The 72089-nt window shown below is 44.1% G+C and overlaps 1 protein-coding gene and 1 long non-coding RNA gene across 3 annotated transcripts; both read left to right on the forward strand.

Moving 5' to 3' along the window:
* Window positions 1-4871: 4871 nt before the first annotated feature.
* LOC310660689 lies at window positions 4872-10074 on the forward strand. Of its 2 annotated transcripts, XR_014503605.1 has the most exons (3): window positions 4872-5271; window positions 6798-7641; window positions 8331-10074. It is a non-coding gene; the product is annotated as an uncharacterized lncRNA (long non-coding RNA). The 2 variants fall into 2 exon arrangements; XR_014503606.1 differs by lacking the exon at window positions 6798-7641.
* Window positions 10075-17232: 7158 nt separating this feature from the next.
* Window positions 17233-30256, forward strand: KLF6 (KLF transcription factor 6). The gene is made up of 4 exons (XM_083405651.1): window positions 17233-18066; window positions 21219-21798; window positions 24918-25041; window positions 26487-30256. The coding sequence occupies exons 1-4, from the start codon at window positions 17965-17967 to the stop codon at window positions 26536-26538; spliced, it is 858 nt and encodes a 285-aa protein (XP_083261777.1). The 5' UTR covers window positions 17233-17964; the 3' UTR covers window positions 26539-30256.
* Window positions 30257-72089: the final 41833 nt, after the last annotated feature.

The raw sequence follows: 72089 nt of genomic DNA on the forward strand, positions 1-72089 counted from the left end.
CTTACTTAATCTAGACTTAAAGTGCAAGTAGAAAATTTCTTTCAATAAACGCTGCATGATTTATCTCAGTCCTGCCAGTGTCTTTACATGTTTACAATAACTGTCTATTGTATTGAATAAATTTGCTCCATTCTCTCTGGAAGACTTGGTCGCTCTGGTGTCGGATTTTCCCCATCAGCCTTGAAACAACTCTGTTTCTCTGTAGCATCCGAGTCAGGAGAGCTGATGTAGGTGTCGGAATGCAAAGGGCTGGATGAGAGCCAAAAACCTAAAGTTGAATCCTAATAAGATGGAGGCTTTGTGGGCGGCTGGTTGTCTCGTTCAGGAATTCCCATGTGGTTGTACTTCCCCTTAAGGATCAGGTTTGAACCCTCTTTGTAGATGAAGGTCCAAGTGGCATCCAAGACTAAGAGAGTCTTCCCCCAACTCCAGCTGGGTGACCAGTTATGACTATTTATGGACAGGGATAGCCTGGCTTTCATGGTTCATAGTGCTGGCAATCTCATGCCTGGATTATTACAATTCATTCTACATGGAGCTGCCTTTGGGTCTGACTCAGAAGCCCCCGTTAGTGCAGAATGCTGCAATGAGATTGCTTGTGGAGGCAGCTTGCCATCAACATCAAACACCGGTGCTGTTGGCTACTTAGGAGAAAATGGACTCCCATAAGCGAAAAAAGGATGGGGTATCATAGGTATATAGACTTCCTGCATAGATTTCTTTGCATAAATGACAAGCACTGGGCAAGTTTGGGCCAAAGGCTGAATCTGCCATTCCCGTCCCCATCTACACACAGACATACAATGATCTTTCTGTTTTTCTTTTATTTTTCTTGTTTCTTTCTGAATATAAATATTCAAAATCTAATTTTAAAAACCATATAAATAAATGAACAAGCAAATAAATAAAATGCAATGACACCAGTACTGAAAGTTCTGCACTGGCTGCCACTTTGCTGAACCAGGTTTAAAGTCCTTGTTCTGACCTATAAAGCCATAGAAAGCTTGGGGTTCAGGCAGAAATTCAATTCAGTTCATGCTCAAAGTTGAATTTATCCAATTTGGACTTTCACAGGGAATACACATACCGAAACCTAGCCATTTAAATTTGCATTTATCTGAAATTTGCCGGTATCTGAATTTTGCAGTTCTGTCGTCCAACCAACCAATAATTACAAAAATGCATATATTAGGTAAATGCGTCCATAAAAAATGAACATGTTAGTGAAAATAGCATTAGCAATGCATTATCTTGGGGAAAATGGCTTGCATAAATATGTGCATTTGTCAAAACTGCATACAAAAGTGTGTCTGTTAGAAGAACTGCACTAAAATGATCAATTTTCATGAGTGTTTTTAAAAAGAAAAATCACAGCTTGCTGCAGAAACGTGCAAAACAAAAAATTTAAGACTGGAAGAAAGAGAAATGGAGAAAACCAACACTGATAGATCCTTCCATCCATCCAGGGCCATTTTACCCATAGGCACTAGGGGTGGAGGGCACCCAGGTGCCAGGCTCTTAGGGTCGCCAGGCCAAGAGTTGAGTCCAGAGAAGAGCCCACTCGTCAGTCAGAGCGCCGGGGCAGGCTCATCTGCTGTGGGCGGCTCTGCGCCGTGAGTTGGGGGATGACCAAGCTAGCGAGACATTGAGGTGGCCGGCCGGCTCCGCGCTCCTGCATTCCTGGGACTGGGCAAACTGGGGGGAGGTGCACTGGGCAGATCTTTGCACCCCGGCACCACATATGCTTAAGACAGCCCTGCATCCATCCCTACTTGGAATCCACAGACCTGCTTCTTTATGCACTTGCCTGTACTTTGTGGTCATCAGGGCATGATGCTCTTCTCACCGCTCCAAAGGTCTCCAAGGTCTTTGGCGACATGAGACGGCATTCTCAATAGTGGCACCTTGACTCTGGATGTGATCAGAGCCAGTGCTAATGAAGTTTCAACAGCAGGTAAAAACGTGACTGTTCACGAAAATGTTTTGCTAAAGAGGTCTCATTGCTATGCTGATACAGTGGTACCTCGGGTTACAGACGCTTCAGGTTACAGACTCCACTAACCCAGAAACCTCAGTACCTCAGGTTAAGAACTTTGCTTCAGGATGAGAACAGAAATCGTGTGGCAGTGGCAGCGGAGGCCCCATTAGCTAAAGTGGTACCTCAGGTTAAGAACAGTTTCAGGTTAAGAACGGACCTCCAGAGCGAATTAAGTTCTTAACCCGAGGTATCACTGTATTAGTTATATTGTTATTGTAATGTCTGTTTTTCTACTGAGTTGTATTTAAATGAAATATTCTTTTATTGTCCGCTGCTCTTTGCTCTGGGCTCATGTTAGCAATGGCAGGTTATAAGCAATGTAAATAAAATAAACAGGGAATGTTCCAGGTTGGAGAACACTGAACTAGGCCCTGATCAGACTTAGGCCTCAGGCTGATGCCTTCAGACCATTGCTAATAGTTATTTTTAAAAACTTACATTTTTAAACCCACCCTCATAGTTTTATTTAAGGAGGCCGCATATTTGTGGTCTGCAGTGTTAGAATCTGACCTCAGATGGAAAAGAGTGAGATGGAGAGGGATTGAGGCCCTGTTTACACACAGCATTTTTATTTTAAACGTTTTTAATAAAAACAACAGTTTCTAATAAAATGATAAACAAACACTCTTTTTGTAGGTCCCTGCTTGACAACAACATCCATGTTTGGAGACTTTTTGCTAAGGATCTGTCCTGCTGTGTTAAAGGGTTTCACACCATTAAAAATTCCTCTAATATTCCCATGAGTCCTAACCATATTGTTGCATGTGCACTAATCTCCAAGCGAGGTACATGGTAGATTCTTATTCCTAATGGTTATTTGTTCTCAGCAGCTCCCGTTAAGTTCTGCAGAACAAAGAGAACCAGCTGTAAATTGAGGTGCCATTGCAGAGAAGAGAAACCTTACTAGACCCCCCCTTGCCCCAGGCACCCCAAAGTGAGTGTGTCCCCACTTCTGTGGTATTCTCAAGTTAAGTGCACCCTTTTGTTCTTTATCATAAATGCATTTACTCCAAGAGGAAAAACAAAACTGCTGCATTTGAGAAGCAACAGATCTCTTGGGTGCTGAGATCAGCAGACGGGGCCTGCTAGGTAGTTGCTCCATCCTCAGAGGCTCAAGGGATGGTGGCCTGGAAAGGGGCATTCTAAGTGGTGGCCCCTAAGCTGTGGAACTGCCTTCTCACAGAGCTGTGTCTGGTACTTTCATCAGCTAGCTTCTGGCAAATGTTTAAGAGGCATCTCTTTGCCCTGGCTTTTAATACTTGAGGTGCATATATTTAGGACCCACCTTTTGTGATTTTATGTTGCTTTAAACTGTTTTTAGTGGCAGGTTTTTATAAATGATTTTTATTGGTTTTTCATATAATCACATTACGTAACATCGTTCCCTCTTACTTCATCTCTATGCCTCAGCTGAGCCAGACAACTTCCCTCCCTCCTCTCTGATGGTTTACAAAATTATACTCTACATCTTTACATTTCACTTTGTTTCCTATCCTTGTAATATCATTACCTAAAATATTATATTACTCAACCTGAATAGGTAGCAATTTCATCTTACACATCTTCAGATAACCCTGCTAATGATGTTAATTGCTTACAGTTGTCTTTCAAATATAATATAAATTTGTTCCAGTCCTTTTGGAATGCTTGGCCTCGCTTGTTCTGGATTCTCTCCCTCAGTTTTGCCAGTTCTGCAAAGTTTCATTTTCATCTGCCACTCTTCTTTTCTTGGTAACTCCTGCTGTTTCTATCTTTCAGCTAACAAAATTCTTGCCACAGTTGTTGCATATAAGAACAATTTTTTATCTTGTTTCAGTATCTCTCTATCCACTATACCCAATAAAAAAGCTTCTGTTTTTTTAACAAAGGTGTTTTAAAACATTTCTTTAACTCATTATATATTATATATCATTATATATCATTTCCCAGAAAGCTTTTACCTCTTTACATGTCCACCACATATGGTAAAAAGTACTGTACCTTCCTTTTCCTTACATTTCTAACATTCATTTTTTTTAAATCTATATATTTTGGGCAGTTTGTGATTTTAAGCTGCTTTAAACTGTTTTTAGTGTTTTAATGTTGTAACCGGCCCTGGAATCTTAGGGCAAAGGGCGCAGGCAGTTAACAACAGCAACAACAGTACATTGTGGTGATGAAGGCTCCACCATCAAGGAAACCACATGCACACACACACACACACACACACACACTTCCTGCAAACACACAGATACAATAATGGGCCCTCCGTTGGTGAACAGTAATCCTTGCCTCCTTACAGATTTGTTGTTTCAGTTAATGAGATCAGGGCTGACGATCACTTCCCGTCCCCCAAGTTATAAGCAATTAATAATCTTCAGAAAAACATTCTGTCCCAGTCTGGACAATGGAAGCATTTACCCATTTGCATCGATGAACTGACACACCTCACAGGTGTAAAATTACTCCTGCGTGGGAGCCGTGTCTGCTGACTTGGCAACCGGCCTCCTTTTCCTATGTGAAATGTTTTGGATCAGATAATTTCACTGGTAACGTTGACGGATTGTGTTCTCAGGCACAAAATGTGCAAGAGGGGTAGGGACATCCTTAAAAACAAAGATCTTGTTTGCCTGAAAAATGTTCCTGGCTATAAAAATAATGTAGTCACACACACAAAAAGAAGCAAACCAGCAAATCCATATAAATGGAATCATCTCAGAACAGCGTGGTTCAGTGTGCCTGTGCTCTCTTCCAAAGCATTCAGCAATCTTTAAGGACAGACGTGTGACTGAGCTACTGTAAATTCCATCAGATGGAAACAGAAAAACATCAGCTGGTAAGATATATCCCCCCTCCCCGGCTCCTTAAGCACAAGTAACACGGCACACTATTCATCGTTCAACGAATCATATTTATTTCTCTATCATGCCTCTCAAAATTAAGGTCAAATGATGATTTTATGCACGAACAGAGGGAGAGAGGGAAAGACTCAACTTCACCAATACAAAGTATAAAACTAATTGTGCAGCTCTTGAAAACAGTAATTTCTCCTGAAGCATTGTGTGTGCGTAGGTGTGCCCAGCTCGATAAATGCCGGCTGTGGATCTCCACCTGCCAATCAAGCCTTTGACAGATTTTCTTCAAAGAAAAAAAGGATTCGGGGAAGACCTACATCTGATGAAGGCAGGTGACAGCTTTGGGCAAGGAAACAGACAGCTTCGCCTTTGCTCACAGAAGGTTTTTGACAGTAGCAGGTAAGAATCATGCCGTCCCGACTGAAAAGAGTGGCGGCAGAAAAAAACTCTCTAGAAGAAAGGAGTGATGGTCTGCAATGCATCGATCAATTGCTCCAGAGGTTAGACAATTCCCTCAAATCCCCAGTCTTCAAAAATGAATGCATTGAGGCTACAATGCTATCCTATCCTGATAATAAGTCCCATTGATGTCAATGGGGTTTCAGTACCGACAGGAGGCAGTTTCTTATGTTCCTGTGTACTTGTGAGCAGACATGCATAAGACTGTTCTCTTGAACCTTACACTTATATCTCCCAAGGAGATCAGAGCAGCATACATGGTTTTTACTCTTCCATCCTCACAACAACCCTGTAAGGTAGGCTAGACCAAAAGACAGAAACTGGCCCTCAAAGTTGCCCAGTAAAGCTTTATGGCTGAGCAGTGTTTTGAACCTCTAAACTACAATACAGCTGACCATCTAATATGCGGACTCTCAGGGCAAATATCTCTTTCACAACCTCACTACCTGTATTATTTACATACCCCTGCTTTTATTTTCATTGTTGTTTTATATTTTCTGTGTGTATGATTACACACACACACACATTACATTGGGGTCCCCCCCCCAAAAAAAATTAAGCCCTCAAACTGCTTTTAAAACTAAAATAAATATAGGGTCCTGGTGGATATACACAGAGCATTTCCACAAACCTTATTTCAAAAAGTAAAAAACCAGGACACCCCAAAAGTTGCTGAGGTCCCCCCCCCCGTAAGTCAATTCCGCCTTTGAAATCCCGGTAATGTCCAGGAAAATCCGGACGTATGGCAGCCTTAACAAACCTCCCCAGTAGAGCTGCTTGTTCTATTAGCATGAATTAGAAAACCTTCACTGTGGGCATGATGACTCAAGCTGCACACTTTTATTATTCCATTATTTTAGCATGCTTATATTTCTCCTGAGAGAAATGTAAGTGGCTTAGAAAATATTCTCGCAAGGAAAATCTTAGTCACAGCATCAGGAACAGGAAGAACATGGCATCTTTACGGTGGTAGAGATAGATATTCAGGTAGCATTGTGTACCCCCATCCTTGGTCTTCCTTAGCGCCAGCCCTTGGTAGGAAGGAAAGCCCATCAGTGATCTCTAAGGCAAGGGGCAGCTGGCTCTCTGCCCATGATGGAGGCCAATCTTTCCTTACCAGCTATTGGCAGCTGCCGGGCAACAGCTCCTGCTAAGGACCTCTGAGGCAAGGGAGTGGGATTCAGGACCAGAGGCAGCATGAGAGATCAACAGCGGGGCTGGGCTATTGCCTTCCTGTTTGTTGGTTTTCCTGAGGCATGTGATTGGCTGCTGTAGGGAGGACCACAGTGGTAGAGTATCTCATTTGCATGCAGAAGGTCTCAGCTTCAGTCCTGGCATTTCCCACCCAAAATAGCCACTGCCAATCAGCATGGGCCATACTGAGCCAGGCGAACCAATGGGCTGACTCGATATACAGTAGCTTCCTGTGTTGCTGGACCAGACAACCCTTTGGTTTGATCCAGCAGGGCTCTTCTCGTGTTCTTAAATCACATGGATCAACACCGCAGCTGGTTGCCGAGTCCATCAAATGCAAAACGGAAAGATGAGCTGAGTGACCGGAGGGATTGCATGGGCAGTCACATTAACAGTTTTACAACAGGGCTGTCGGTGCATTAATCGCCGCCAGTTTCCTGAGACTCTCCTTGACTTCCCTGTCCTGTCTTGCCTGGACTGCTTCCCAGTATTGACGATTTCACAACTGCTCCCAGCCAATCATTCCATTGTCTCACCGGCGTCATTGACAGGAACGACTCAGCAGTACGTCACCAACATTCTTTGCAGGGTGAACCTGGTCACCATCATCATCTCAATTCACGGACTTTCCCCTCTTGTCTCAGACAAGTAGAGCATATCACCGTTTATCTGCCCACATGTCAAATCAGTTCTCTTCACCTTCCAGACTCTCTCTGCCTTGCAGGATTGCCAGAATGAACTCTGGTGAGGGTGTTTCGGGACATGTGTGCTCAAGTCTTTGCCCTCCTTTCAGTGGATTGATTCAGACAAATTATTTTAAGATAATACACATCTCCGCCTAGCAATCTCCAGTGCATAACTTCCACAGAAGCAAGGGATAATAACCCTGTTGACCCTGAGCAACGATCAAAGACACGTTTCATCCCAATTCAAAGTCCTAACAAATGCATCACAACAACCTGTGTTAGTCCATTGCATCGTAAAGTCCATTGCATCGTAAAGCCCCCCCAGATGTTTTTGGACACAGACTCTTTAGCCCCAGCCAACATCTGGGATGAAGGGGGTTGTAGTTCAATGGCATCTTGATATCATGGACTGGCTGGATGCAGAGGAATGGTGGGAGGCAGCAGCTGGGGAACCCCCAGGGAAAGAAGGCTCAGAGCTAGGGGACTGGTGGTGATGAGTGGTCAGAGGGAGCAGACTGGGAGGAGGTGGTGTTGGAAGCTGAAGAGGCAACAGTGTTTAGTGAGCAGGAAGAGGCTGGGGAAGAGAGCAGTCCAGTCTCAGAGGCAGGGGAGGAGGGAGCCAGGAAAACAGAGATGAGATAGGCTGCTGAAGAATCCAGGGAATTTCCCCCTCCTGCTGCAACCAGCTCCCCTCCTACCCAGGCCTCCCAGAATACAGAGAAAAATGTAGAGGGCAGAGGAAAAAGAGACAAGACTATGGAGCCTTAGGCTACTGGGGGAGGAACTGGGGAATAATAATAATAATGTTCTATTTATACCCCGCCCATCTGGCTGGGTTGCCCCAGCCACTCTGGGCGACTTCCAACACACACACACAAATAATAATAAAACATCAAACATTAATAAGTAACAATCAGATCCGATATAAAAAGTCACAATAACTTTAAAATAAACCATAGAAGCCATAGAGTGTGGTGGGAAAGCAAGGACCTTCGGTCCTCACAATGCCTCATTGGGGCAAGACCTACTGGGAAGCGTTGCTGTGAACACTAGGCCTCCACTGATTTGGTTTCTTTGACTAAAAAGTTAACTTTGCTGACACTGGGTATTTTATTACAGACTTACTCCTGCACTCCGGCTCCTGACGCTTAAGAACCACAGGCTCACCACCCCTGCCTTAAAGGACGTCTGAAAGTTTCAAACATCTAGCAAAGTTCTGCTATAGGCCCCAATATTCATATTCTGGCCTTAGGACATGACATTTTGCAGAGGTTCCTGGCTGGATGCATGTATTCTGCTGCAAAATTCCCATCTCACCCCAGATTTAGGTTTTCATAGGTTTCATAGTAAAACTGGAACTGTACACAGTGCAAAACACATCTCCCCAAACACCTTCTTGTGAGTACCATGTTTGTACACTTTAACTGTAAGTCCATAGGTGCTTTGAGGTATTGAGGAAAACCGAGTAAAATTGGACTAAGGCATCGAATTCAAGAAAGCAGACAGAGTTCCTTCTCTAGAACATTTCTCTATGCCACATAATACAAGATTATGTAAAAACGTGGAGTTCTTTTCCTACCTATGAATCAGGGACCATACTGTTTTCTAGCAATTATGAACTATACGTACAGCTGTTGAAAGAGTCAAGGAGCATCAGAACACCCAGGCAATTTTCCTGGGGACTCGTAAATTAAATGTCTTCAACGCTGAATAGATATAAAATTAGATCTTGGTAGTCGTCAGGGGCTGGCAGGGTGCCAAGGAACAGGTGGCAAAGGCTGCAAGGCCAGAGGCTGACCCAGGGAAGGGGACAGCAATTTATGGGGTTTGTACCTCCCATGAGGCAGGAGCTAGGGGGCTGGAGGCAAGGGAATAGTCTGAGCATGACAGGATCAGGGATGGGTGCAAGATGTGGGGAAGGAGCCAAGGTAGGAGGAAGAACAGGACACACAATGAATGGAGGAAAATATAGTGCCAGGGGGTGGGCAGTAGAACCCCCTCTGTCCCCTCTGCTGTCCCCCAGGACCAGGAGGGGCCTGAAGAGACTGGCACTGCAGCTGTCAGGGCTAGAGCCACTGAGGTCAGCACGAAAGACGCAGGGCTCCGTTGTCAGTGAAGTTAACTCTTTATTCAAGGAAATGACAAACAACTCAGCAACACTTCCCAGTAGGTCTTGCCCCTGGGGAGCAGTTGCCAGGACTGAAGGTCCCTGCCTTCCACCCTTTCTAAGGCTTCACCTCTCCTGTATGTTTCCAAAGCAGTCTCAAATGACATCTGTGCACCTCTGGACTCTGTTCTGCTCTCAATATTCTGCATGTTCTTGGACACCAGCGAGGAGAGGAGCTTGTCACAGCAGCAGGGGGAGAATCCATGGATTCTGCAGCAGCCTCTTGAGCCTCCTCCTCTGCTCCAGCCTCTGGGTCTGAACTGCTCCCTGTCACGGGCTCTCCCTGCTCACTAAAGCCTGTTGCCCCTGCAGCCTCCAGCCCCTCCCTCTTCTCCCTCTGACCTCTCCTTCATGTCCCTTCACCAATCCCCTGGCTCGGAGCCACCCTCCTCTGGGGTTTCCCACGAGGGGTCCCTGACTGGTGCCTCCCACCACTCCTCTTTGTCCAGCCAATCCCTGACAGTCGCAACTACTGCATAGAAGTCGTCACAGGTCCCTTGTGTTCACCCCATCAGACAAAGGTACATAAGCTTGGGTGAAGGAGTGGCTGTGCTGTTGCTCCAATAGTCCAGCTCAGAGTACAAGTTTGGGGAGGGGATGCCAGCAGCTATTTCGTCGCCAGAAGCGTTTGTGTGTTCTGTGCACCTTAGGAGCTACCGCAAGACTGTATTTTGTCAATAAAAAATTAAACTACCAGCCGTTTGTCCTCCTTGGGCTGGGACTGCTCAGGGCAGTAGTTTGTCGTGATTCATAAGCACTTACATGGTGGCCCCACCCACAGCAGAATTACTGTTTAGTTCTGTGCATGCAAGACCTGGAACTCGGAGTAACCCGGTGCATATTAGCATAACTTTAATTCCTTTGTGAAGCAGGCAGCAGAGTATAAGAATTATGTAATTGCATAGATTTAGTCACAAATTTGTGCCATTATGTGTCAGGCTGCAAGCATAACCCAAAGGAGGGTGGAAGTCTTGATTTGCAGAGTGCAGAGTGCCCTAGTGAAGTACAATATGCTCTTATTGGCTGCGTAATTCAGAGGGAGTTTTTACCTCTGTATGTTTTAGTGTCCCCCTGCTAAATACAAGGCCTGAAATCTGAAAAACTCTCCTCAAATTGCTCTCTCCTCAAATTGTGCACTGTTTTTGTCCAGTGCCCTCAGTGATTAAGATTTATTTTATCCCTGGACTCCATCTGTGTTATTTACATGATTTTTCTCACAAAATGCATGGTACAATCTTTCCGGTACTTTACTGCTACAGAATGTGGGTAGAGGACCACTTAGCTGAATCCTCAAAAAACTATCTGTGTGGAGAATAATCCCACATAAGGGATTATGGAAGAGCGTGAATCTCTTTTATTTTCCCCACCCAAAGCTCCTGAGCTTTATTGTCTGCAATTTTGTAGGATTCATCCCCTCTGGAGGCGTTCTTGTACCTGTAAATTTCATCCACTTTTGCCAAAAGGGGAAAATGTTATAGCTAGTATTAGGAGTTTGTGGGTGCTAGACACCACTAAATTCCTGGGATTTTACCCCCTCCTCCATTGTTGCACAATCTGAAGAATGGAAGATGGCGTTTACTCAGCGTGGCTATTTCCCCAGCGATTTGTTGGTTCCTCTTTCCCCCCCAAAACTCTTAAAAAATAGGGCTCCTCCATAAAAAAGCTCAACAACTTTGACCTGAACCCCCCCCCAAAAAACAGGGGGTAGATCACTGCCAGTTTTTAATTCTGTAAGTAGACCACAGTCACTTGGGAGTTGGCCACCCCTGTACTAGACACTTCTATTCCCCTGGAATCATCAAGTGTCAAAAGCTAATTACACCAGGCTAGTCTCCTTTGTTGAGATAAAAGTCTGGCTGATGGGCCATTAAAACACAAAGGATCAAAAGGGACTGCATTGTGCTCTAGTTGGCGTTTCCACATCATCTTTGAAGGCAGCACTGAATACAGTGCATTACAGTAGTCTAACTTGGCTGTGACCAACACATGGATTATTGAGACAGCATGCAATCTAAGATGATAAAAGGCACTCCTAAGCACAGATGTTGGGACGCGGGTGGCGCTGTGGTCTAAACCACAGAGCCTAGGGAGCCCAGAAGGTCGGTGGTTCAAATACCTGCGACAGGGTGAGCTCCTATTGCTTGGTCCCTGCTCCTGCCAACCTAGCAATTCGAAAGCACTTCAAAGTGCAAGTAGATAAATAGGTACTGCTCTGGCGGGAAGGTAAACGGCGTTTCCGTGCACTGCTCTGGTTCGCCAGAAGCGGCTTAGTCATGCCGGCCACATGACCCGGAAGCTGTACGCCGGCTCCCTCAGCCAATAAAGTGAGATGAGCGCAACAGTCAGGGGTCCCCTTACCTAAGCACAGATATTGTGTATGCTTCCACAGATAGTGCTGAACCCAGGAAATATGCACGAGAAAAAATCCAATAAAATTTCTGTCAATTGTTGTCACAACAATGCTAGCTGAGCAGCCTCTCAAGCATGGTGGGGCCTGAATAATGGGAGCAAATCTATCATCACCAATAAAGGCTCTAGCGGAGAATAATCAGCTCTGCTAAACAGGTATTTGGGTAACTCCTGGTGCGGTTTGAACATCTATGTGATCGAAACCAGGTGCAATTTATTTTTTAGGATCAGATGATGCTCCACAAATCACAGCGGACAGAGAAAACATCACAGCCCTGCAAGACAGAACACCCACCTCTCTATTTCTCAGTTCTGGGCCTAACTATCCCACTGGGTTTCATAGACGCCATGTCTCCTATGGCATTTACTTCCAAATGTTTTAACCCTGCCCCAGCGTTTCAAAGCTTTCTTATACACATCCATGCAGTTTGTTGTTGTTGTGGACGGCGGCAATAAATCATGTTGTCTCACCGCTGGTGATAACTCTCTGTTGGGACTACTTGCAGGACCAAGAGCCAAAGTAGTAATAATTACTATGATACCGCCGATATGCAAACACCTTTGTTACAAGCTGCTGTGGGACAGAGGGAGACATTTCCATAACCAAATACACTCACATAACAACCAGTCGTTTGCCTTTGGGGATTACTGGGAGACTGGCACCGCTGCAGAATGCAAGCAGCTTAGCTCTCGAGGGAGGTAGACCTCCCAAATCTTCAGAGCACAGAGGTTTGAAGCTGGGGGTATGTCAGCAGACTGTCCATCTTTTCCAATTTATTTTGGCCAGGACATTGCTGAAGGACACTGGGGGAAGCTGCCACATACTAGAAAGGGGGGGCCTAAGACAGCAATCCCAGTAGCAATGCGCCTTTCAAGGGATGAGAGAATATGTCAATTTCGGTTTCTCATTTTTACTGTCTTAAGGTCGGTTCTCCACGTTAGCACATCAGTTACCTAAAAAAAAGCCTTCATGAAAATTCCTCAGCATTTCGCTGCAATTTTACCCTAACATCCACAAATTTTGTGCAAAGCAATTTCCCCTAACAAAGTATTTTTTTGCATTATTTTCATGAATATATGCACACTTTGTGCATTTTTATACACATCACTTGGTTGGATAAAAAGGTAAAGGTAAAGGTACCCCTGCCCGTACAGGCCAGTCTTGACAGACTCTAGGGTTGTGCGCCCATCTCACTCAAAGAGGCCGAGGGCCAGCGCTGTCCGAAGACACTTCCGGGTCACGTGGCCAGCGTGACATCGCTGCTCCGGCGAGCCAGAGCCACACACGGAAACGCCGTTTACCTTCCCGCTAGTAAGCGGTCCCTATTTATCTACTTGCACCCGGAGGTGCTTTCGAACTGCTAGGTTGGCAGGCGCTGGGACCGAACAACGGGAGTGCACCCCGCCGCGGGGATTCGAACCGCCGACCTTTCGCTCAGCAAGCCCTAGGCGCTGAGGCTTTTACCCACAGCGCCACCCGTGTCCCCCTTGGTTGGATAACTTAACTGCAAAATTTTAAGAAGGGTGAATTTCAAAGGAAGGCTGTGTTTCAGTTCACACACTGTTTTACAAAGTGAGAATTCGGTCAATTTGCTATTAAACGCAAACTGAAAAAAATCTTTCTCCTCACCCCCCCCCCCAAGCTATTGGTATTTTCTTAAGGATGCCTTAACATGTGACCTTTTCCTCCCCACCTGAGCCATTATGGTCATCAAGACAGAACACAGAATACAACATAGTTTCCCCAGTGCAATCCAGAGCCCTACTTTTCCAGTATTATTTTATTCTACAAGATTTATATGCTGCTTAATCATTGCGTTTCCCTGAGAGGTTTAGACTCTAAATGAGTTCCACCTGCTCAATAGGACTTTCTCTGCCTTTCCTGTGGCTGCATGTCCCTCTCCCACAAATCTGCTCTAGAGAATCAGGGGGGGAAACCAGAACAGATTTTGGGGGTGATGTGCGGAGACGAAGCACTGTTGCATAGGCAGAAGTCCTTGCACTAATGTCTTTGTTGGATACAATTGGATAAAATTATCGCAATACAGATAAGTCAATACAGCAAACAAATGGACATAATAAAATTTAAAATCTGAGCCCAGTCCAAACAAAAAAGTTTTTAACATGCAACCACTTACAACCATGGCGCTTGTCTAATATCAAAAGGCAGAGAGTTGCAGAGGTTAAGAGCTGTCATACTAAAAGTCTGATTTCTCAGAAGTGCAGAACACACATTATGTTGCACTTGCAAAAGTGCTAGTTCTGCAGATCTACAAGTTTCCATAGCAATGAGATATAGGATCATGTGCATCCCACCCCATCTCATTTATAAATGATCAGGACTCCAGTTGTGTCCTTAGCAAGCTGGGGACACAACTGAGGCAAACATGGATAGTAATAGCTGTGATGGCCTCATCAATAAAGGAAGCAATCCACTGTGCCCCAATAACCAAATAGTTTTTCCTTTTTCAAAACATTGCAAATAAGAAATCACTCTTGGAAGTTTATGCCCTGAGACTTCTTGCATCCAGATAAACAGTATAAACAGGCAAAAACAGTATTGAAGGGAGAATCATATATTAGCACGGATAACATCACGGGGACAAATCCTGATAAATGCTCAGTAAAAGAGGACATCTGGATTGGTTAATGCTGCTATAACCTTCCTTTACTGGGAAATGATTCCAACATCCCCCCTCCCTTTATTAATCAATCAGATTAACTTTTACATAAATTCCAGGATATTATATACCAGGACAATGGCATGCCATTTAAGCTCTGAAATAATAACAATAATAAAATATGACTCAAAATATGGAAACAGCACGGGAAATTAGCAATGTAGTCATGGGTAGCAAATTATCAGCACCACAGAAGTACCAAGGGGTAAAGGACATTGAGTTTTGGTGCATAGTCAAATAAAATGAAATTGTGTGGGAACTTGCCAGTCATGTGTGTGTCTCTTGATATAAATTATAAACATCCACCATGTTGCTGCATAACCCATTGATTTGGCTGTGGCTCATGAAAGTCTCAGCAAACGAGTTAAGTTTCTCAGAGACAGCGGTGTGTAAAATCTTTTTAAACCAAACACTGAGGGTCCTTTTCTGCATCATTTCCAGCTCTATGCTATCTTTTTTGAAGTATTATAACTAGAACTGTACACAATATTCCAAGTGCGGTCACACTATTTATTTGTATAAAATCCATTCACAAAAGAGATAGTGCTTATTATGAGTTATTATTATTATTATGGTGACATCTTGTGAAAAAATCATGAGGATCTGCTTTTGACCCAGGTCTTTTACCCAGACCTGACATTTGGCAGTTCACTTCAGTAGGGGAAAATCAGACCCCTGGTAGTTAGAGCAATCCCTGTCATGTCTACGCAGGAGTAAAAAGGTAAAGGGACCCCTGACCATTAGGTCCAGTCGCGACCGACTCTGGGGTTGTGGCGCTCATCTCGCTTTATTGGCCGAGGGAGCCAGTGTACAGCTTCCAGGTCATGTGGCCAGCATGACTAAGTCGCTTTTGGAGAACCAGAGCAGCGCACGGAAACGCCGTTTACCTTCCCGCCAGAGCGGTACCTATTTATCTACTTGCACTTCGTGCTTTTGAACTGCTACTCAGGAGTAAGTCCTGCTTAATTCAACAGGGCGTACTTCCAGGTAAGTGGGATCAGCGCTGAGGTCTTAGCCCACAATGTCAACCCTACTTACATGGGAGTAAGCGCCACTGAGCTCAATAGGGTTTTCTTCTGAGTAGACATGGTTAAATATATCTACATTTTTTTGAACAATTGAGAAGTTGAGGCAGGGAAGATGAAAAGCAAGACAGCTGACCCCATAACTGGTGACAGGTAGATGAGAACATATTGTTGGTTTGCTAGAAATCTCTATTTTAACTCTGAGGTCCACAGCAACCTCATTTGGTCAAATGGAGCACTGTAGGAGGGCAGTCATTTGGTGATTGAGATACAGCTGGTGTAGAAACCTTTGGCTTGGCAGGTGCTATTGAACTACAACTCCCATCATCCCATCCCATTATTTATCTCTGAATTCTGCATTGCAAGGAGCTGGACTAGAAAACCTCTGGGTCCCTTCCGACTATACAATTCTATGAAATGCAATAAATAAATCCCTGGGGTTAATTATTACCTTTTTACCCCACCCATCCTCCATGAAGCTCAAAATGGGATGTCTGGTTCTCCTCACAACAACCCTGCGAGGAATGCTTTCTTCTAAGTGGAGATTTTTCTGTCAGTCAGTCTCTTTAATGGATTTGAAGTTGCTTCCATGTATGTAATTCTTTTTTTGTAGAGGCAAACATTACATGGGGTGTAATTATTTTTTAAATATATATAAATGGTTTTAGATATATATTTTTTTACGCTTCCAGGTGCTTTCATGGGAAGCACTTCCTGAACGAACGAAACCACCATGAAACTGAAGAAACGAAATTCACAAGGGTTAGGGCACATAGAGTTAGCAGAGCTGGGGGTGGCAAATGCAAAACTAGATTTCTTTTTTAAAGAAACCACCATCACCATCCATTACAGCTCCGTTTTTCCTAAAGCAGTTAAGGGGCTGCTGTGTAGCAAATAATCTCCTGACAGAAGCCAGCATTAGTTAAGCAGCGCTGCAATATCCATTTACAGTGCAGCCCCGCTAAGCGCAAGTCCCCGCGCATTCAGCGAGGCTTACACTCTCCAAGCCTTCGCTTGCTGGCAAATCGGAAAAAACCCTTTTGAATTCGGTGCGACTTTCCTCCGAGTAAGCACGCATTAAAGTTGAAACCATTTATTTTTTTTCGGGCTAGGGGAATCGATTTCTCCTGCAAACTGCACCGCTGAACGCCAGGAGCAGAATTCTGTTGCATTGTGGGGAATGCACGGGAGACAATGCACGTAAGAAAACGTTACCCACGTGTAATGACAACCCCCCCCTCCCAGTTTCCCTTGGTAAAAAGCTTGTTGCAACGTCTAAGGCGATTCAGCTTTCCTCTGCTATTCCTGCGCGGCTCAGCAGCGCCCCCGGACGCCACGCTCAGCACTGCAACCTCCCCTCCTCCCCTCTCCTTCTCTAGCAACCGCAAACAACAAGCAAAACGTTCCCCTTCTCGCTCCGAGTCGCTTCTCTAAAACAGGCTCCCCGGCATTATATACCCTTCTAAAAATAGCCTGCCGCGCGGCCGGCCAATCAGGGCGGCTCGAATTTCGAATCGGCCCAATCGGGCGCGGCGTCACGGAGAGGTTCGGTCACGCCAGGAGGAGCCGGGATGCGTCGCGGGCGCCCATTGGGCTCCTCTGACATCATTGGAACGCGGTGTAACGAGTTTTGTTGTTCGAGATTGGGCAGCGCTCGGAGCCGGCGTAATGGGATCACGAGGTGGCGGAGGGAGGGGGGGTGGAGGAGAAGGAGTAAAGGGGGCGGGGCGAGAGTAGCTGGGAGCGCGAGGGAGGGGGGAGCCGAAAAGAGGGAGGGAGTAGAAGGAGGAGGGGAGTAGAAAGAGGAGGAGGTTGTGGCCAAGGAGAGCTCTTTGAATAGGGAAGTTTTGCTGGGGGTTACATTCGCAGTCATCTCAGTGTTTGCAAATATTGAGTAGGCTCCTGAGCAAGTATCTTCTGGAGAGAACCCCAGGAGTGGAAAGCAAGATTTACCAGCAGCAGCTGCATTTTGGAGACTGCAAGAGATATATATATATATATAAATAGATCTATGTATATATATATCCATACCTTGATATTGCTGTGCAATTAAACTTTGCATGAAACTTTTGCTTTATTATTATTATATTTAAAAAAAATACCCTTTGCATCTGAACTGCCGAAGAGGAATTTAATATATAATTATTTTTATTTTTGAAAGAGGAAAAAAACAAACCTGTCTTCTTCTTTGTGGCCGTCTTTCCCTCTGGAGGAGGAGGAGGAGGAAGTGGGACTTTGTAAATAGCTGGTCGTATTTCTCTCGCCATCACCTGCCATCACGACTACCGACGACAGCGGCAGCGGTAGCAGCTGAGAAACATCTGTAGCGGTGTTGATACTTGTGCTTTTTCTTCTTCCTTACGACGAGACACATTGCAATCGGACGTTGACCCCGTGGAGGGTTTATTTGTTGCAACTTCTTTTCCCCCCTTCCCCTTGAAAACAAAAACAAAAACAAAAAAACAACAACCATGGATGTGCTTCCAATGTGTAGCATCTTTCAGGAACTCCAAATTGTCCACGACACTGGTTACTTCTCCGCTTTACCATCTCTGGAGGAATATTGGCAACAGGTAAACCGAAGGATATCTGCTTGTGCTGGGCAAACGTTGCTTTTAATTCGGAGCAACACTGATAAACGAGGTTAGAGGCTTGCCTTTTAGGAAGGCTTCCTGCAGGAATCTTTTTTTTAATTTTTTTTTAAAATAGTAACGTTATTGTTTCAAGCAAGTGTGTTTGTTTGGGCTGCTGTGCAACACTGTTTGTTATATCTGCTTTCTGGGTTTTTTTATGCCGTGCATGCTTGTTTTTGCTCGCTACCGGGAGAAGTGCTGTTTATGCCCAGCGCCGCTGTCACAGCTTCTGGAAAGTGGCTGGTGTATTTCTGAATGCCTGTCCTGCTTCTCTCTCTCTCTCTCTCTCTCTCTCTCTCTCTCTCTCTCTCTCTCTGTGTGTGTGTGTGTGTGTGTGTGTGCCATCAAAACAACAACCGCTGAAGCGAAATGTTGCCACACAAAAAATAAATAGCATAAATCCGCAAGTCCTGCGTTTTGCATTTTGCTTGATCTAGTTCCTGGCAAAGTTCTCTCTCCTCTTTCTCCCCCCTCCCCCGCCTTGAAGCAGATCCAAACACTACAACTGGGTCTTGTCATCCAAACTGTCTTTCATTTCCACCGGGTTTTTTGGTGTTTTTTTACACCCCCACTTTTTTTGGGGGGGAAGGGAGAGAAATGGTTGGAAATTGGATTTTTTAAAAATAATCTTCCCCCCCCCCCGTATTATTTTCCTTAGCAGAATTGCCAACCTTCTAACTCCCTGCTGCATGTTAACCATTAATTATTATTATTATTATTTTCCCCTCTGTCTTACCCGCCACCCCCCCTCTTGAGTTGTCAGTCATATGACAATGATACTGTTTTGCTTCTCCTCCCCCCCTTTTTAATTGCTGTGAGTCTTCCTAGCGGAGGGAAAGAGGGAGGCTTGTTGCCTTTAATGGACATGGGTTTTTTTTCTTTTCTTGGGGGGGGGTGCGCTTGTTTGTTAGTACAAGTAATTGGTTTGCTTGGAAACAAGATTGTTTTTGCATTGTCTTGGATTTCCCCCCCCCCTTGGAGGGGGGGTGTAAGTGAAGAGAGAGTGTTTACTTACTTGCCTCTTCCCCTAGCTCTGATATTTGCTCCTTCTCTCTCTCTCTCTCTTTAAGCCCAGCTGAGTACCCAGATCAAATCAGTCTGGAGGTTTTGTTTGTAAAGCCTGAGAACCTATCAAGAAGGTTGAAACCTTGTGCATGTTTTGAAATTCCCCATTTCCAATTCCCCCCTCCATCCCCCCTTCTTTCTTTTTTCTTTCCAAGGCAGCACCAACAGTATGGAAATGAAATTGATCTAAATAGTTTTTCCTTCAGGCATTTCGGGGATTTTAACCCAGAGCTAGATATGGATCCCACTGTAGCCTTTTGAATAATTTCAAAACCTCCTTCGGAGCTTCAGGCCAGTCCTTCAGGCTGATTTGCATAATGGGGGAATTTTAAATCCACCCTGAATCAGAAATTTGAACCTGCCCCTTTCTGTCAATTCCCTTCCTGTTTCCTTATAGAAATGATGCGTCTTGTTTTATTTTTGAAGTGCACTGCAAATCAGTTCCCTAATTATAGAGAAACCGATAAATATTGATTAAGCTTGCAGTCTCTCCCACTTTTTGGCCCAACCTTCAGTTAACAAGAGGGGAGAAATGGTCAGTCAAAACCTAGGCATGCTTACTCTGAAACAAGCCCCATAGGTCAGTAGTGGTCCTTACTCCCAGGTAAGTGTGCTTAGGAGTAGAGCCTAAACAGATGGGGGAGAAGTGTAAAAATCAGCAACATACTGTGACAGAAACTCCCATTAAGTTGACACTTAAGAGAGTGACATTTGCTTTTGGAGTCAGCTTTGCTTATGGGGAGGGGGGTTCCTGCTTAAAATAAGGTAACTATGGAGTCTGATATATTTGCCCATAAACACACACACAACCCCCTTATATATTTAATTCCATTAACATGCTGCTCTTTAATTATGGGGATGATAGTGAAGGGGAAATGAAGTGTGCACTGATAGACACCCCCCCCCCAAAAAAAGAGAGAGATAAATGCTTGCATTTCTTCCAAAGTTCTCTTTAGTTTGTTAGGAATTTGGAAACACATTTGTGTCACTCAGAGGGTTGCTTGTCTCCTATTGCAGCAGGGAGGATAGCTTACTTTATTTCATTTTATTCTACATGGCCCGTTGCATGTCTGTCTGAACCGTGTACTTTCTTGGCAGAAGTTCAGGATTTTAAAAGGAAGTCTCTTTTGGCATTGAGTGAAAGAAATAGGGAGATGACTCATACGGTTGTGCTCTTGGCCAGTAGATAAAATTCTTCAATGTGGGGCTCCCAGCAGGACCTCGAAAAGTTGTATTTCTCCTTTGACCGCTTTCCCTGCAATCCCATTTTCTCAAACTTTCTTCTTCTTCTTCTTCTCAGCATCGCATTATCATTCTGAAAGGTTTTGTTCACCGAAATTCCTTAGGCCGCTATCATTTCTACCAGAATTGTTCCAAGTTACGCAAAACTCATGCCAGTGTGCTTGGAAGAACTGGCATTCTTTGAACGTCTCCCTTAGGCTGAGTTTTCATCTGCAGGAAATGGGCTGGCTTGGTGGGTTCCCCCGAATATGGATCATGACTTTGCCGCAACCGCACATGTTTCTTGAGTTCAGAGCGCTGATGCTGTCAGCTCGGTGGAAGTCTAGCTTGACAACTTTCTGCGGAGATCACACAATTCACTTGGAAGCCCTCTTACTTAATAAAATACTGGAAAGTGTAGAAAGGCCTGATTAAAACTGGGAGGTTGGGGTGAGAACAGAGTCACTTCCAAGCCAACCCATTGAACATCTCCTTTCTAGGAGATGATTTTTCAGCTCACACAATAAGAGTAATGGCTGGAAAATGTAGGTGGATTTGAACTCTTTCTATGTGTGTTTGAACTCCAGCCCAGTTCTTGGGAACTGCATTGTTTACTGTAACAGTCATTAAATGAGGGTTGAGTGGCCTATTACTTTAAGGGAGCCTAGCAACCAGAAATAAACACCCTATCCTTTGCACACACATGGTTTGGTTGATGTTTCTGGAGAATGGCTTCTAAAGCTTTGCACTTTTCTTTTTTATAAAAAGAGATTTAATTTTAATTTCTTGTGTTTCATTTTTTGTAGACGTGCTTAGAGCTGGAACGATACCTTCAGAGCGAGCCTTGCTACGTATCTGCCTCTGAGATAAAATTTGACAGTCAAGAGGATCTGTGGACCAAAATTATTTTGGCGCGTGAGAAAAAGGAGGAATCTGAACAGAAGGCCACGTGTGTTCCAAAGGAGGAAAGCGTAAAGACTCAGAGTTTAGAGACTAACAGCTTGAATTCTGACATCAGCAGTGAATCTTCCGACAGCTCTGAGGAACTTTCGCCTACAACAAAATTTACATCTGATCCCATTAGTGATGTCTTGGGCTTGACCAGTACAGGAAACTTGAGTTCATCTGTCACGTCGACTCCTCCTTCCTCCCCTGAGTTGGGGAAGGAAGCTTCTTCCCAACCGTGGAATTCTGCGCCTGGTGAATTGCATTCGCCGGGCAAAATTCGTACTGGTAGTGGTGGAAAGACTGCAGAAAAGGGTGCCCCAGTGAACGGCGATGCCTCTCCGGATGGGAGGCGGCGGATCCACAGGTGTCAGTTCAATGGGTGCAGAAAGGTTTACACCAAAAGTTCACATCTGAAAGCACATCAACGTACCCATACAGGTGAGATCTTCTCCACTGGGTGATCCAAACATCTGGTCTTGGGTTGAGTGGCCAAATAGTGGTCACTTTGTGTTTTCCATGGAAAAAAACAAAACTGGGGCATGCTAGGGTGGCCTCAGCTGTTTGTTCATACGTGGGTTCAAGCACACCTTGTCTCATCCCACTTGGCTGTGATCTGAAGCCACAAGATATGGAGTCTTTGGTGCAGTTAAGAAGGTCTGTGACCAGTCAGCAGTGAGCTAGGAGGCCTTCTGGGAACACTGTTTACAGTTCCATCATGGAAGAAAGGCAGGATATAAAAGTAATAAGGGGGACCCCATTTGCTTCCTGTTCCTATAGCACTGGCAGGTAGCTTTCTCTTACTAGGATGTGTGTCAAACCTTCCATGGCTTGGGCCCTAAGATGTGGCAGGCTAATGGTGTTCACCATCACATATGATTTCTATAGGACTTCTGCTTAATACTTCAGCTGCTGGCTGGTTCTCAATGACAGCATCATCCTCTTTCTCTTCCCCTTCCCTTGCTGTCCATGCCCAGCAGAACTATGCACCAGGATGCCATTATTAGGGCTGGCAGACATGGAGAGCATATGGTTCCTCCAGATGTTTGCTGGACTCCCATGTCCTATCAGCCCCAGCCAGCATGACCCGTGACCAGAGATGATGGGAGTTGTAGTTCATCAATATCTGGAAGGCCATAGGTTCCCCATCTCTGGTCTACAGTTCAGCAGAAGTTTTTGTCCCTTATTCTAGGCAACCCATCTGGATTTAGCTTCATGTCTGACTTTGGTTGGTGATAACTGTAAGGAAAACCCTTGATGCTAATAGTGTCATAATGTTACGCAATTTCTGGAGCAAGAGCTTGGGGCCATCAGATGATGCAATAACAGCTGAGGTTTCCAAAATGCAAGGCATCACTTCCTCATTTTTGTTCTGCATTAGCCAGTTGCAAACTTCTATGTGTAAAGCTTGGATGAGGCTAGTTAACTTTTCTCTCTCTTGCACATGTTTGGTTCCTGTTTTGTAATTAGCTGGTGCTTGAGAAGATGCACAATTGTTAAATTGTTTTTCCACGGAGTTGGAGGGAATCCCTCAAAAACAACAAACAACAACAACAGAGAACTAGCTTTGAAACTCAGCAACAGCAAAAGGAAATGGAAACATTTCTCAGAAATTGGAGATTTTTGTCCTGATTCTGAAGTACAGATTCCTCATTGATTCATTTAATAGCAGAAGAGTAACTAGTTCCCTTAATTGCTGGACTTGCCTCAAGCTAGCTGTGTGTGCATTGACAGAAGTAAAATGATCTTTTGAGAGAGATGTTTATGATCATAAAGACAATGGCGGACTTTAAGAGCGTTTCATTATCATGTGGTTTTGCTAACACTAAGCAAACAGGATTTTACTAGTATGAAACCTAGATTTAAACAAAACAAAACCCAGTTCCCTAGCTTAACTTGAAAGGATTTGAAGCGGGCAGGCACTCCAGGGTTTCTATAAATTTTTTATAGTGAAAGTAGTTGCTTTTTGACATTAATATTCTAGAGTGCTTGATGACTGTGGTTAGATGTGCAGAGCCGCTGGCTGGCATACCAATCTCCAGCTCAAGGTGCAGAGCGAGATTCTGCACCTTGAGACAAACAGCTTAGAGGTCTCCTCTTCAAAGATGTTCTTTTCACCATTTGAAGAGGGGAATACAAAAAAAGATGGATCTGTTCTATGCTTCCGCAGCCTGGTGAGCAAGGGAGAGCTTACCTCTCATATGCCCGTTATTCTGCAGAAATCAAACAAATAGTGTTAAGCCATAGAATCTTATAACCAGAATCTCTGGACCAGAATGCATTTTTATGATCTGCTGCTGAAGGTGGTTTTGCTCTCCACTCTAGCCTTTCCCAACCTGCTGCTCTCCATGTGTTTTGGACAACAAGTCTCATCATCCCTGATGGTTGACCATGCTCACTGGGGCCTGGCAGTCTAAAACACCTGAATGACAAAGGATTGGGAAATTCTGTGTTGTTGTTTTTTCTCTGCTCCCCGCACCCTACCCTAGCCCACTTTGACCTATGTAGTCATGGGGAAGGTGGGCAAAGCAATTACAGCTTCACAATTCGGGGACAGACATTTTCACACTCGCTAGATTTCTAGAGCGATAGAAAGACATGGAATGGAACCTTGGGAGAGTCTAAGACAGGCATCCCCAAACTCGGCCCTCCAGATGTTTTGGGACTACAACTCCCATCATCCCTAGCTAACAGGACCAGTGGTCAGTGATGATGGGAATGATAGCCCTAAAACATCTGGAGGGCCGAGTTTGGGGATGCCTGGTCTAAGACTTGCTTTCCCATATTGTCAGGATTGAGGCTGGCATCCAAACATTCTGGCTTAATAATGGTTAATAATAATTCTCCCCTTTGAATGGCCCCAAATTTGTAGGTTAGGTTTCTCATTACCATCCAATATTGATAGGCCTAACCTATGTATCTAATAGGTGAACCCACTATATATTGGGTTGTATGTGCTTAAGTTATACTTGGAGAAGACCTATTAAATCCATGGGTGCAAATTAGGCCTAACTAACTCGACTCCATTGTTTTCAGTGGGTTTAGTCTATGAGTAAAATTTGGAGCGTGCAACCCATAATTTGCTGCTATTGTGTTTAACCTAGGAAGTCCACAAAAGCTACTAGCGCAGGAGACCTCCAAGCATATATCAGACCTCCAAGCTCTATATCAGTTGTTTTGAGCCTAAAAGATATAGAGAACCAACTTCTATAACAATCTGGGCATTTGGAGGCAGTTCTTATTCGCCCTAGGTGACCAGGTTAGTGGTGATTTTACAAGCCTCTATTCTAAACACTCAGAGAATTCCTAGGATGCAGCTGCACAAGGCTTACATTACTGGCATGTTTTCCAGTCAAGGCTTGATGTTTTGCTGTTGCAGCAAAGCTGTCAGCTCAGAAACATCTAAATTCTCCATCAGCGTTCTCGGAAGTACTTAGTGTGCTGTTGTGAATTAAATTGAGTGGCCTTATTTCCTATGTTAAAAACAAATGAATCAATATTCATCTTTGCTTGGAGAGAGAAACGGACGGTTAATAATCTTTGGTATGTTTTATTTGCAGGAGAAAAGCCTTACAGATGCTCATGGGAAGGGTGTGAGTGGCGTTTTGCGAGGAGTGATGAGTTAACCAGACACTTCAGAAAGCACACGGGTGCCAAGCCTTTTAAATGTAGTCACTGTGACAGGTACGTGAATGGACACTCTCTTTTAATAACCCCTGCACCTCCCTCCTCCCCGGTGCTTCCATGGGAAGCAATGACTTAAGCCCTCCACATTGATGAAGCCACCAAGGCGCAGGCAGTTTCATCAAGTATCAGCTTTATCCCATTGCACCGGAGCTTTTCAAAGGAAGCATCCAGCTTCAGTGATCAGCAACAGTGTAGCTTTTTAGTTCTAACAGTGCAAAAAGAGAGAGAAATAAGTCTGATCAGGTGAATCAATTCTGCCTCTGCTTAAAGGAAAAACGTTTCCAGTTACATATTTCAGAACAGCCTACTTGAAATTCCAGTGGAAATACTCCCAGAATTAAGTGGATTGAAGTTAATGCATTTTAGATAGTGTCTGCATGGATACAGGTTAAATAATAGAGTGACTTCTGAGGCTGAGATCAGGAGGAAAGCGGAAGAAGCTGACAGGAGGAGGAGCAGTCTGTAGGGTCTCTTTCAATGAACGTCTTGGAAGGGTTGGGTTGGGTTGCTATGGTGTAGCAATGGTCACATTATAAAGAGGCGGACTTGGTCCCCGTGGTGGTCTCTCTCCCAACACCTAGTATTCTGTGAGTCACCTTCCCTTTCCTCCAAAACTTCCAAGACAGTTTATGTCTTCTAAGAAATAGCTCTTTCTTAGCCATCTTCGTTTGGGTCTCTTTTGCACCAGCCTTCTGTCAAAATGAGTTATTGGAAAAGGATTGCAAAGAGTTATTTTAGCAGGTGCTGTGAACTTAGGCTAAGATTCTTGCAGGATGCTCGCTTGGATCGATTAAGATGAGCCTAGTCTGTCTCATGGGGTTGCTGTGACCCTTGCATCCCATTCCAAGCTCCTTTCAGGATATGAATGTCAGCCCGATTAGTGAATGACCGAGAACGTGACTGTGGTGCCACTCCGCACACTTTGCTTTGACACAGCATTTTGCATTCTGGCCAAGTGGCGGAGTGACCATTCTGTTCCTCTGTTCACCTACTTGACAACCTATCTCTCTGCCCAAGGTTGCACGAACCATTCTAAGTCACACAGATTGCAGTGGAGTTAATTCTGCATGTCGCTTTTGTTTTAAGTATGCTCCGTAAAGGTGCTCTGTAATATTTGCCTCCGTTGCAACTGATGATAGTAAGGCTGGGGTACAATAGGATTCCAAAGGGCTTTGCACTTGGGTCTCCCAAATCAAATTCTGTGTCTCTCGGATGGACCTATAGGGCCTCATAACCTACCACAGCAGTCCCCAATGTGGTGCCATACGGATGTTATTGGAATATTAACTCGGATCAGTCCAGCATGGCCAGTGGAATCGGACAAGCAGAGTCATAGTCTTGCAACATCTGGAGGAAGCCATGCTAACTCCTCCTGGTCTAACCCGATTCACTCACCTATAGGAAGATAGTCCTCAAAATTCTCCCCTCTTCTCCGTTGACAGGTGTTTCTCCAGGTCCGACCACCTGGCCCTGCACATGAAGAGGCATCTCTGAGTGGGTGAAGAGGTCGAATCCTGTGGGCTAAGAGGCTTCGAGGTCAACCAGCCTTGAAAGAAGGGATGCGTGTTCCAGCCAAAGCATGCCATTTTGCACCCTAACCCAGTTGCCTCCAGGGCCTCTCTTCCTTGGAAGGTCTTCAGAGGGCTAAACAAGTCATGTAAGGAAACGGCATAGCGACCGCACGGTTGTGGGTCTCGTACGCTGGCACCCAACCTTCTACGCCTTCTGCCGTGAGCACGTGCACTGAGAATGTTAATGATTGGACGACTGTATGTTATTGAGGATCGTACTGGGCGACTGTATGCTGAGGCACATGAATACTTTTTGTTTGTTTGTTTCATTTTCCTTCCGTTTCGTTCCTCGTGGTTGTTTTATAACCGTAAGCGAGAGAGAGAGAGGAAAAGTCAGCTGAATGGGGGAGGGCGGGGGAATCATTTGCGTATGTGAGGAGTATGCCGCAAGAAAGGAGCGATCAATCATTTCCAAGGGGCGGGGCGAAAGGGGTGTCTGCACCTTTAAAAAAAAAAAGGAAGAAAAAGAAAGAGGGAGGGGAAGATGGAGGGGAGGGGGTGGCGAGTCGGGACACCAGAATGGAGGGAGGGGCCCCTATCCTGTGTGAGAGGAGCTTTTGGTGTCTGGTCCAGCTCTTAAATGTGCAATGTGTCAAGTAGCTTGTTTTACTTGCTACAGAGCTCATTTGTAATCCATTGTATAAGCTGTGTATTTACAATATAACACAACCTATAACTTTTTCATTATAATACAAAGATTATTGCATGGTTCTGGGGAACTATATGCTTTTCCATTCTTTAATCAGGACTTGCAGGTATTTCTTTTGTTTTCTCTCCCCCTCTCTCAATTCCAGTTAAAAAGCTGCTACAATGCAATTGGTTTAATGTTACATAACATACAGATCCTGGATTTTTATTTTTTTATTTTTTTGTCCTGTTGGGTGGATAAAACCACTGTAGGTTAGAAACTGTAATATTTTTTAAGAAAAGAAAAGAAAATTCTCATGCAGCTATGTTGGGGTTTTGTTTTTTTGTTCCTCTTCTCTTTTATTTATGCCTTGAGGTCTCTTAATTTCTGGTTTTCTAGCTGTTAATGCACTGTTGACCTTAATAATGGTGCCTTATGCAAAAGCGATCTCTTCTCGCAAGAGGTCTTATACAGGGGTATGGGTGATTTGTGCTTCATTAAGGCTCTCTTGTCACCTGACATTTGTACTGTATCAAATGTAAATTATGAAGAGGTGGAGGAAAGCATAGGCTGATCTTCAGGGTTTTTTTCCATGTAGAAAAGCATCTTTGGACATGTCAATACAATATTACACCTTTCCTTTTAAAAACCCCATGGAATAATATGACCCGTTCTGCCACCTTGAAAATCCCTGTTTATACATCCTTGCACAACCAGTAATATGTGTACAGAACATGCACCCTGAACCTCCCTTTCCCATGTACCTCAAAATGTTACAATTCCTCCCTTTTTAAAAGTGTAGGAGCATTACAAAAATAATCATTTGCTTAAAATGGCACAAGTTCCATGTCTTTATATCAAGCTTTCTCTTGGTTAATACTAAAATAAAACACTCTCTTTATTAAAATAGAAAAAAGCAAAACAAAACAAAAAAAAGTTACCAAGCGGGCAGAAAGTTTCTTGGGTGTATATATTTGTTTGTATAGTATTTGTAAGCACTGTGTGTTTGTGTGTGTGTATGTATGGATAATATATATTTTTCAAGGAAAGAATTGAGTTCTTTCCTGTGAAATATGGCAGCCCGTAAAAAGTCCTCTGCTTTTCTTTAAGTTTTGTAAAGGAAGCAAACAAGTGGTGGTCACTAAACACATAAAAACATTTTTTAAAAAAATATTATTATTGGCTTGCAGACTACTTTTAAAAGTGTTTGGGCAGCAGCCTGGGGGTGGAAGAGAGGCTCTGATGGGTGCAAGCGATTCTTGCGAAGAGAAAGCTGGACTGCATTTGCTTCTGTGTCGGGGGGGGGGGGGCACTTGTGAGCTCAAAAATCCCCGACTGTCAAGCGAATGGACCAAATCGGAACCTTTTCCTGAGGCTACTGCGGGATTGGGCATCTTTCAATGCAACTTGGCAGCTTTCTGAATCAGGTTCTCTCTCTCCAGACAAATGAGCCTGCCATTTCTCTTTTACCTTGGCAAAGTCCCAAGACTGCCCCTCTTGTCCCAACTGGACCTTCCAACCAACTTTCTGCTGGTGTCTGGCTGGCTCTCCATCTGTCCCAAAGGGCACTGATTTGGTACATCACCTTGAGGGCTGAGCTCACTTAGTGACATGTTTCCACATCATCTGGAAGCGCTACATCAGAGGTGGGGAACCTTTGGTCTCTGATGTCGTTGAACCACAACTCTGACAATCCCTGACTGTTGATCATTCTGGCAGGGGCTGATGAGAGTTGTGGTTGCATGGCATCTGGAGGACAATGGGGTCTTCACCTCCTGTGCCACATTTAGCAGTTGATAATTCTAGCAGGAGGCAACAACAACAGCAGCAAAAACCCTCCAACCCAAATCCACCCCTTTGGCTTCTGTCTAGAAGCTTATTGAGAAGATCCAGGAATGAGCTCCTTGATTATTGCTTTGTTACTTTGGGTATTTACATTTCAGCTGAAGGCGCAATATGGTTTTCATGAGAGAGCTTAGATGCAGCCATCCCCTAGAAGTTAAGTCAGTGAGTTTCAGAACTGCCTTCCCCAGCAGTGCTGTACTTACCCACAAACCACAGTGATAGCCCATTTCTTGCTGTTTCGGGCAGCTTTTCCAGGAACTGGTGGCGAAGGTTAAATAGTTCTCTAGAACACATTAGACACTAATTTATCCAATTCTAAGGAACACACAGGCCTGCCCCTTTTGTATTGTGTTCAATTTTTATATACTTGAGTGTGCACTTTTAAAAAAGCAAAAAGTAAATATGCCCTAGGAAAAAGGTTTATATTGTCTACAATCTGTAGGGCTCTTATGTTACATGTGGAGCTTCATGCATGTAGGATCTGCCTTGCTCTTTTTTCTTTTTTCCCTTTTGAGGGACTTCCTTGCAGCTATAGTGAGAGAAACATTTCATACATGGAGCATTCTCCATAGTAAAAATGGGAGGTCTATACCTGTATGTTTATCAGGATCATCACAAGTGGAACAAGGCGATTAAGAAGGGTTTTTCTATTTGTTTGGGGGTATTTCAGGGGCGGGTTTTTTGTTTACCTATTTTGCAATGCTTTCTGCTGAAGCATAATAACTCTATTAATGCTCAAGGAGAAAAACATGGAAATTTAATAAATCCCCCTGCATTAGCTTTTCTTGATTGTGAAGCATCGAAACGGTTTTGGAATGGGGGGGCTGTGTGCCATACGTCAAATTATGCCTGTCAGTTTTGTAAGTTTAAACAAGTACATTTTGTTCAGGTGATAACTGAGCCTCAATAAAGCAGAGAGAAAAAAAATTGCTTGAAATTTCAGAAGAGAATTTCTATTCGTAAAATTTCTTTCTTTCTTTCTTTTTTCCTTTTTTTGTTCGTTTGTTTTTTGGAAGCACCCTGTTATCTAAAGAATCTCTTTGTAAGATTTTTGTAAAAAAAAATTGTTTTACAAGATTTTATTTGAAATTGTTTTTTGCAAGATTGTTATATTTCTGTATGAATGTATTTTTTATTGGAATAACATAAAAAAAAATTCTTATCAGCATTTTTGGGTCTCTTTCTTTGGTTTTGCTTCAGTGGAATTAAAAGTGGTAACAGAATTTCCATTATCTAGAGTTGCCCCTCATTCACTGGGAACACTGCATTTGCTTGGCAATGGGATGGGATGGCAATGGTTCTTAAAAGTGCTTTAGCTAGGCTTGCCTGGTCAAGGCAAGGAGCTAAGCTTTGCCAAATGAGAATTCATCTAACCCACTTATACTTCCTTCAATGCAATATACATAAATCTGCTCCATGTGCCCCAATTGTAGTCACTCAGCAAAAAACGTGAAGTGCATTGAACATACAGGTTCTGCATCTGTATATAAAGGTAAAGGTACCCCTGCCCGTACAGGCCAGTCGTGTCCGACTCTAGGGTTGTGCGCCCATCTCACTTAAGAGGCCGAGGGCCAGCGCTGTCTGCAGACACTTCCGGGTCACATGGCCAACGTGATGAAGCTGCTCTGGCGAGCCAGCACCAGCGCAGCACACGGAAACGCTGTTTACCTTCCCTCTAGAAAGCGGTCCCTATTTATCTACTTGCACCTAGGGGTGCTTTCGAACTGCTAGATGGGCAGGAGCTGGGACCGAACGACGGGAGCTCACCCCGCTGTGGGGATTCGAACCGCTGACCATGCGATCGGCAAGCCCTAGGCGCTGAGGTTTTACCCACAGCGCCACCTGCATCTGTATATAGAAGGCGATGAAAATGATGCGGGAGAGAAGTGTGCTTCTTTTCTCGCAATTATAGGCCCTCTATTGTGAGTCCCATTTCATAACTTTAGACAACTGAAGGTCCAGTTGCTATAGGCCAGGTGTGTGGAACAGCTTTCTCCGCTCAAGGGCCTCATTCCTTTTTGGGCAACTTCCCAAGGGCCACATAGCACTGGTGGGAGGAGCCAGAAGCAAAAATGGGTGGAGCGATGAATTGAGATTTTACTTTTGTACATATGGTAGGCTAGCTTCTATACACACCTCACCCACTACCTAGGGAAGAAAGCATCACTATTGGAAATCTTAGGCCTTGAATCTCATGATAACTGATTCCTGCATTGCAAGATGGCCCTTGTGGCCCCTTCCAGCCCTCAGATTGGTCCTTTTCCAGTAAATTTGGAGGGTGGAACAGAAGTTGAGGATGTACTCTTTTCCTTACTGAAAAGAGACAGTGTAATAATAATAATGATAATTAATAATAATTAATATTATTACTTATACCCCACCCACCTGGCTAGGTTTCCCCAGCCATTCTAGGCAGCTTCCAGTACATATAAAAACATAAAACGTCAAAAGTGAAAAACTTCCTGATCCAGCGCTTTCCCATGGCTCCCAGAATCCCTGCAAGCTGCTACAGTTGAGGCCCTACTGTGGTAGTTTCCAGGTTCTGTCTTCAATATGCCCCACCTCATAATTTAAGGGAAGTAGAAGTGCACAGTTCCAGGGAGGACCACACATAATGAATAAATGAAACCAATGGACCTATAAATCTCAAGGATTTGGAATGAAAGCAAATTAAAATCGGGTTTCATATGTATTCAGGGCATCCCAAGGCCACATCCACACGAGACATTTGAAGCGCTCTTATACCTTCAGTCATGGTTTCCCCCCCGCAAAGGATCCTGGGAAGTGAAGTTTGATAATTGTTGGAAGCCCCCTGTTCTCCTCAAAGAACAATTCCATTTCCCAGAGTTCTATGGGAAGAGGGATTGATTGTTAAAACATTTGTAGCTCTGTGAGGGGAATAGTGCTCCCCTAACAATTCTCAGCACCCTCAAAAGGTTCCCAGGATTCCTTGGGGAAAGCTACGGCAGTTAAAGTGGCATGAAAGTGCTTTAAATGAATAGTGTGGATGTGGCCTAAATCTCTCACATGAGGAATCAGCGAGGATTAATATGCTAAGCATGCCTGACACAAACACCAGTTGCCACTCCCACCATCCTCCGTGATTTGGAGGAATAACATCTGCAGTGAAGAAGCCTTTTCTGCTCACATAGACTCTCCACCTACTCTCTTAGAGACCTGATTTCAGGGTTCTAAAACACATAGGCATCCTACATGGGTAGAGCAAGCTCCTCACTTCCAAAGTTAGCCCTCTATAACTCATGGAAGTCAACAAGGAAGATGATGGGGGCACAGCAAACACTTGCTTCTCTCTTTTTTGATTTTTATTATTTTTCCTGAAACACTTTTTCAAACAATACATTGATCAACATATAAACTTTTTTTGCTCCGCCGAGCTTACGACTTCCCTCCTTCCCTCCAACCAGTATCCCATATCAGATCCAATCTCGCATTCTAACTCTTTACAATATCTCTACATTGTAGGATTTACTTCAGTCCTGCTAGTGTCTTCAAATTTTTATAGTTAGCATTTAAATATCCAATAAATTTACTCCAGTCTCTCTGGAATTTCTGATCGTCCTGGTCTCAGATCTTGCAAGTCAGTTTGGCCAACTCAGCAAAATCCATCACCTTCACCTGCCACTCCGCAATGGTAGGGATTTCTTGTAATTTCCATTTTTGGGCCAACGAAGTCCTTGCTGCAGCTGTGGTGTACATGAATAGTCTTTGATCTACCTTCATAATCTCATTTCCCATCAAGCCAAGCAAAAATGCTTCCGGCTTTTTGGGAAAAGTATATCTAAACATCTTCATTAGTTCATTGTAGATCGATTCCCAAAATATTTTTACTTTGTCACAAGTCCAACACATGTGGTAAAAATCTCCATTTACATCCTTACATTTCCAACATGTTTTGTCCCGCAAACACTTGCTTCTTTAAACGCCATGAAAGAATAGGGCTGAATAGGGCTTAGATGTGCTCCAAATGAATGAGTTTTAATCGGACCCCTTCCATGTTGCACATGTGTGGGAGGAGGCAAGAATTTGTCCATCGCTACTTGGAACAGAGGTAAATATCTCCAGTGCACCACCCTTAGTTGCAATGTTGCATTTATGGAAACAGAATCTTTTTCATACTTCACACACACACACATAAGACTGAGCCTACGGTTTGAAGACGTTTGCCAATTTTCTTTGGGCGTGCTGCATTTTCGAGCTTCCTATGAGTAATGGTGGAATTGCTTCAACCACACATCCTAAATAAAGGCTTGCGAAAAAGCCCAGTTGAGCTATTCTCAGTTCTTCCACCCTCCCTCGCCTTGCAGGGCTGGAGGATAACGTTCCGCTCAGAGCAAAGCATGGCGCAAGACGTTTGCTGCAAAGCAACCATGCAACAATGATCTGTCAAGGCTGCCGTGCATTACAACATGCCCCTTGTTCTGCTGCCTTGCTTCACTCCTTGTTTGGAAATGCTGTGGATTTAAGGGGGGACGGACGGACGGACACAAAGACCACAGAAGAAGAGCATTCCGGACAATGTTGCATTTGCAATCTCTGGAGAGACTCTGCATGCCTGGCTTATGGCAGGTGGGAGGTAGCAGAGCCCAAGAGAATATGCAATATTTGTGCCAATATTTAATTTGTTCCCTCCCCCGTCCATTAAAGGCTCAGAACCTTTCAGCAATTTGCAATCAAGACACAGACCAAATCTACTTTTTTTCTCCTGCTGTGAGAGCTTCAATGTGCAAGTGAAGCACTGCACCAGACTTGTAAATAGCCACTCACCATGTTACCTACGGTGAGTAAATAATTCTTGTAAGTGACCGGGCAGGGGAATTTTTTTCAGAGAGAGACAGAACCAATTCTCGTTTTGTTCAATGCCATCCATGTGCCACAAAGACTAGCGTCAGAATGTTACATGCAGGCATTCGCAAAACAGTAATTTTTGTGGACATGTAGCAAGACTGTGTTAAACATATATGTCAGGAATGAAAAGAACCACTTGCTTAGGCAGAGAAGTGGCTCGGCTATGAATCAAGAAGCCCCAGTTTGAATCTTGCCTTTGACAAGAACTCATTGAGCAAAACACTCCTTAATATTCCATGTGCAACATGGAATTCATATAGAATTGTTGTTCTTGTTAGGGATTACAGCAAGGTAATGCATTCAGTGTTTCCTTTGAACGATCAACGGTATTATACAAATAATGAGTACCTTTATTACCCATTATATGTATGAAAAACAGTTCGCATTGCTTTTATATGTTTTTATCTAAGAGTTCTTTAGCTAAGGAATGGCCCTAAGTGAGAAATCCTTATGAAGGTTGGTCATCAAGACTTAGAACATGGAGGGAACTACAAAAATGCCATTCCCAGTTAATTCTAGAGACTGCTCAAGGAAGGAAGAGGACTTGTCAAAAGTATGAAGGGCCATATCTATTCAGGTATCAACCCAGCACCTTCCATTGTGCTTCAAATGCACAAGGAAGATAGAGCAGCTGTTAAAAATCTGCCAGAACACACTTTCAGTGCCCATTGCTATCAAGAGAAGGGCTGCCAAACTGTGTTCTGAACCCATACCCCGGCAGTCTTCAAGGGAAGCTCCTAAGAGATTGCAATGTGGTAGTCAAGTCTCAAGACTCAGGAATTTGAAAGCACGGGTGATTATTGGCGGGTGGGGTTGCCAACTGTAGAAATCAAATGTCCTAATCCCCGGGTGAGCTCAAAGGGCAGAGTTATTTGGTCAGAGGGTGGAGTCCAAAGAGGCTCGAGGAGAACAGCCAAGGAAAGAAATCCAGAAGTTTTTTTAATAGGTTGGAGGCAGAGTCCTGTAAATGTTTAGCGGATCTGAGGGAAGGGCCCCGAGCAAAAGGTAATCGTGTTCATCTAAAAACGGCTAAGGAGGGATGGAAAGAAATGCAGCCTTGCCAATTGCCGTTGTGGAGAACGGTGTGGCTTTTATTTTCCAGGTTGTCTGGCAACCCCCTTGCTAGATCTGGTGGAACTCTGCCTTCTTATCTGATGGAGCTCTGTAGAAGGTGCTCCAAGGAAACCCACCATTGATGCCTTCTGTTCACTCACAAGTGCAGCTCACAGCTCAAAATGCTTTTTGACCGTATTGCAAAACTCCAGGCCAAATCCTTTACAGCCCACCTTGTTAAAACGGTTACTATTGTTTACTCTCCTTGAAGCTCCACCCCCCCCATCCCCAGTTTCAAATCCTGGTTTCATGAGAATCATTTTATTAGGCACACACTATACTTAACTTGCATTGTGCTTGTCAAAGCTTGTTGGAAGCCGAGCACGTTTGATATCCTAGGTGATTTACACTTCTGCTGCCTTATCTTTCCTTTTCTCTTGCTTGCTGACAATAGCAAATCATCATCATCATCATCATCATCATCAACCTAGCACTTTGAAACCATGCCAGTGCAAGTAGATAAATAGGTACCACTGCAGAGGGGAGGTAAACGGCATTTCCATGCTCTCTGGCACTCGTCACGGTCTTCCGTGCACCAGGAGCAGTTCAGTCCTGCTGGCTACATGACCTGGAAAACTTCTGTGGACAAACGCCAGCTCCCTCAGCTTGAAAGCAAGATGAGTGCCGCAACCCCTTGGTCGCCTTTGAATGGACTTAACCATCCAAGGGTCCTTTACCTTTACCTTTTAATAATAATAATAAGAAGAATAAGAATAAGAATAAGAATAAGAATAAGAATAAGAATAATGTCATAGTGCTGTTGAACACCTAGGACATTCCCACAAAAACAAAAATACTTTCCAGAGTTTAGTTCAGAGATTGCCAATGGTTTGAGCTCTCAAAATGTAGTTTTCTTATTTGACACATGGAAAGCAACTTCACATAGCAGCTCTACAAAGGCATTTATGGATAATCTTGTATGCTGAGGAAGGCGGCTGAAGTAGCCATTTTGGGATTGCGGTCGTGATAACAAGCAGATGGGTGATTGTTTTCATTTCATGTTAAAGTCGGTATTTATAGGAGTGAAGACGAGAAGTGATGCATTTTGTTAATGGGTGAGAAAGGGATAACCTCCCACATAGTGTTAAAATAGGCAGAAAAAGATGTGATGGTTTGTCCAAATGAGGCTTTTTTTCTTTCTGGCTATCCTCCGTTTTCTGTCAAATTATTTTGACGTGTCATGCTAAGGTTCTTACCTTTCTGGTTTCATTTTGCATAATTTCAGAGGGATTGTTTTAGGCATATTTTTCAATTTTTTTGCTAGCTCCCCCCAGTGCTATTTTTCTAGAAAAATAGGTGCCAGAACTGAGTTCCAGTGAGTTCTGGCTGGAAAAAAAACCCCTGGCTCTCTGGAAGTTACTGGTGGAAAGTCAGGGTATAAATGTCTCTTAAAAATGGGACAATGCCTCTCTTAGATGGTTCATTTGGTGCCATTTCTTTTACATAATTTTAGCGAGACTTCTTTTACCAGCTGCTCCCAAGGGAAGGACTAGGTTTGCACCCACTTCATACACTTAGAGCACATTTAAAGCATTTGGCTTCCCCCAAAGAATCATGGGACCTGTGATTTACTCCTCAAAGAGGATGGTAGTGCATCTGTTTTGCATACAAAAGGTCTCAGATTCAATCTCCAGATATGTTTGGGTGAGACTCCTGACTGCAACACTGGAGAGCTGCTGCCAGTCATTGCAAACAATATTGGGCTGGGTGGACCAATGGTCTGACTCAGTGTGAGGCAGCTTCCTTTGTTCATAGGGAAATGGCTGTAGATCACTGGTACAGCATCTGCTCTGTATGCAAAAGGTCCAGGGATCAATCCCCAGCATCTCTAAGTATGGATGAGACAGACCCCGGTTGAAACCCTGGAGAGCCTTTGCCTGTCTTATAGATGATGCCGAACTAGATGGACCAATGGTCTGACTCCAGATAAGGAGCTTCTTGTTTTCCTGTGTACAATTCCCAGCACCCTTTACAAACTACTAGGATTCCTTGGGAGGAGCCATGTGCTTAAAATTTGTGGTGTGGATATGACCTAACTGGGTTAAATCTAAAAGGTAAAGGTACCCCTGCCCGTATGGGCCAGTCGTGTCTGACTCTAGGGTTGTGCGCCCATCTCACTTAAGAGGCAGGGGGCCAGTGCTGTCCGGAGACACTTCCGGGTACGTGGCCAGCGTGATGAAGCTGCTCTGGTGAGCCGGCACCAGCGCAGCACACGGAAACGCCATTTACCTTCCTGCTATAAAGCGGTACCTATTTATCTACTTGCACCTAGTGGTGCTTTCGAACTGCTAGGTGGGCAGGAGCTGGGAATGAAAGACAGGAGCTCACCTGGCCGCGGAGATTCGAACCGCCGACCATGCGATCAGCAAGCCCTAGGCACTGAGGTTTTACCCACAGCGCCACCCGCGTCCCGCTGGGTTAAATCTACATGAGGGTAAATCTTGGTTGAACATTTGGGTGAGGGACCTCTAGACTGTAAGAGCAGTTTGACAGTAGAGCCAATTATCTAGAATGGTGGTGGTTTCTCCCTCATTGGGGGTCTTCAAGCAGAGGATGGACAGTGATCAGTTGGAGGTTCCTTTGCTCTGGTTTTCCTTCATCAGCTGGAGGTTGGAGTAGATGACCAAAAACACCCCCTCCTTTGATTCTTCATCTTCCCTTTGCTGCCATGGGCATGTGAAGAGCAGAACGTTCTCTCTCATCTCCCAACAATCTATTCACTTGGGGCCGGAAGAAGAATTTGCTACATTCTATGATTACAGCAACCAACTCCACACGCTCCTTTTGCTCCTCTGACGGACAGATGTCATCACTGTGAAGACACTTCTGCATTTTGTCTGCATCCTGCAGATTTTTAGAGGGACATTATGTACTGAAGATTTGCAAAATGTTCTCCTGTCTGCCCAAATCTGTTCTTCCCCCATTTCTCAAGCTAGGAGTTACTCCATCATATTGTGTTGCTTGAGGCAATTCTGAATGCACAGAGGAGCAGCATTGGTTCAAGGATCACCGGGGTGAACAGTGATGAGTGGACGACTTGTTCATGGCAACATGGGAAGCTCCCCAGAGTTTCAGACAGGGGAGATTCCCTTCCCTACTTGAAAACACTGCATATTAAACATAGAAACTTCTGCATGCAAACTGGAAGCTTTATCACTGAGCTATTCCTCTTTGACCCATATTTCTGCCTTTCTGTTGATATCCTACTCAATCCTGCAGGCTCTGGGTGCTCAAAACATGTTTATTAAATCTAACAAGGTAGCATTTAGCACACCTACACATGTCGCCAAACTTAATCTTGGTCATCAAATGCTATTCAAAGAGAAAACTTGCTTTTCTGATGTCATAACTTAAGGCTGCCATCTGATGCACATTATCCTGCAGGAGCACCAACTCTAGAGGGGGAAGGTGTTGTAAGCCCCTTCAATATTCCATAGCAGCGGGCTCAGCTCCCCCCCCCCCAATACTGAGGGGGTGGAAGAGGCTGAACCACCAAACTGAGCACAGCGCAGCATCAAAGCCAGGCTTCTCCTGAGCGCTAGAGAGGAGGAGCTACAGCTGTTGAAGCTGTACGGCACTGGGCAACGATGCTCGGGAGGAGTCCTGACGATGTGCACACAACACATGTTGTGCGCATAACATCATGCATGTGACATGCCTCTGGGCCTCCCCAATCTTAGGTCCAATGTGACGCCTCTGTTTTGTTGGGAGAAAGGCCCATTGAACACAACAGAACTTACTTCTGAGTAAACATGCCTAGGATTGCCCGGTAAGCCTGCAAGTACATGGATGCTTTGCTTTGTGATGCTGGCTTCGGAACTTGAACCAATTCCCCAGACACATAAAAACCCACCTTCTTCTTCTTCTTTGGTGATCACTCATAGTCGAGTAAAATTGTCTTCCATAAACACAGTTTTAACAATGAGTCCGTAAGTGACTGTGGAGGCCAATTCTGGATCCACATGTCCGTCTACAGTGGGGACATTGGTTTCCGGGTGGGAGTTGATCATGGTGTGGATTTGCCAAGTGTGCCTTCCTCTTAGCACGTTTCTCCCTTGCGTCCTGAGTTTGAGCATCTTCAAAGCCCATGGCACCTTTGGTAAAGGCTGTTCTCCAACTGGAGCGCTCACAGGCCGGTGTTTCCCAGTTGTCAGTGTTTATACTACATTTTATTTTAGATTTGCCTTGAGACAGTCTTTAAACCTCTTTTGTTGACCACCAGCATTACGCTTTCCATTTTAAAGTTTGGAATAGAGTAGTTGCTTTGGAAGACGATCATCAGGCATCCGCACAACATGTCCAGTCCAATGAAGTTGATGTTGAAGAATCATTGCTTCAACACTGGTGATCTTTGCTTCTTCCAGTACACTGATATTAGTTCGCCTGTCTTGCCAAGTGATGTGTAAAATTTTTCGGAGACACCGTTGATGGAATTTGCTTAGTAATGTCCCATTTGGCAAGTGAATAGGCCCACTAAAGGTGTTTTGCCCAGTTCTCCACCCCACCTCTCCCACCCTCCCGAAATGTGGAGTTGGCACCTTTGAGTGAACATCCAGTAGGAATCAGGCTGCCCAAGAGCACGGAAACTCGCACAAGCCCAGCCATCTCCAAGGGCACAGCTTGGAACAATTTCCCACTTAAGCTTTGAAAGCTCCATTATCTATTTCACAGCCGAGAGCATGTAGAAACATTGCTACAAATTGACCTTTTCCTCTCTCTCCTGTCTTCTTTCTCTTTCTCTTCACTTCCACCTAGCATTTTCTCTTTCCTCTTAATCTCCTAATCCTTAGCAGTAAGTAAGTATGACAGGAAGATGAACTGGAAAATTAAGGATTATTAGAGCTATTCTGTGCCAAAAGGATCATGTCACAAATGCGATTTTAGCCTGCCCAGTTTGGGAAATAATTAAGGGATCATCCTGCTCGTTTGGCCTGAGGATGAGATTGTGAATGGCCATTGCAGTTGCTGGTAAATTTTGCTGCTGAAAGACTGTGTGTTTCGGGTTGGCATGAGCAAGGCTGGATTTGTTATTGTGCCTAATATGCCATCAGGATCCCTGTTGAGCTGAGATTACCTGCGCAGACTCTTATATAGAGATCCAATTCTTGTACCTGTTCAGCAGGTACAAGAGCCTGTTCAGATCCATCATTCAAAACTTTTGTACCCTGCTCTTCAGCCAGAAAAACTCCTAGGGAGATTTAAAAACCAGCCATCAATCAATTCTATCTTCTCATTCTATACCTATATTTTGGGGAATTGTCTGTCTATCTGTCTGTCTGCCTCTTCTCTATGCACGATTCTGTGATTCTAAGATTTGGATACCTCTTAAGAGATCATCACAACATTTGGCATGATGGTTCCTGAGATCCGTTAGGATATCTGTTACAGCTCAAGTAGCAGGTTTTGGCCTGTGCTAGGAAACAACTGGGTGCCATTTTGAATCAAGGCGACCGACTGAAGCAGCCACAGCAGACATCAAGCAGTAGGTGAAGTCAGAACCAATGATAGACCAAGCCAGCTATAATTAGTCCCCCCCCCATCCTCCTCCAATAATAATAATAATAATAATAATAATAATAATAATAATAATAATAATTTATTTATACCCCACCCATCTGGCTGGGTTTCCCCAGCCACTCTGGGTGGCTTCCAGCAAAATATTAAAATACAATAAGTCATCAAATATCAAAAGCTTCCCTAAACAGGGCTGCCTTCAGATGTCTTCTAAAAGTCAGATAGTTGTTTATTTCCTTGACATCTGATGGGAGGGCATTCCACAAGGCAGACGTCATTACTGAGAGGGCCCTCTGCCTGGTTCCCTGTAACCTTACTTCTCACAGTGAGGGAACTGCCAGAAGGCCCTCGGCGCTGGATCTCAGTGTCTGGGTAGAACGATGGGGGTGGAGACGCTCCTTCAGGGATACTGGGCTGAGGCTGTTTAGGGCTTTTGGAGTTCTGCAACACTGAGACTAAGGAAGAGGAAACTAACCCTAATCCTAGACTGATGGTGGGGCTGGCTGTGGGCAGACTGAGGTAGCCAGGGCACTCCAATGGACTACCCTCCACTGGTGTTATTCAACAACATATATTCAACAGCATATGGAGGTCACCACTTTAGCTTCCCCTGCTATGCGCTGCAATGAACTCAAAGGGAACATTCCACTTCCTACCACTGGATTTTATTATTTTCTTTTCCACTTGATGCTCAACATTCCATAGCTACTGAGCATGCTCAATCCTTCCTGGGTTATTTTTATTCTGTGGGGGGTGGGGTGGGGGGTTGGCAAAGCTCCAAGCTATTTATTTCTGTGTACCTCCAAGTATTTTGATATCTCCTTCAAATTTCTCTGTGGCCCTATTTTGTCTCCATTGCTGTTGGCACTGTACACCTGAGTTTGCTATTAGAAGGAGCAGAACTATACATACATACATACCTACATACCCTACACAGTACAGTGCCTAGCATGCTGCACTAGGCTACAAACTGTCCATTGTCTTCCTGCAGACACGCCCATGACATTCTCTTCCTCTTACAAAGCTGTTCATCACTGATGGCATCTGAGTTCCTCCCTAGGGCATGAACAATACCAGTGATGGACATGGGACTGTTGATGCCATCCACAATGCATGTCCAAATGTTCTGGGAATGGGAGTTTCAAAAGCAAAGTGGGTGACTTTGATGCCAGTGAAGGAGGGAAAGCCACCAAACCCATCTGTAGTGAATGAATTCACCCAGCCTGGGTGCAGCAAGGAAGTATTCATGAATCAAACCAACCATGATGTGAAGACTGGATGATTCAAACACAGCTCCTTTTTTTCTCACACTACTCCTTCAGAGATGAATGCAAGACTTTTCTCCTAGAAAGTGTCCTCAAATGCAGGGTTTAAGAAGTGTACACGCTGGAAGCAAAGCATGAGGTAGATTTGTAACCTGAGCAGTTGACTACCACTCCTTGAAAAACTGTAAGCTGGGTTGTTCCATCTCATGGACAGAGCTGACTTGCCCACTGCTCTCCATGCTCTGGTAACCTCCAGGCTGGACTGTTGTAATGTACTCTACATGGGGCTACCCTTGAGACAATTTGGAAACGTCAACTGGTGCAAAATATAGTGAGCAGATTAATGTCTGAAGTGTCATTTAGAACTTGCATGAAGCAGCTGTTCTGGCAGGCAGATTGTTTGTGGAATCAATTCAAGGCACTCACATTTGTGTTCAAAGCCCTAAGCAACTTTGGTCCAAGGTATCTGAAAGACTGTCTCCATCCCTGTTGACCTTATCAGGTGTTAAGATATGTAAAGGTGGCTGCCTTGGTTTTCTGCCACCTTCCAAGGTATGAGGAATGTCGGCCTGGAAGAAAGCTTTCTCCATGGTAGCCTTTAAATTGTGAAACTCTCTCCCTGCAGATGTGTGTCTAGCATGTTCATAGTACAACTTTCACTATACGCTGAAGACACACCTCTTTAACTTGTCATTTGACAGGTCAGGTATATTGATTTGTGGGATCCATTTCTCATATTAAATTTTTACTGTTCCGATCCATTTGCAATCCCTTTACTTGTTTTATCATTGCAATGGCTTTAAATGTGTTTTTTTACAATTGTCTATTGTAATGTTGTAACCTCCCCTTCATGGCTCACTGCCTTGCCATGGCAAAGGGGCTTGAATAACTCAGAGAAGCTATGAACTATGCCGAGCAGGGGACTCAAGATGAACAGGTCATAGTGGAGAGTTTTGACCAAACGTGATCCACCTGGAGGAGGAACCGGCAAGCCACTCCAGTATCCCTGACAAGAAAACTCCATGGACAAAGACAAATGGGAGTGAAATGGGAGTGCCTGATCACCTCATCTGTCTCCTGAGAAATCTCTATGTGGGACAAGAAGCTACAGTTAGAACTGGATATGGAAAAACTGATTGGTTCAAAATTGGGAAAGGAGTACGACAAGGCTGTATATTGTCTCCCTGCTTATATAACTTATATGCAGAATTCATCATGCGAAAGGCTGGGCTGGATGAATCCCAAGCCAGAATTAAGATCGCCGGAAGAAAATATCAACAACCTCAGATATGCAGATGACACAACCTTGATGGCAGAAAGTGAGGAGGAATTAAAGAACCTCTTAATGAGGGTGAAAAAGGAGAGCGCAAAATATGGTCTGAAGCTCAACATCAAAAAAACGAAGATCATGGCCACTGGTCCCATCACCTCCTGGCAAATAGAAGGGGAAGAAATGGAGGCAGTAAGAGATTTTACTTTCTTGGGCTCCATGATCACTGCAGATGGTGACAGCAGTCACGAAATTAAAAGACGCCTGCTTCTTGGGAGAAAAGCAATGACAAACCTAGACAGCATCTTAAAAAGTAGAGACATCACCTTGCCAACAAAGGTCTGTATAGTAAAAGCTATGGTTTTCCCAGTAGTGATGTATGGAAGTGAGAGCTGGACCATAAAGAAGGCTGATCGCCGAATAATTGATGCTTTTGAATTATGGTGCTGGAGGAGACTCTTGAGAGTCCCATGGACTGCAAGAAGATCAAACGTATCCAATACTTTGGCCACCTCATGAGAAGAGAAGACTCCCTGGAAAAGACCCTGATGTTAGGAAAGATGGAGGGCACAAGGAGAAGGGGACGACAGAGGATAAGATGGTTGGATGGTGTTCTCGAAGCTACCAGCATGAGTTTGATCAAACTGCGGGAGGCAGTGGAGGACAGAAGTGCCTGGCGTGCTCTGGTCCATGGGGTCACGAAGAGTCGGACACGACTAAACGACTAAACAACAATGTTGTAACCTACCTTGGAAATATGTATAGTAAAGGGCTGGTAAGAAATCACACGCACACAAGCACAAAAAATATGTAAGTTCCTAATGGGAGGGTTAATTCACACAAATACTCTTGTTCCTTTTTTATGTGGAGAGAGGTTGGTATGAACTGATTCACTATGCTGACCCGGTCATTTGATTGCTTTAAAGTCTATGTTTCTCAAGTGTGTGTGTGTGTAAGTTTTTTGGCAAAAGAAGATATAATTGCTAAACAGACTGAGATCCTGAACTTGTTAGATATTGCTCCCAAATGCCATCAGCATTGAGATTACAGCTTTATTTTTCAGTAGAGGAAGCTGAGTATCAGTGGGGCTTCTGATTCAAATTACTCCCCAACCATTAACAAACAGAACATATACATAGTATTGCAGAAGGGAAACTACTGGTGGACTAGAACAATGATAGATGAATTAATTGTCCTTTGTTCTTCTAAATAATCAGAGGTTCCATTAGAGCACATTGTAATTATATTCATATTCATATACATTTGTGATTGGAATGTGCCTGGTATTTAATTGATAATGTGTTGCCACCTTTGTGCTTTTCCATAATTTTTTTACCCCTTATGTCAATTGCCAACTTGTTGTTTTAATTATATAAAATTACATTGTAAAACTGTTGCCCTTGTCTTATTTTGTTTTAAGTCTCCAAATCATAATTCACCACCTTGTCAGTCAACTGACTTTGCTCATCATATGGAGAATGCAATGACTTTGATGAAATCACATGCCCAGTGCTAAAATAACCACATGACATGTGCGCCACATCAAAAAGCTGTGGACGGTATCTGGGTCAAGACTGTGACAGCACTCATCTATTCTTTGTGAAATCCCCATAACATATGGAAAAGGTTAGCTGTGGGGGGAGATAAGAGTACGAGACCAGCATTATTTATTATTTACTTGCTAGCTTTCCATGTGGAAATGCAACTCACAGCGTATTTGCTGTTGCATAGCAAAATCAGTTCCCAGTGGACTGATATTGTTCCTCTGCTGTAGTTAGTTGCTGCAGGGCTACAGGGTCGACCCAGCCAGCTGCAGAAATCACAGTGGTGAGGGAAAAGGAAGATAGAAATTTAAACTGATAGATAGTAGACGGAGATACCATCTGTATTTTTCATGGGAGGAGGCATACTGACAGGTTAAGTTGGTCATTTTGGAACAGTCTAGTGGCATCTCAAGTCATGCTGCATGGTACATTGGTGGTTGACCAGGGCCAATCCAAGACATTTTGCTGCCTGAGGTGAAGGAGAAGGAGAAGCATAGAGTCATGTATGGAAGTCCGAATGATCAGCGAACTACAAGGGCTTCAAAGTATCACATAGGGTGCCTCAACTACCATGGTTTAAATTCAAACATGTGTGTGAAAATGGATCACCTGACATCATGGGATTTGTGAAACTTCCCCCTCACAGAGGTAGAGGAAATAAGGGTCTCAGCTCACTGAGCAGACCCAAATTCCCACTCCTGTCTTAATTCCTCCCCCAGATAGAAGAGGGATACAGAGCAGATCCCACAAAGTGATATGGGATAAGGTGGTCCTTCATGTAAGAGCATGTCCAAATCCACCCCCTTATTAATTTACATATTTAGTATCATTGCTCCATTGGGCTGATACAAATTTTACTAAAACACCCATGTGTTATCCGTGAGATGCTGGGCCAACAAGAAATTAGTTTCATAAAATGTGAATTCAGGGGATAAGAGGCAGCTGTGTTCTGGGGAGGTACCCATTTTTATTTTATTTTTTAAAAGAAACACACCACATGCCACAAAATCAAGCTACAAAAGGGAACTGGAGGCCAATGTTATGATTACACACTTAAGGTCACGTTGACAATTTTTATATGGAACTGACAAGATTTGCAATATTTCAGCTGTTCTAACATGTAAAGAATCTCAGCTCTTTATGTCTTTGGAAACTTTCAAAACATGGGTTGGATCATGAGGGTACTGAATCACAATCTCTTCATCTCAGAGGGTTTGTAGAATTGGTAAACCCGTCAAAGAAAAAGTGACAGCTCATCCTGGTTTCACCATGCGGCCAACACAGCGGAGGTTGAGGCTTTCCCATGTTTTTATTGTTGGAAAAGGTGACTAACACAGGGCATGAGAGAGTTTTATGAAGCTGTGCTTCCTGTGAAGAAGGTGATTCAACAGAAAACAGTCGAACCCGCTGATTGACAGCGGATTGAAAGGAAGCACAGATGATGCATGCAATGGACTAATCAGCTCATGAGATTCCTGGCCACAAGATGTGAGGATGGCAGGCACAGGCACACAGGGTTTTTGTAACAGGATTAGGGAGATTAATGGAGCTGAGAGACTTGTTACTGAAACCCCAAAATGAAAGATCCCTAGTCAGAGACAATATGCCTCGTGTTGAGGGTGGTGACTGTGGAATAAGAGGGTGCTGCTATCACTACGAGGCCCTTTGTGAGCTTCCAAGGACTGGGGTCACAGTCACACCACATATTTAAAGCACTATGATGCCATTTTAAACAGCCGTGGCTTCCCTCAAAGAATTCTGGGAGCTGTGTTTTGTAAGGGTGCTGTGAGTTCTCAGAAGGCCCCTGCTTCCCTCACAGAGAGCTTGATTGTTCAGTGTCTCTGGAAATTGTAGCTCTGTGGGTCTTCTAACAACTATTAACAAGCTCCCAGAATTTTTTGGGATTGTTTAACCCCTTCATGGATCACTGCCTTGTCATGGCGAAGGGGCTTGAATAACTCCAGGAAGCTATGAGCTATGCCATGCAGGGCCACCCAAGAGGGACAGGTCATAGCCGAGAGTTTAGACTAAATGTGATCCACCTGGAGAAGGAACTGGCAACCCACTCCAGTATTTTGCCAAGGAAACTCCATGGACATAAAAAAAGAGAAGCTTTGAGAAGAAATGGAGAGTTTCCAAGGCACGCTCTGGTTCATGGGGTCACGGAGAGTCGAACACGACTAAGACGACTAAACAACAACAACAACATGATTGTTTAAAGTGATGTCATGGTACTTTAAATGTATGGTGTGGAAGTGGCCTCTTTCTGCCCCACACAGTACAGAAGCAGGGTGTCAGAGAAATGTTCTAGAGACCAAGCATAAATCTGCAGAGCCGCAGGTTCCATTTATTGTTGAGGTATTTGTTTTGAAGGAGAGACACTTGATGGTTCAATCAGGTCATACTCTTTTTCCAGCTTAAGAGCGTTACATCTCCTTGAAATTCATGGGGGTGGGGGGCAGGCAGACTCCTCAGCATTGCAACAGACCTTGCTATTAGCCGGCCATCAAAGCAATTCCCAAGGACAGGCGATTTCTTTTGAATCTGTCGCTTCATAAATATGCATCTTTGGCCTTCAAAGGCTTCCAAGCCCAAGGTGCTGAACGCAGTCAAACCTGTGAAGGAAATATGGAGGCAGCCTGCCTGTGGATCCGACTGTTCTGCATCTGAGGAGTTCCTCCTAATAGTGCTGGCTCAGCACTTGCAAGATGGCGAATTATCAGGGCTTAACAGCAGGAACAGCCAGCTTTCAAAGTTCACCCTGTCACAATTTCTTTTCGTCAACATGTTAAATTCTCAAGTTAGTAAATACACCTCGAGCATTATTTCTTCCCGAGTGATATTATAAAATACAAATTCCACAAAAAGTTAATGATGACGCCTGCCCCAAAATTTTTGGTTGTGGTGGAATTATTGAGTTAGAGACATGACTGGGGTATATAGATTTTGTGAAACTAACTCCTGCCAGGAATGGAGGTTTTCAGCAAGGGTTTGTTAAACTGGGTAGAAAGGAGTCGTATAAAGCGGTCCAATTAGAAGCAGTGTCAATATGGATGTGTTCATTGAAAATGTTTATTACTACTACTACTACTATTAAAGGTAAAGGTACAGGGACCCCTGACCATTAGGTCCGGTCGTGACCGACTCTGGGGTTGCGGCGCTCATCTCGCTTTACTGGCTGAGAGAGCCGGCGTACAGCTTCCGGGTCATGTGGCCAGCATGACTAAGCCGCTTCTGGTGAACCAGAGCAGCGCACGGAAACACCGTTTACCTTACTGCCGGAGCGGTACCTATTTATTTACTTGCACTTTGAGGTGCTTTCGAAATGCTAGGTTTGCAGGAGCAGGGACCAAACAATGGGAGCTCACCCCGTCACGGGGATTCGAACCGCCGACCTTCCGATCCGCAAGTCCTAGGCTCTGTGGTTTAACCCACAGCGCCACCCACGTTCCTACTACTACTATTACTTTACTACTATTACTACTACTGCTGCTACTACTACTATTAACAATACACAACCTACTGAAGTATGAGCAGAGGATTTAGACCAGCATTGGATTTGCTAGTACATTCATGGCTAAGACAAATAGCAAAAATGGGATCACACTGCAGGTAAAGAATCTCTATTCTCTTCACCTCTAAGCTACCAACAGGCACTCACCTGGACAAGGCCCTGTTGTCTGTTTTTCTTTGGCTTTCTCTTTCTGAAATAAGTGTGCCTTATTTCAGTGAATGGGTCTGGAATTCTGCCTGCCATTTTAGAAGTAAGATAAGGCGCTTGGTTGTCCAATTTCTGCTGATAGCCAATGGTCATTGTCCTAAATGCCTTATGCTGGATCGGCCTGACCATTTGAAAACTGCAGACTGTATTGTTGCTGGCTCCCAGCTGTGAAATCACAGAAAAGTTTAAAGAAAAGTACAGAGCGCCAAGTGGGACTGAGAGGAAAGGCCAGGTGTCTTAGTTCATCACAGTGTCTTTTGTTGCCTGCATGGGTGTTGTTGATTATTGGCTAGACTGTAGACAAGGTCTGATTAGTGGGTTTGGTGACTCACAATGCTTCATTCCTGTCTGATTGTGTGCGGATTAGGTTCTGTGTACCTGAGAGCAGACTCACTTCAACAAGAGAAATGATTCAGCTTAGGCTGTGAGAAAGAGTTGTCTGAGAAACCTGCTGTGGGGGAACCCAGCACACACCTGAAACAATTTTTATGACGCACACATATCAACAGATTTCCCTTTTGCTCTTCATTTACCGGCAAGGAAGGGTGACTCCAGCCTATCAGTATTCTGTGGGAGGAATTCCAACAGCTACTGGAAATTTAGGTTTGAACAATTAAAGTGGATTAAAGCACTCCGTTGCCCTGGAGCAGCAAATCCACTTCTAAAGGAAATGGACTGTTTGCAGTTAGGAAAGTGATAGGGAAATGTGCTGTGAAAGTGTAGGATGGATGAATTATTAACAGGAAGATGTATAAACACTTCTCAATCTGGATGATCAATAAAGGCAAGACACAGTCAAACCTTGAAGTAACCATTGAATACTGAATATTCAGGTTGAAAACTGAATAAGCAGTTCACTTTGTGTTTGATTATGTGTCTTTTGCCTTAGCACCCATCATTTGCCAATGACTCTATTGAGATGTGGAACCTATTGGAAGATAAATCTAAAATCCATGGCAAAGTAGTCTTCTGATTCCTCGCACAACACACCCAGTAACCCAGGAGGTAAGGAACCTATGGCTCTCCAGTTGCTAGACTGCAACTTCCATCATTCTTGACCATTGGACATGCTTGCTGTAGCTCAAGGAGGGTCATGGATACCTTGCCCCTGCAGAAACCCAGATCTCATTCTCCCCCCTCAGTGCTTATATGACTTATCTTCTCTCTTTCTAGTGAAATGATTATTACTATTAATAATAAATTTATATACTACTTACATGCCAAAATGGCTTCTAAGTGGTTTAGAACTATAAAAATCCACACATAATTGAAATACACAATAGTGCATCAACTGAGGTGTTACAAAGTCCTTAAATAAAATTTAAAATGAAGCAAACAATTAAAAAGCATCACAATGAACATTTTAAATAAATGGTTAAGACAATTAATTCAGGAGAATGCTTGCCTTAAACAGGTGTGAATTCAGGAGCCCGTGGAATGCCAATACTGATGGGGCCTCTCGTATTTAGCAGAGAGAGCATTCCACAACACTAGTGCCAACTGTGAAAAAGCCCACCTACATGTTACCACAAGCCCATAATAATCAGTCTGTGTAGCATTTGGAAGGTGCCAGGTGGGAGAAGGCTGGTGAGCATAAGACAGCTTTGTAATTATTTATTTGGCAGGTTTATAACCTAATCTTTAAAGAATTGTTCTCAACCCCATATGCTGTTAATGCTGTTACTTATAATAGGGTGTCATCCACATGACTAATTTTAAATTAAATGTAACCAAAGTAGGGGGGAGGGTTACATCGCATTAATATACCATAAAAACCTCACTTTGAAATTTACATTACAATGCATCTTTTTTCTTCTGTATAAGTGCCATTTATAAGGTTTTCTCCAAATCTTGCTAATATTACTATTAGGCTGCTCTGCCTGTGTGGTTTGAACAATTTCACAGTCCTTTCCGTGCAGGCTTCCTGAGTGTGATCCTACTCAGAGGCAAGTCATAATTCAGATCAATGAAGCTCCTGAGTATGTATGCATGGGATTGCAGCCTGTTTCCACATATCTGTGCTTATGTCATTTTAAAAAATGATTTCCCATATCTATAAATCACATTGGGAAGCTACCTTGACTGGAAAGTGCCTTTGATTCCAAATTGGTATTCTCTCGCTGTCTCCCATCAAAAACATTGACAAGCAAAGCATTCCATAGGAAAAGATGTTCCTTTCAGTCGCAGGTGTGTGTGTGTGTGTGTGTGTGTGTGTGTGTGGCTGGGGGCGGATATTCCAAAACAATTATTTTGTGACATTTGAACTGTTTTGACTGTGTCTGCACAACAGTAAGCAAGGAGAGGCCGAAATGGGGTGCGAAAGGAGAAACTGCCTGGTCCGGGTCAACTTGCTCCTAACACCAGCCTGGCCAATGAGTTATCTGCCAGCACCACAGTGCAATGCAGAGAGCAATCAGCATGCATTCCATGTGCAACCCGTCTCCATTTCTGCAGTAATGCAGGCTGATGCATAGGAAAGGGTTGTAGCACATGCTTTGCATTTATAAAAACCCAGATTCAGTTCCCAGTATCTCAGACAAAGCTCTCTGGCAAGGGCTTCCGTTTGACAATCTGTCTGGGCACTGCCAGGGTACTGTGTGGTTCAAAACATAGGAAGGTGCCATCTTCTGTCTCAGACCATGGATCTATCTACTCTAGGGTTTCAGATGGGGGTCTCTCTCAGAGCAAGCTGGAGATGCTAGGGATTGAAGGTGAGATCTTCTGGATGCAAAGCTCTACAGCTGAGGTATAGTCCCCATCACCACTGATGCTGCTACACAAGCATCTTTAACACTCCTAGGCTTTTCTACTCAGAAGTAAGGTCACAGCCACAGTACACATTTAGAACACTCTTATGTCACTTTAGAATTCACGTTTCGCCCATTCAAATAATCCAGGGAGCTGTAGTTTGTTAAGGGATCTTGGACCTGTAGCACTGTGGCATGTCTCCTAAAAACTCTCAGCACCCTAAGCAAACTACAGTTCCCAGAATCCTTTAGGGGAAGCCATGACTGCAAAAGTGGTATAAGTGATTTAAATGCATGGTGGGGGTGTGACCTTAGTTCTGTTCAGCTCAGCGAAACTTATCCTCATGTAAGTGTGCATAGGGATGCAACTTAAGGATGTTTTCACACATCTCTGCCAATGTCTGTTTTTGTATTTCCCGTATCCATAAATCACAATGAAAGCTGCATTGACTGGAAGGTACCAATGAATTCAAATTGGCACTCTTTCACTTTTTGTCTCACTTGAACAACATTGATAAGTGATGCCAGATGCTCCCTTCACTCATGGAATCCTCTCCATGTTTCCACAGATCTATGCTTACATCATTGTTGGCATTTCTCGCATCTATAAATCATATTGGAAAGCTCCATTGATTATATGGTACTGGCCTTGATGGGCCATTTCTTAGGCTCACTACAAAGCAGGAGCTTCCATTTTGCACTGACTGTGTGTCCAGCCATCACTTGATAGTTGCAGCATCAAGTGGTGACAAGTTGGGTGTGTTAATGAGCCTGAGTGAATCAGACAAATCCCACGGAGAGAAGTCTTGTTTCACCTCCAGTGCAACACTTTTCAATGGACTCAGTGTGCCAAGGAATCAAATGATGTAATGTTAAGTGGTATGTGTGAACAGGAGATTATTTAGTGCATGAATGCAATTTATTAGTGGAAAACGTCTTTTGCCATCAGTGGCATGGACACAAAGGTAAATATTGTGAAGTTTTTTCATGTCCCTGCTCTTAAGATGCCCTTTTCTTAATGTCTCACTGTGTGCCGAAATACTAACAAGATGACATATTGAATTTAAGAGGACTCTCATCTGAACAAGATTGTGATGTTAGTCTAGAAACAAACTTCCTGATTATTGCCCTTTAGGCAATAATCATTATATTAAGACAGTAGCACACTGCAGAGCTGGTTGTGCAAGCAAAATATTTTCCTCTCTCCAACCCCACCCCACCATACAAAAGGCAGAGTTCTGTGAATTTCAAAATCGAGCTCCCTGCTCTGTGATTTGCAGTTTGTCCCAATAAAAGTATTACAATCCTCTTTTGTCACTCTATACCATTTTTGAAGAAATGGGGAAAACAGGTTAATGAAGCCATAGCTTGTATTTTACTTCCCCAACTACCAAATGTTTTATGATACCAGCATATTGTATTCAAAGAATTGCATTAGCCAAGTGCTTAATATTTTATAATTGCACTCGTGTTTTACATCCGATTACTTAATAGTGTTTCTTCGAAACGTGCCATTATAAGCTCATGTTCTACCGAACAATAGAACGCGGTAGTCAAAATAATAAAATATTCCTCCCCTCCCCCACTTTCTCTCAAGGGATGTTGCTAAAACGCAGAACTTGCTATTAGGTTACATCCCGTTTTAAATTTAGAAAGTGCAACAGCTCAGGATAGGCAGCACTGATCTAAGATAGCAAAAGAGTCAAAACAAAGGAAGAGAGAAGAGTGTCTAATTCCCACCCACCCCTCCGTATTTCTCTGCTCTGAGGTTGTCCTCTGATTTAATTCTATCAAGAAATGAGCTTCCTGCTTCTCCTTTCTCCTTGATTAGACTTTCCGGGCAGGGTGACATATCCCGAAAGAATGCAATTCATACACCGGGGTTAACTTTTCTGACTCAGTGCTGACTGAGAACATGTGGTCACTCTTGTTGAAAGCAGATCATTTCCTATGCCCATATGGGCTGTCTATATTTATCAGCAGTTTCCTCCTCTGCCCGAGGCTCAGCAAATAATTGGATTGCGTGGCTTTCTTTGTAATAATCCACTCAACCAGAGTACCACATTTAAAAAAATAAAAACCCAACCCTTTCAGATATGGAACAGTAACTAATCATGGTCCTAGGAGAATCCAAAAGTATAGTATTATTTGTCGAAAAAAGAAGAAGCAAGACAGGCCCCTCATATTTTCGGGAGCCTATGTTCTGGTCGCAGTGATCAATGCTGTAGTAGAGTCCCAGCTGGATTACTGTAAGGTGTTGTACGTGGGGCTGCCGTTGAAGACGACTTGGAAGTTTTAATTCATGCCAGGTTTGTTCATATTGGTCCAGGCTTAAAAGAACTGCAGTGGCTGCCTTGTCACTTCCAAGCCCAGTTCAAATGCTGCTCCTTGTCTTTGAATTCCAAGGGAGCCAGCGTTTGTCCACAGACAGCTTTCCGGGTCATGTGGCCAGCATGACTAAACCGCTTCTGATGCAACGGAACACCAAGATGGAAACCAGAGCTCACAGAAATGCCATTTACCTTCCTGTCGCAGCGGTACCTATTTATCTACTTGCACTGGTGTGCTTTCGAACTGCTAGGTTGGCAGCAGCTGGGACAGAGCAACAGGAGCTCACCCCATCGTGGGGATCTGAACCGCCGACCATTTGATCAGCAAACCAAAGAGGCTCAGTGAACCTAGCAGTTCAAAAGCACGTCAAAGTGCAAGTAGATAAATAGGTACTGCTCTGGCAGGAAGGTAAACGGCATTTCCGTGTGCTGAAGCTGTATGCCGGCTTCCTCAGCCAGTAAAGCGAGATGAACGCTGCAAACCCAGAGTCGGCCACGACTGGACCTAACAGTCAGGGGTCCCTTTACCTTTGTAAGCTATGGGTTAAGCTATATGGGTTGCCCCCTGCCCTAAAATCTCATCCGATGAAGGGTGGTGCAGACATGCTTTCAATAAATACAAATAAATGCATTTTCTGATGGGACCAGGTGGTCCTGGCTTCCACCCAAAACCAGTCAACAAAGGAGCTTACATGTAAGTAAAGAAGTCACCTTTTATCAGAGCAGTCTAACGATAGAGAGAACGGTAGCTAGGAAAGAGCAGAGTCTAGTCAGGGTGCTCCCACAAGGCAGAGAAGCTCGAAGAATACATCTAGTCCGACAGCAAAGGCCAAGGGTCAAGAGCCTAAGATTAGTAGCAAAAGTTCCAAGGCTGCGTGTGAGCTGCAAAGTTGCTTCAACAAGTTTCCTCACCTCCATGCCAGACTTTGAAGCAGGGACGGAAAAGGCTGAAACCCCTCTTTCTGCCATCATTCCTATCCAGGAGACTGTGCTTCTTTGAGGTGAATAAATCTCTCTGTTCTTTATAGGTTGCATCTCCCTAGAAGAGATTGATGGGTGTGTCTCCTCCTTAAAATTCTTCTGCTTCATCACAGCAGGTCACAGGGGTGCCAACTTGAATCAAATATTGGGGGGCAGGTAAGCCCCACCCTGCATAATTGCTCACAAGCCACAGCACATGTAGACCATTTGACTGGCAATGGCCATCAGTTTTGGGCGAGGGACAGGTCTTTCTAATATTTTATAGAGGGCTGGCAGAGAGACTTAGGCCCCTAGGAGTTGGTTCATATGGTAGGCCAGGTCTCTCAATACCCCATATCTTCCACAGGCAGGAAAGTGATAACCCTGGAGCCTCCTGCCTTGTCAGGTCTGAATGCATCTGGGGTCTGAGGGCAGGGGCTTCATCAAGCAGGCTCTGCTGCATAGCCTCCTCCCGTTCTCCACTTCTGAATCCTCCTCTTCTGGTGCCCCCTACTCCTGCCCAGAATCAGAGGGCTAAGAACATATGGGCCTGTTGGGTCAGGCCTATGACACATCTGGTCCAACATCCTATTCACATAGTGGCTAAACACACACACACACACACACACACACACACACACAAAGATTAGGAGAAAAAGAGAGTAACCAAAATTGATATATTCGCCTATCCCTGCATGGATCCAACCCATATTATTGAAATACAATAAATGTGTTTCAGATTTCTCCCCATCTAACAATGGATATGCGTGTATGAGAGGCTTTTGAAGCCCCATTGGGAGCTGCACACACAGAGGATGTGTATCTGTCTCCCAAGGTTCATCTGAGCCCTGCCAAACTTGATGGATGCCTTCTGTTGATGCACACCCCCAATATTGCGTTCAGCCAGTGATGGATCGGTGCCAAGCGAACAAGGAATTTCCATAGAATAGCTTTAGATCATGCCTCTTCTCACCATCCCTCTTCGGCAAGCAGCTCTAATTAAAGTCCCATTGAAAAAACGGATTATGAATCTACAATCAGTGGAAGAATTTGTTGCACAAAACAGTTGGCACGCTTGTAATCCATTTATTTATATTCATTGTTTGTCATTTCCTTAATCTTTTCCCTGCTGCCTCACCTTTAGATGTAGAATAAAACAGAAGGTTTACAGAAACTACAGACCTTGTTGAAGATGAATTTACCAAAAGATTGGCATGAAACTGAGTGCACAGTTCATCATATTTCTGGTTTCAAATGAAATTAAGCACATCTCTCTTTCCCTAGTGATGATCTTTCTCCTCTTTCCTTCACTCATTGTTGCTCTTTGCATTTCTGTCTGAACTGCTGTGGATTTCTGGCAATTGCACAAACTGGGGGAAGACTGAACACACCTCCAACTAGTTCAGCTGCCTCCTTCCTTCTCAAAAGTGACCTCATTATTTAAGGTGCTACCTAGTATCAAGGTCTTAGAGCAAACAGCAGGCAAAGTGGGTCATTGTTGTCTTCCTTAGATTGTTTGGAAGGTGGGCTGAACTAGTGTTGCTAAACTGCTTCTCAGGAGGAAATTTAATAGCATTTTAGAATCTCTTCCCCCCTACCCTCCCAAATCCACAGGAGAATATTCCACTTGCCCTCACTTTATTTCGATCCCCAAGAACACCTTTCCAAATTTAATTAATGGAAGGATGCTGTCAAATTCATCTTTATGAAATCAGATTTGGGAACAGCCGTATCGAATTGTGCTCTGTCTCACTTGATGTTCGCAAGCTCAATCACTACAGCTCCCAAATGTCTCTCCAGACAAGAGAGTTTCATCTACTGACCAAAAAGAAAAGTCAATGTTTGGTGTAGGAACCCATGTGGAATACAAGCATGAGTAAATGACAGCTTAAGACATAACAGCTCACCAAAGAAGGATCAGGGAGCTGGCAGAACAGCTAGATTTTGATATAATTTGCATCAGAAGAACATAAAGGACTTACGCTAAGAGGGAGAAGTATGTATTTTCAGACTGTATTTGCAAGCTTCAATCAGAGGTTGCTTTTTCAGAGTCCTTAGTCACAGGCACACCATACATTTAAAGTCCTGTTACAACACTTCAACAGGGAGACTCCTAGGGGATGTAATTTGTTAAGGGAATTGGAGCTCTGTAATATAGTTTCCAGGATTCTCTGTGATGGTTAAAGTGGTATAATAGTGCTTTGATTATATAACGTGATGTGACCTTTACTGTCAAAAACAGGTGACCGAAACACATTTCTGCTACATCGTGTTGCTGATGGTTTTAGATCACTCTGCGTCTCTATGGCAGAGGACCACATTCACCAGTGGTCAACCCCTCAGCATGTGCAGACAAGGCTGCATTCAGACATGGGGTTTATTTACAGGTTACAATGCTAGCCCTTCTGTCCAGATTTCTAATGCTCCTTTTACGCTGCAGTACCTGTTGCGTTAGGGAACGGTGGCTTTTTCAGCACCATGCCACCATGTTGCTAAATTTTAAATCGCAAGAAGGAACTGTATGTCGCGAAACCACTGCAAATTTCATCCCAGGAAATTACAGCGCAAAACTCCTGAGAGTTTAAGACTCAACAGGGTCGTGAAGGGATTTTTTTTTTTAATGGAAACATGGAATTGTGGACTAGATTGCACTAGATTTCCAGAAGTGGCTTTTATGTTGCGTGAAAGATCACACAGAACAGGGAAATTAATCAGTAAGGAAACATGGGGAGACAGAATAAAGTGCATCTGAATGGACCCAGACTTCACGTAGTCTTCCCCTCCTTGGTTGATCTTCGCAGCTGAGGAGTTGGATTATTTTGGACATCAGATGATTGATCTGATGAGTGGGAAGGGAGCAATTTGCATCACCAACAGTATTGGCTGGCCAGAGAGGTTTAAACATTTGCACCCACCCACCCAGCATAATATCTACTTTGTTTTCTCCACCTTTGCTAAAATTTGTGGGGTCAGGTGGGGGAGGGGAGGCAAACTGACCACTTTTGCTCTAAGGAACATGGGGGGGGGCAGCTAGCTCTGATATTTGTCAGTGATGTTACTTTCATTTTATTTCTTTTTTTAAAAAAACAAAACACCCACCATCTAAGTATATGAATAAGCTCTCAGAGTGGCTTATAAAAAATAATATAATGCATTAAACAGAATGAAACCACTCATGTTAATAAAAAAAAAAATCAAGTTCTTAAAAATCTATTTCACACATCAAAGCCAAGAGCAGAGCCAAGCAATTCAGCACAAAAAAAACTGGGAGAAAAGTATATTTTGTATTTCCATCACATTATTGTCTGAAGTGGCTTAACATACAAGACTCCATACAAAACAAAACTAGAAATACAAAACAATTAAAAAAGAAAACAGTCCAAAAACACAGCAGCATTAAAACAAAAAAACAAAAGCACTCTTCCTTCTGGTAGTCTCCAGCATCTGGCATTCAGAAGCATCACCACCTCCAACTGTTACAGGCAAAACATGTCCATAGGGTTAGTAGCCATTATCCTCCATGAATCTGTCTAATCCTCTCTTAAAACCATCCAAGTTGGTGACCATCACATCCTCTCCTAGGAATTAATTCCATAGTTTAACTATATGTTTTGTGAAGCACTTTCTTCTGTCTGTCCCGAACCTTCCTACATTCAGTTTGATTGGATGTCCACAGATTCTAGTATTATGAGTAAAAAACCCCCACACATTTCGCTTGTTTTAAAAACAATGCATCTTTTTATCTATTTATTATCACATGGCCTGGATAGCTCAGTTGGTTAGAGTGTGGTGATGATAACACCAAGGTTGCAGGTTCGATCTCCATAAGGGACAGCTGCGTATTCTTGCATTGCAGTGGGTTGGACTACATGATCCTTAGGGTCAATAATAATAATAATAATAATAATAATAATAATAATAATAATAATAATAATTTATTTATACCCCGCCCATCTAGCTGGGTTTCCCCACTTCCAGCTCTACAATTTTATGATTCTATCACACACACACACACACACACACACAACAGCCCCTTTAAGCTCAACGAGTTTTTTTTTGGGGGGGGGGCGGAGGTGAAGCTTAAGATATGATTTCTGTTCAAGACGTCAGGCTATCACTGGAGCACTGGAATCCATGGGCCTTCATATGTTGTTGGACTTCAACTCCCATCATCCCTGAGGATTGGCTGTGCTTGCTGCAGATGATGGGAGTTGGAGTCCAACAACATCTGGAGAGCCACACATTGCCCTCATCTGCTCCAAGCTCTCATCTCTCCTTACTTGAACTTGTAACCTGAATTTCTAACCTGAACGTGAGCTGTCCTTGGTCCTGACCACTTGTGACCCATCCTAGATTCTTCCCATGCTTGGCTGGTATACCCTGGTAGGCTCCAGCCTAGAGCTTGACAAGGGACCACCAGCTGTTTTCAGGATATATCCAAGGAAACATGATGCTGCAAATGCACTCCCTCCAAGCGGTGCACACATTGCTAGTGCACATTTAGCTGGGGACGGGGAACGGAAGAAAAGGGTTCTCATGAAGAATTCTATCGATTGCTCCTGGCCTGGCCTTGATTCTATTGATTGCTCCTGGCTATGCTGTGTCTCTACAGTTGGAAGCAGTAATGCTTCTAGATAGCAGTTGCTGGAAACCACAAATGGTGAGGATGCTCTTGTGCTTGGCTCCTGCTTGTGGGTTTCCCACAGGCATCTGGTTGTAAGAACAGGAGGCTGAACATGATCCAACAGGCTCTTCTGATGTTCTAGAGAACCAGTGTGGTGTAGTGGTTAAGAGCGGTAGTCTCGTAATCTGGGGAACCGGGTTCGCGTCTCCGCTCCTCCACATGCAGCTACTTGGGCCAGTCACACTTCTCTGAAGCCTCTCAGCCCCACTCACCTCACAGAGTGTTTGTTGTGGGGGAGGAAGGGAAAGGAGAATGTTAGCCGCTTTTAGACTCCTTAAAGGGAGTGAAAGGCGGGATATCAAATCCAAACTCTTCTCTTCTTCTTCTTCTAGAATAATAATAATAATAATAATAATAATAATAATAATAATAATAATTTATTTATATCCTGCCCTCCCCAGCCGAAGCTGGGCTCAGAGTGGCTAACAAGAATAACACAGCATTCTAAAATCAATTCATTCTAAAATCAATTCAAAATCAAATTAATGACAACCATTGGGCTAGAGTTCTGTGAGGATTACCAAAGGACTGTGCCTTGTCCAAAGGCCTGGTGGAACAGCTCTGTCTTGCAGGCCCTGTGGAAAGATGCCAAATACCGCAGGGTCCTTGTCTTTTTTGACAGAGCGTTCCACCAGATCGGGGCCACAGCCGATCTAATAAATATCAATATTAGACACCGTACTTTTCATACATTTCCCAAATCTAGCAAGTTCAGGTCAGGAAACTTTACTTAAGATTAACAAACGCATGCACACACCTACTTTCAACTCTAAACAATGCTTACTGCAATGAAGACTGGCTTCATCATCAGTCTGTACTTAAACAGTCTGCTTTTGTAGCAAGGAAGACATTGCGCAGCTCTGCCAAAAGCCTCCCAAGCAGCTGAGTGTCTGCTTGTTTCTTTGTCTTCAAGCAAACAAAAGGTCAGCTCCTCCAGTCCTGATAGGAGAAGGATTGGACAGCAAAAGACACTCTTTTGGTCTCATTACCTAATAAAAAATATTTACGCCCATTAACACAGAACATTGTGTTAATACAATTGTACTTCAAGAATCAAGAACCAGGCAACACCACCAAGCCTGACGATATGCACATCATGCAACAATAAAATGGCAACAGTGAAGTATGAGGTATCAGAATGGATGCAGAGTTGGGCAACCTTTGAAGAGACACAAGCTGGTAGTGAGTGAAACAGGGGAAAGTGGGCTGATGTAAAATTCACCTCTGTACACTAGGCTACTTTCAACATGCACTCTCACCTCTTGGTCATCCATCCACACAAGCAAGAGACATTGTCAGACTTCATGAACAGGTAGAAACACCAGGTAGAAACACCTGGACATGTGAAGCACTGAGGGGCAAAGGTGTGTGCCTTGGGGAGAGTTCCCAGTCCACCTCTGGTAGCCCAGATAAGGAACTCCCATAGCACAAAATACACAAATATGCACACACACATAAATAAACATGCACGAAACATGCAGGGTCTTGATTTCGAATACACAATGAAATATTTTACACTTAGCACAAGACTGAAGGAATAGAATTGCAATGGGGAAATTGAACTGGCGGACCATTTTCCCATGGACATCTGCTGCTGTAACTTCAGAACTTCCCACCCAAGTTTCTTGCACTGTTTCACACTGCAGATGGTGGCTGAAGCTGTGCACAAGCAGCACAGGCTATGAGCCCCTAATAAAAGAGAGATGATTCCCCCCCCCTCCAAGCCCACTTTCTGAGCTTGCCTTGTTTCCCGTTGTGAATCCAAGCCACAAGCCAAAGAGTACACAAGCCGGCATCTAAGGCTTGCCATTCAAGGGAAGTCACGGTGGAGCAGAGTATTCTACACATTTCCAACTGCAGGACATATTGGAGCAAGACATGACATTCTTTCCGTGTGATTTCTCTGGGGCATACATCATCACCCCGCCGTGTCTTTTATTCCTTAATCTACATCTGTGCTGATTTTGGATTTGTGTTCCTCGGCTGCCATTGTGTGGATGCTGGCTGATGCTGCTCGGAACAGCTTTATTGTACCATTGTCTGGGTTTATGGTGATTGATTGGATGATTCATAAAACCTCTGCTAGGCTGGAAGGAAGCCTGTCATTACTCTCCCGTCTCTCCGCTCACCTCACCTGTGCTATTTACAGCTTGGAAGCCCAAATGTTTTTGGAAATGCTTCTTGACAAGGCATCAAATGTACTATGTTTATCTGTCTCTCTCTTCAAAGATTTCCTAGCAGATGTTTGGCACGGTAGAGAATCCAGAGATTGCTATGTGTAAACACTTTTAAAGGAAATCTAAAAAGACGTCTAGTATTATTTCTATAATTCAGGATGGAGGGTGTGTGTTGCGTTATGTATGTGTGTGTGTATACACAACATACACAGACAGATTTGGTATCCAGCTATGTCATTCTAATAGTAGGACAACCAAATTAATGGACAAGTTACATATGCAGACACACCATCCTGAGCTTTATCAAAAGGATCTTTTACTGTGGTTACCATGATGACCACCATCACCAATCACAGATATCCCATTGTTTATGTTCTGATATTACATACTATCACCCTATCACAAAGGTCATTCTGCACATCCATGATCAGTTATACTTTCTTCTTTTAATTCACCAGTAATAGCACTACTATTGTTATATGAGGAGGAAAAAAATATCCCCAACTTGGGGCCTCTTACACTTCTCCCACTGACTACTACCGGATGTTGTCATGCCACTAATGACTACTGTTACTATTGTTGCTGGTCATAATAATTTTAAGAACAGCTATACCACAAAATAAAATTTTGCACACAGCTGAAAAACCAGTTGCCATTGTCCGGTACCAAAAGCTGCTATCAAAGTCTTCAGGTATATAGTATTTGGGCTAATCTGATTACTTCAAACTTAATGTTATTTCTGTTATTAATTTATTCCGTTCTGTTACCTGGTTTAGAGATTATTGTTGCCACTGACTTTTATTATTAACGAAGAACACAGAATATTGTAAAAGTGATAATTATATGCATTGTAAAATGTGTGTGTATACACACAAACACGACTCCCCCCCGCCACCCTGAACTCATTGGAACTCAGTTATGGCACCTCAGGTGGGTGCCATTGCCATTATACAAGAACAATGGAGGCATTCATGGTGAGCATTTCTTTTTCTAGAAAAATAGCACTGTCTATCTATCTATATCTATCTATATCTATCTATCTATCTATCTATCTATCTATCTATCTATCATCTATCTATCTATCTATCTATCTATCTATCTATCTATCTATCATCTATCCATCTATCATCTATCATCTATCTATCATCATCTATCTATCATCATCTATCTGCCAAGTATTTCATTATGTGCCCCCACAGTCATCTCTGTCTGGCCTTCAAGGCTCTATCCAGGCCATGCTCCTCCTCAGACACATACTCTCTCACCAGTCAACACCTCTTACCTGTCCAACTTCATGCTGAAAATGTCCTTGAACTCTCATAATCGAATCCTGTTTGTCTGAATGGAGGACTGTACAAAAGTGCAGTGTCCTTCATTGCTCTGCCCATTTTTGCCTGTTCTGGCATGTGGTCCCTGGAAGGTTGCCCAGATGGAAATGGAGCCCTCAGTCTTCAAAAGGCTCCCCATCCTTGTTTAGATGATTGACCTTATGGAGTAATTACATGTGCAGACCATGTGGAAATGGATTGCCTAAAGGCTCCAGAGGCTCCAGTAATGGACTTTGTTGCCACCCCACCACACTTCAATTGTACCCCACACATCTGGCTTTTTGAAAGCATGGTGGTTGTGGCATCTGTTGTGCATTGGTTAGTTCATTTCAGATGACTTACTTCCATGGAGGCACCCCCAGATTATTGATTACTTATTTCTTTTATTAGATTTATATTCCACCTTTTTTCTACAAGGAGCTCAAGGTGACATAACAACTTAATCTCCCACAACAACCTGTAAGTTAGGCTAGGCTGAGAGGCAGAGACAGGCCCAAGTTCACCCAGTGAGCTTCATGGCTGAGTGGGGATTTGAATCTTAGTCTCCCAGGTTCAACACTCTAACCCAGTCTTTCTCAACCTTGGGTCCCCATACATTGTTGGATGAGGAGTCCCATCACCCCTGATCACTGGTCTTTCTAGCTAGAGATGGTGGGAGTTTTAGTCCAACAACATTTGGGGACCCAAGGTTGAGAAAAGTCGCTCTAACCCAGTCTTCCTCAAACTCGGCACTCCAGATGTTTTGAGACTACAATTGCCATCATCCCTGACCACTGGTCCTCCTAGATAGGGATCATGCGAGTTGTAGGCCAAAAACATCTGGAGGGCCAAGTTTTAGGAAGCCTGCTGTAAACACTTCACCTGTCTGGTGGCTGCTGTATCTATGGCATAGCAAGGGGACATTGTCCTGTTGGATCCACAACAGCTTGTGGCATTCACTCTATGACTTTCCATGGAAGCTAAAGCAGGGCCCTCTAATTTTGCAAATGCTGCCCTTTCTGAGCCTCCAGGTGCATCCCTGCTGCCATTTGCTCCTCTCTTTTCCAAAGGAACGCAACGCTAGAAACCTCATCTATAAAATATTGTGCTTGGGATGCTTCTGTCGGCTTGCATCTCTGCTGAATGCCTATAACATCTGCCTCGCACACTGCCCTTGCAACATACTCTGCCCCCCTCTTGCCTTTGCCGTCATGCTAACTGAATCTGCTGCCCTTTGCTTGCCCCAGTGGCACTACTTGGAGCGGAAGGAAATGGAAATGCTACATCTGTCAAACTGCCCTTGCTTCTTATTCTCTATGAAGAGCAAAACATGTTAACTGTTTGCTCTCCTAAGATCCATTTTATTCAATGGCTTCTGACCTTTCAAAGGCAGCTTATGAGACTTGTTGCATCCTCTGTTATCCTACTGGCTCACGCAAGGACACTCAAGGGGCAGGGGAACCTGGGCTCTCAGTCACAAGAATGAGCTGATCATATGAGAAGCATCACCATATATATATATATTTGCACGATTTCTAATATCTTCTATATACAATAGGATGGAATGTTGTGGACAGGCTACCTCTAGGCCATGTTTTAGCAGCAGTATGTTGAAATGTGATAGAAAACATGATACATAGACTTGATACATGGATATCAGGTGGTCAAGCCTGGGAGGTAGGGAACAGAACAGGCAGGAGTCAGGCAAATGGTAAAGCTGGCCAAAGACCTAAGCACCATTCAGATATTATCTGAACGCACAGAGAGAAAGGGAGCAAGATTGTTCCTTGCCTCCGTGCACAGTTGGCAGCACATTTGAAAGGGCATAGGTGCATATAAAATGTCCATGTGGAGGCTCCTCCATGCATTCAGGCACCACCTGACCTATTGAAGTTTTCAAGGACATGACATACCTATGGGGAGTTTGTATGAGTGTAAGGTCTTCCAGACATGATGGCAATGCCAATGAGCATGAGATAGTGTCATCCTAATTTATCTCTATGCATGTTGAGATACATCAGTGGGGACAGTGAGAGGATGGTATGAGCCCTTAGCAGGGGTCTGCTCTTGGTTGTCAGGTATGGTCCAAAGAGAGACATTTGAGACTAAAGCAAACAGAACAGGGGGCAACAGGCACAGTCAGTGGTCCAGTGAAGGGAAGGTGAAGCACTAGGATCATTTGCTACTGCTGTTCATGATAATGATGACCTTTTCAGACTGATGGGCCAGCCCTGAGACTAGACATTATAGGATTGGCTTTTTTCTTGAGGGTGTAGGAGGCGCCTATCCTATTCCAGCTCAGTTAGTTTGGGGCAAGACAGCAGAACCAGTCATTGCAGACTGAGTTCCAAAAGCTGGTAACAGCAAGCAGTAGCAAGGAGAGTCCAAAAGCCCAGGTGAAGTGAGTTCAGCTACAGGTGTTTAAAAATGTTGCCCAGGAACCATTTGCTGTTGAAGAGTACAGTTATTTCCAAGGAGCCATTAACTATTGAGTAGTGATGACATTTGGCCCTCATGCATGCTCTCCTTTGTCAATCACCTACTTGAGGCTGAACTGTCTAGCGCTAACGTTCTTGAGGATGAATTCTGAGGACAAATCTTCTGGTTCCCTTGTCTTCCCAAGCCTGGAACCAAAGACTGCAAAATAAGTTGAGGGCCCTTTAACAGCCAACCAGCTTCTCTGGGTAGGTAGGGCATTCCTGCTAGCATATACTGTCTAATGGGACATAATGGAGCCATGAATGGTCATGTGTGAAACTGACATGGACTGAAAATTGACTGACCCACCTGTTTCCAGTTTGAACAGCAAAGTGAGCAGCTTTTGTTTCTCCCATTACTTGAGGTGACTTCTTGGGTTGAGGATCATGCTTGGGAAAGAGGCAATGTGGCAGAGATATCTGATGTTGGAGACAGAGCCCCAGTGATCTGCCCTAGATGGTGCACAATTCCAGGTTCATTGTCAGTAAATGATGCTTCTCTGTAATATTTTTAGGTTCCAAAATGAGGACTCTCCATCTCCCATTCTTAGCTCAAACTCAGATTTCCTGGAACGTTTGTGGGAGTAGCCGATGGCTGACCACTCCTGACAGATGCCTAGCATTCTCTCTCCTTGCCAACTTCTTTAGAGACTCAGGTACCAGGATGAACCACTTATACCTGACCAGCATTTTAATCAAACTTTTGATTTAGATCCAAACTATGAAACATGCTTAAAAGGCCTGTATTGAATAATAGAGTTGATCTTGGACCATTTCAGGCTACATTTCCATTGCTTATATAGCAGCTCCACAGCCAGATCTACTACCTTTCCAAGTTTTGAATGGAAGACATCTGTTTCTAAGGTTTATCTCTCCCACCCTCCAACTTAGATTCCCCCCAACTTGCCTTTGTTTCAGGTCTGTTTCATCTTTACTGGAGCCTCCTATGCTACTTAGCAGCTGAAGTTGTCCAGGAGCAGAGCTTGCTACAGCAAAGCAAAACACTTTACAATAGAGCTCATGTTCTTTACAAAACAGTGTGCTGATTAGCACACCAGCCAATATGGTCAATGGTTGGGAATGAGGGGGATTGTAGTCCAATAATATCTGTGGATCTAAAGGAAGGTTGTCATTGCTCCTCGAGTAAAAGCACAGTGACTCTTTTGTGGCTAAGGGCTTTCCATGACTCCAGAATCAGAGGATTTAGGTAATTATGTTCTCCAATAATGGAAGGGTATTTGGGTCTCACGCCATGTAGGGCTTCATACATTAACATCAGAATTTGCCCCAGAACAACCAGTGCAGTTCCTACAAAATTGGTGTTATATGGGCACAATTGGATGCATCACTCAGCATGCTGGTGCAGGTTTGGGGAACCTTTGTCCCATCAGATGTTGCTGAACTGCAACTTGCATTTTCTTTGGCCATTGGCCAACCTTGCTGGGGCTGATGAGAGTTGTACTTTGGCACCATATTGAGGGCCAATGGTTCCTTGCACCTGCTCTAGTGACTGTATTCTTGTGCTGGACCCGGGGGGGGGGGGGTTACTGAGAGGCGTGGTCAGAGTCCGGTCCTGGGTCAAGGGTCTGGAGACTGTCCACCAAGGCCGAAGCGGGGTCCAAAGCAAGAAGCCGGGCGTGGTCAGGAACTCCGGAAAAACAGGTCTGGGTGCTGGCAGAAACAGGTTTCCAATGACGTTGCTCCCGCAACCTGGGACTGGGCTGACTGGCCTTTATCTCCTCTGAGGCCAGGGGCAGTCCCGGCCCACAGGTGACCCGCCTCTCCTGGCCTTAAGGTGAGCACTCCTCCTGAGAGAACTTAGTTCGCTCCGCTTCTCTGCCCTGAACCTCTGCAGCTCAGGAGAGGCTGGAGGGTTAATGGACCCAGGGGCAGCTTCACCTTCCGCTGACAGGACTGGGAGAGGCGCACCTGCAGGCAATGGGTCCTCAATCACCTCCGGAGCCAGAGTGGGTACTCCTGAGGACCCGGCACAGGTGCAGGCCCTTCAGATTCAAGTCCCTGGAGGCCGGGACTCCTGTGCAGGCTGGGATTCCTCAGATTCAGCTTCTGAATCAGATTCCCAGGCCATCACAATTCTGCTCTAGTCGCAACTTCTGGACTCTCCAAGCATAGCCCCCCATAGAGTGCACATATGACTAGATAATGGAGCAAACATTGGCTTGGGGCCTCCAGGAATAAGGAAAGAACCCTGCTCACTCCTTGAAAATAGCGGCAATGAAGAAAGCGATGGCAGGGTTTGGTTTCGTTCTTGTGACTATCAAGATGGTGCACTTCTGCCTAGCTTTTCGACGAACAGTGTTGCCTCTTCCACCTGCACATCTTTCCCAATGCCTGCCCTCATTCAATAGATGTATCCTGGTTCGCCACTCAAAATAGTCGCCATGGTGATGGAGCTAGGAGCAGGCCTTGCTCCAGTGAGAGACAACCCTTTTCTTTTTAGAATCAAGGAAAGAGTGAAAGAGAGAGGGGAATCTTGGTGAAAAGGAAGCGGGGGTCATACCTAGCCGTCTGTTTATGATGCTTTCATCTGTATGCGGAACTGAACGCGACTAGAGGGACTTTGGGTTAACGTTTTCCCCCAGAGGGCCTGAGGCAGTTTAGCTGTCAGCTGCCTTTATGAAGGGAAGTGCTACAAACCATGGCAGGGGAGGGGCACTTCGCTGTTTATCACACCAATAATTGTAAGATAAAAGCCTCCTAATGTAACGAGTTGACACATCTCATTATATCTGGTGTTTAAGGTGCACCTGCAATTTGCTATGTTACTAGCAACCTGGAAAAAAATAGATGCTCAGCCTTTTTGTCTAAAAGCAAAATAAATGCAAGAATGAAAAGTCCGAGGGAGACATCTTAATATGGATCAGAGCAGACAAATGAAACTGGATCATGCCAGCCCTTATAGTTTCAGGGAGACTTCTTCTTCAAGGTTAGAAGGATTATTTTATGGATTTGTGGCATGTTCCACCCCGTTTCTCTAAGGAGCTCCAGGTGGCATACATAGTTGTCCCTCTTCTCATTTAATCCCTGCAACAACCCAGTGAGGTAGTTTAGGCTGAGAGGGGTTAATCGGATCAAGGTCACCAGGTGAAATTCATGGCTGAGTGGGGATCTGAACCCTGCTTTCTCAGGTAGTAGTCTGACACTCTGACCACTACGGCACACCAGATGAACACCCACCACCTATCATTACTCAATAGGCTGAAGATCCTAGGGCCTTTTGTACTTTTGAATGTATATCTTATACCTGTCAATCTCATTTGGATTTCTATTTGAAAATATATGGACTGTCCATATTAGTGTATATACGACTAATGTAAAATGTTATCACCACAGTTCAAGCTATTGTTAATGGCACAGCAGCAGTAGTTAATTGAAAAGCTGACTACCTTATGAATAGCACGGGAAAACTATCTAAGAATCGCATTTGCTCTAGAGGAGAAGCTGAACTGAATTTTCTACCTGGTGCAGATGTCAAACTGACCATTATCCTCTTTACCAAGGCTTTGCTGTGTTAATATTTATACAAGGAGGTGTTAAAGCAGCAGTCTTTGATAAAGCAGGTAAAGTCTGCAAGCAGCCTTTGTCTAATTAGGGAGGAGTGAAGTCTTTCTATACAATACTAGCACAACTTACATTCTGGAACGGTCCATAATGTTCCTCTCTTTTGCTGAACATCATTCTGTCTGGATACTGAGATCCAGCGCCGGGGGCCTTCTGGTGGTTCCCTCACTGCAAGAAGCAAAGTTACAGGGAATCAGGCAAAGGGCCTTCTCAGTAGTGGCGCTCGCCCTGTGGAACACTCTCCCATCAGATGTCAAAGAAATAAAACAACTATCAGACTTTTAGAAGACATCTGAAGGCAGCCCTGTTTAGGGAAGCTTTTAATACAGGATGAATCATTGTATTTTGATATTCTGATGGAAGCCGCCCAGAGTGGCTGGGGAAACCCAGCCAGATGGGCGGGGGTATAAATATATTATTATTATTATTATTATTATTATTATTATTATTATTATTATTATTATTATCCTGTCACCACCCCATGTGAGGATTGGTTCAGACTTACACACATGCCTGGATTGCAGCATCAGGAGATCTTGGTTGCATGAATGCACTGCCACCAAATGATGTCAAGGATGCTCCTTTGAATGTTGCCATTAAGAAAAACCAACTTGTGTAAATTAACGCACAGAAGAGAATTTTCTCTTGATGCCATGTTAAAAACATAATACAGTCATACCTTGGTTCTTCAACAGAATCCGTTCCAGAAGTTCATTCAACTTCTGAAAATGTTTAAAAACCAAAGCACAGCTTCTGATTGGCTGCTGGATCTTCCTGCACTCAATCAGAAGCCGCATAAGCTGCATTGGACATTCGGCTTCCAAAAAAACCTTTGCAAACCGGAACACTCACTTCTGGGTTTGCGGCTTTTGGGAGCCAAAATGTTCAGGTCACAAGGCATTCAAGAACCAAGGTACGACTGTATTAAAAACATACAATATTAAAAATGTAAGGACAGCCCTGCTGTATCAGATCAAAGGCTCATCTAGTTCAAAATCCTGTTGTCACAGTGGCTGACCAGATGTCTATTGGAACACCACAAGCAAGACATGAGTACAACAGCACTCTCCTCACGAGATTCCCCACATACTGCCTCCGATAGTGGAGGGAGAATACACCCACCATGTCTAATAGCCATTGATACCCTTTATCCTTCATGATAACTTTATTCTCCGTGAATAGTTTTCAAAGGAAAACCTTCATATGCTTGTTTGAGATTCATTCAAGCCCAGAGGGCCATTATATTATTGAACCCAACATGCACAGTATGCGGGTGGTGGTGTCACAATTCTTACCTGTGGTTGTCCATTGAAAATGGCTCAGGTGTTGAGTCACTGAATGATGAGAGCAAATGTGCACAGATGTGAGAACTAGGCCTGCATTGGCTTCATGTGTGTGATGGCCTGGGATTTGGGCTCGGACTCGGAATCTGAGGAATCTCAGTCCACACCGGATCCTTTGCCTCAGGCGGTGTCTGAACCAAGTCTGGGGCCTGATTCTGAAGAGCCCCAGTCTGCACAGGTTCCCCTGCAACAAGCATCAGCTGGGCCGAGTCAGGGGCCTGAGCCTGCCCTGGCTCCAGATGTGGGGATTACCTCATTGCCTTCAGCTGGGCAATCACATACAGCTGTTCCGCTACCAGTTGGGTCAGGAGAGGCTGAGGCGGCCCCTGGGTCTAGTAACTCACCAACGTCTCTCGAGCTGCAGAGACTAAGGTCTGAGAGAAGGAGAGACCTGAGTACTCGCAGGAGGAGTGCTCACCTCTCGGCCCTGTTGGACCGACTCCTCGCGGAACCCCTGGATTCGGGATGGGACCTGGACCGTGTGGTTTGGGCTACCTCCAGGCCCAGCACAATGTGTGTGTGAAGGGGGCTTTTTCTGGCCACTCTTTCATATAAACAGGAGTCGGTAGTTAGGTGACGATTGGGGCAGAGGGATGCAATAGACTTGGAAAAGGCACCTGTGTGGGCCAATGGGTGTTCTGATCTAGCAGCTGTCACACACAAAAAGCTATCTCCTCCTCCCCATGTTGAGAACCTATAGATGTCTACTCAGAAGCAAGCCCCATGGTTTTCAGTGCCACCCAGCCAACAGCCCTAAATATTCTTATTTGTAAGTAAGCCCCACTGGAATTAATGAGACTGAGTAAAAATGATTAGGATTGGGCTGCTAAAGCAGTAACTAATTAATTGACTGGTGATCTATTAGGGAGAAGATGTCAAGCCTATTGTGCTCTGTATGGCCCAGCATCTGTTTCTTCAAGGAATCCATTTTAGGAAAGCAGCGCTTCATATTTATATTTCCTATCTCGCATCTCTTTGCTTCTCAGCCATAAAAACCTCAGAGGGTCAGTTTGGCTACTTTTCTGGAGCCTTGTCTTGGCTAGGATTAATATGTTATGAAAGCTCTCCCCCTCCTAACCCCCTGGCTGCCTCCAAACCTAAAGCATGAAAGAAAGGGGAAAATATGAGGTATTATCATAAGGTTAAGCTTCTCCAGAAGATAAATGAATTGACAAGGTCTGCAAATAAATGCAGAGCATTCTGCTGCACAGTAGATCTGACGGGGCTAATGATGAATGGAAATTTGCTTTTACCTTCTGACATAATTAAAATATCCAGTGCATTAGAGTGTTGTGTCAGTAGCACTACATATTTTCATTTCAAACATCAAGCTGGCTTCTCCCTGGTAATTTTTCTTGCTCCTCCACGAACGGGATGTATCTTCTGGAAAGCACTTAAAGGAAAATTTAATAGAGACATGGCATTTATTTTCAGATCATTGTGTATATATGTTTTTACCCTTTTGGACAGCTTTATCTTCCTCCAAAGATAAAGGAGAGCAAAGGGACCCAGACAAGCAAAGGGTGTGCATGGAACAGGGGAGGGAGGACTGGGGGGGGGCAGAGATTAAATTTCATAAAGCTGCAAGGCCAGCTATGTTTTCTCAACAGATAGGGCTTTGCAGAGATCAGCTGCAGCTGCAATGACTCCATTTGAATATTGTGATCAAAGATTTTATCTATCAAGTGCACCTTGGAGAAAACCTTGGCTAATTATATAAAACGAGCATGCTGCAAATTCATGTCCTGTTAATAAAAGCCCTCTTCAGGCAGCTGTAATTCATGTGAAGTGTGGACATAAGGGGTGTGTGGGGACGAGGGCACCAGCTCTGTCTCATCACCATTCTGGTCACCCTCCAACTTGTGGATGGTGACTGTCTGGAGTAGCAGCTTCCTGCACTCCTGGAGATTCCCTGCATGGAAATTCCCCAGGCATTTTAGAACCTAAAGTTTGCAGGATTCTAAGAGGTGCAGAGAGCATGACTAGAAGAGGCTTCAGAAGGACACTCACTTTCCATGACTTGGAAGGTTCTGAAGGCGAATTCTTTGTGCTTTTAGCTGGATGCGCTTAGCAGACTTCCCATAATCTGGTACCCCAATTA

This window comes from Podarcis tiliguerta (assembly GCF_965153285.1).
Source record: "Podarcis tiliguerta genome assembly, chromosome: 12".
NCBI classification, from domain to species: Eukaryota; Metazoa; Chordata; class Lepidosauria; order Squamata; family Lacertidae; genus Podarcis; species Podarcis tiliguerta.

Excerpts from the sequence above, each read along its gene's own strand:
- KLF6 (XM_083405651.1), top strand. The coding sequence starts at position 17,965 with ATGGATGTGCTTCCAATGTGTAGCATCTTTCAGGAACTCCAAATTGTC. Across the intron at positions 18,067-21,218 it reads TGGAGGAATATTGGCAACAG|ACGTGCTTAGAGCTGGAACG; the intron begins GTAAACCGAAGG and ends CATTTTTTGTAG. Across the intron at positions 25,042-26,486 it reads AAATGTAGTCACTGTGACAG|GTGTTTCTCCAGGTCCGACC; the intron begins GTACGTGAATGG and ends CTCCGTTGACAG.